Source organism: Vicugna pacos, chromosome 26, assembly GCF_048564905.1.
Source record: "Vicugna pacos chromosome 26, VicPac4, whole genome shotgun sequence".
NCBI lineage: Eukaryota > Metazoa > Chordata > Mammalia > Artiodactyla > Camelidae > Vicugna > Vicugna pacos.
The window spans coordinates 16560762-16627556 of NC_133012.1; the positions used below are offsets into that span (position 1 = coordinate 16560762).

Here is a 66795-nt window from a genome sequence, read left to right on the forward strand (position 1 = left end):
GAGTTGATCCCAGGGAACCCACTGTATTGATGGGCAGCAGGTTCAGTGTCCAGGTGCTCTGTTCCGGGGAGGGCGGCTAGAGATGTGCAGAGTGCCCTCCCAGCGGTCCCCGTGCCTGTGTTGGGAACTGACCATCAAGGGGGGCCTGGTGAATGAACCGGACGCTAGAAAGGGACACCCCTAACTCCCCCAATTTGGAAGGCGGGGCTCCTTCTCCCTGCTGAGTGATGTGGCAACTGAGAATTTCACACCCCCCACGCCCTAGCAGAAACTTCTCCTCTCACAGAGCCCACCCTCCCATGGGTCCCACTTTCCCCTGAACCCAGAGGCAGAGCCCCTCTGCCAGACAAGGGATGGGTAGGAGGGGTGGCTGCAACCTTACGGGAGTGGGCGTGCACCGTGCTTGACCCCTGAGCTCCCAGCTGTGCAGCAGAGGCCCAGGGAGGACTTGCCAGGGAGGGCCGCAGGGCAGGGGCAGGGCTGAGTTCTGCATGAATCCTGACTATGCGGGGGCCGAGGGACCTGGTTTTGAGCCACGTCCTGGGTCTGGGCACGATGCCTTGTGATCCCACAAGGGAGACCTCTCTGCTCTCATTGTTCAGATGGGAAGACTTGAGCCTGCCCACCTGAAGCGACGCCCTGCTTCCCCAATTGGGGAGGAGGCTGAGTTGGACTGGGCCCCACAATCTTCAAGGAAGATTGCTCTCCCCAAGGTTGGCTCTCTGGGTATAAACCTGGGCAAGGGAGTCCTGACTACCCCCTGCGCCTGCTCTGTGCTGGTAACCTCAGTACACAGAAGCCTTGAGTCTCAGTCCACCCAGGAACCAAACGTTCACCCGCCTACAGCAGAGACAACTGAGGCTCAAAGAGGAAGGTCTGCCCTGGAGATGGTGTGGAGGCCCAAGTCTCAGAAGACAGGTGAAGCCAGGGTCTCAAGGATACTGCACAAACAGGACTTCACTCTGAACTGGGAATGTTGTGGAAAGACCCTGGGGGCCAGGGTGGAGGAGATGGGAAGCAGACCAGAGCCCGGGGGAAGGCAGGGAGCCCCAGGAATGCCTCCATGCCCTCGGCACAGGGCAGGGGAGCAGCTCTGAAGATATGACAGCCGAGGCTGCCCAGGGGGCCTTCATCACTACCACTTTGCTCGGATGACCTCAACAGCCCCATGACCACACCCATTTGACAGATGCAGACAGACACCAAGTTAGCCACCAGGCTGACAAGGAGAGGAGCTGGGATCAAATCCAGGATCAGATTCCAAGTGCTCCGCTCGCTGGCCCCAGACTAAGCCTGCCTGCCAAAACCGACCCCAGGGCCTCCCGCCTGGCACTCTATATATACCTCAGTGGGCTCCCCTGCTGAGCCATCCCATCCCATCCCATCACACTGAGACAAAAGCACAGAGGCCTGGGGTCCAGGAGACAGGACTGGTAGCAGGGCCAGGGTGGGCACGTTCTGCCCACCCCCCTTTGCTGCCCCAGCCCAGGTGTCAAGTGGAAGCCTGACTGACGTGGAAACTGGCAGTGGGTGGGAGAGACAGGATGCCCCTTAGTTTCCCTGGCAACTGCTGCAGAACTGAGTCTTTCAGGATAAATTCAAGTTAGGCCTCAGCTGCTGAAACACCCATTATTTCAAGGCTGGTTACCTTGGTGACCCAGGTGGTGAGGACGTGGTGGGAGGAGGGGGTGGAGAGGCCAGGCAGGGGGCCACCGGCTCAGAGGACAGGCTGACCCTCAGACCTAGACATGACCCTGGTCACACACTGAGCCTTGAATTTCATCACAGACTGACCTCGGGTCCTGACACAGGGTGCCTGGCCCTTATCACAGACGAGCCCTGTTCCTGGTCCCAGACCGCCACCTGAGCTTGGCCGCGCAACCACCACGGAGGGACACTCAGCGAGTGGTGACTGCTACTTCTGTTATCATTGCTGTGCCGTTAACGTGCGTCCCACTCACAGCTGACACCTAACGAATGTCATTCAGACTAGCGTAACCGCAATGGGGGACTGTTCGCAAGGACTCCTGGGGCCCACAGTGCTCGGCAGAGGCTCGCAGGACCCCCTCTGCTGGGTGGCCACAGGGCTCCTGGGCTGGGTGGGCTGTGAGGGGGCAGCAGAGGAGTGGGCAAGGCTGGGGGGTGGGCTGCCCCTCCAGGCCCAGAAGGAAGCAGCCATTCTCCCCCGGCTCAACGCCCCCTCTGTCTGGAAGCCTCACTTTCATCTCATTACCTGATAAACTGAGCAAATGAACGGCAGCCAGGCAGCCTTGGCCACCCAGGAGACAGGGCACACGGTCAGGGGGCTCCCAGCCTCCTTCCCACCCTGGCGCCCCAGCCTGCAGGCTATGGCCTCTCTGGCCCACGGGGCCTCAGTCGGCCGGGATGAGGGCCCTGGGAGAGGCCCGCATCCTGCTAGGCCTTCCTGCTTCCTGGGCAGAGCTCTCCCCAGCCCAGCAGGTGAGGCAGCAGAGGCAGTGGGTCTGCCCCTGTCCATTCCTGCCCTGTCCTCGCCCACCAGGCCGGTTCCCCAGGCATCCAGGCCGTACTCCACGACCTGTGAAGTTAGGGCGTGTCCTGGGGCATGGAGTTCCTCCTCAGCCCAGTACATGGATGTGCAAATGAGGACCACAGGGGACAGGACAGCTCTCTGAATTCCCCCACCCAGTCCCCAGTCCCCTCCACCCTAGCCCCCATGGGTCCTGACTTGGGCCATCTGTCCAGAGGCAGGCAAACGCAGAGAAGACTACCATGAGAGGGAGAGGGATACAGAGCTAAGAGGCCAGGAGAGCAGGAGAGCAGCTGCAGAGGTGCAGCCAGGCAGGGACAGAGGTGGAGGACAGGGGACAGTTGCTCAGGCCCAACAAACACTTCCCACTTGAGCCTGCACATTCCTGGGCCTGCACACTGCTGGGCCTGCACAAACCTGGGCCTGCACGAACCTGGGACTCTTGACAGCCGTGCCTGCCCTCTCCTAGGCATTCACACTCCTGGAACTGCACACTCATTGGCCTGCACCCACCTGGAGCTGCACAATCATGAGCCTGCACATACTTGGGCCTGCACCCTGCTGGGCCTGCACATTTCTGGGCCTGCCTTCTCCTGGGCCCGCACAATCCCTCATCTGCACACTCCTGGGCCTGGACATTCCTGGGCCTGTATACTCCTGGGCTTGTACACACCTGGGCCTGCACACTCCTCTGTCTGCACACTCCTGGGCCAGCACACCCATGGAACTGCACACTCTGGTGTCTTCACACTCCTGGGCCTGCACGCTCCTGGGCCTTTCCTCACCTGGGCCTGCCCCCAGTTCGGCCCGCCCTCTCCTGGACCTGCACACTCTTGGGCCTGCACACTCCTGGGCCTGCACACTCCTGTCTCTGCACACTCCGGGGTCTGCACACTCCTCGGTCTGTATACTCCTGGGCCTGTACACTCATGGGCCTGCCGTGGCCTTGGCCTGCACGCTCCTGGTCCTGCACACACCTCTGTCTGCACACTCCTTGGCCTGCATACCCCTGCATCTTCACACTCCTGGGCCTGCACAACCCAGAGCCTGCACAGATCTGGGCCTCTACACACCTGGGCCAGTACACAAGTGTGCTTGCTCCGCCCCGTGTCTGCAAACTCCTGGGACTGCACATTCCTGGGTCTGCACACACCTTGGCCTGCACACTCATGGGCCTGTTCCGTCTTGTGTCTGCATACCTCTGGGCCTGCACACTCCAGGGCCTGCACACACCTGGGCCTGCACGAACCTGGGCCTCTTGAATCCTGGGCCTGCCCTTTCCTAGGCCTGCCCACTCCTGTGCCTACACATTCCTGGGCCTGCACACTCCTGGACCTGTACACTCCTGGGCGTGCCCTGGCATGGGCCTGCACACAAATGGGCCTGCACTCTCCAGGGACTGCACCCTCCTGGGCCTGCACACTCCTCTGTCTGCACACTCCTGGGCCTGCCCCAAATTGCCCTGCCCTCTCCTGTGACGGCCCTCACAAGTCCTGCACACTCCTAGGCCTGCACACTCGTGTACCTCCTCCCTCCTGTGCCTGCACACTCCTGGCCATGTACACTCATGGGCCTGCCCTCTGCATGGCGTGCACGGTCCTAGGACTCCCCATTCCTGCGCCTGGACACCCTTGGGCCTGCCCTCTCCTGGGCCTGCACACTCTGGGGCCTGCCCTCACCTGGTTCTGCACACTACTGGGACTGTACACCCCTGGACCTGTACACTGCTGTGCCTTCCCTGGTCTGGGCCTTCCCTGGCCTGGGCCTGAAAACTACTGGGCCTGAAAACTGCTGGAACTGCACACTCATTGGCCTGCAAACTCCAGGACCTGCACAATCTTGGGCTTGAACACACCTGGGCCTGTATACTCCTGGGCCTGCACACTCCTGTCTCTGCACACTGTGGTGTTTGCACACGCCTGGGCCTGCACGAACGTGGGCCTGTACACTCCTGGGCCTGCACACACCTGAGTCTGCACACTCCGGGGTCTGCACACTCCTCGGTCTGTATACTCCTGGGTTGTACACTCCTGGGCCTGACCTGGCCTGGGCCTGCACGCTCCTGGGCCTGCACACTCCTCTGTCTGCACACTTCTGGGCATGCACAACCCTAGACCCTACACTCCTGGCCCTGCGCATCCCAGAGCCTGAACACACCTGGGCCTCTATACTCCTGGGCCACTACTCTCATGTGCCTGCTCCGCCCCGTGTCTACACACTCCTGGCACTGCACAGTCCTGGACCTGCACACTCCTGGGCCTGCCCTGGCCTGGGCCTGCACACTAATGGGCCTACACACACCTAGGAATGCACCCTCCTGGGCCTGCACACTCCTCTGTCTGCACACTCGTGGGCCTTCCCTGGTCTGGGCCTTCCCTGGCCTGGGCCTGCAAACTACTGGGCCTGCAAACTCCTGGAACTGCACACTCATTGGCCTGCACACTCCAGGACCTGCACAATCTTGGGCTTGAACACACCTAGGCCTGTATACTCCTGGACCTGCACACTCCTGTCTTGCACACTCTGGTGTTTGCACACGCCTGGGCCTGCACGAACTTTGGCCTGTACACACCTGGGCCTGCACACTCCTGTATCTGCTCACTTCTGAGACTGCATACACCTGGGCCTGCAAACTCCTGGGCCTGTACACTCCTGGGCCTGAACACTCCTGGACCTGTACACTCCTGGGCATGCCCTGGCCTGGGCCTGCACACTAATGGTGCTACACCCACCTAGGAATGCACACTCATGGGCCTGCACACTCCTGGGCCTGCCGACTCCTGAGCCTGCATTCTCCTGGTCCTTTCCTCGCCTGGGCCACCACCTATTAGGCCCGCCCTCTCTTTGACGTGCACACGCTTGGGCCTGCTCACTCCTCTGTCTGCACACCCCTGCGCCTTGACACCCCTGGACCTGCACACTCCGGGGCCTGCGCATCCCATGGCCTGCACACACCTGGGCCTCTACACTCCTGGGCCAGTACAGTCATGTGCCTGTTCCGCCCCGTGTCTGCACACTCTTGGGACCGCACAGTCCTGGCTATGCACACTCCTTGGCCTGCAGACTCCTAGGCCTGTTCAAATTCTGTCTGCACACCTCTGGGCCTGCACACTACAGGGCCTGCACATACCTGGGCCTGCACGAACCTGGGCCTCTTCACTGCTGGTCCTGCCCTCTCCTAGGCCTGCACACTCCTGGAACTGTACACTCATGGGCCTGCACACTCCTGGACCTGAACAATCTTGAGCCTGCACAATCCTGGGCCTGTACGCTCCTGGGCCTGCACACTCCTGTGCCTGCCCTCTCTTGGCCCTGCACTCTCCTTGGCCTGCACACTCCTGGCCTGTTCCCTCCTGTGCCGGCACACTCCTGGGACTGCACACTCCTGGGCCTGCCCTGGCCTGGGCCTGCACCCTCCTCTGTCTGCACACTCCTGGGACTGCACAGCCCTGAGCCTGTACACTCCTGGACCTGCACACTTCTGTCTCTGCACACTCTGGTGTCTGCACACTCCTGGACATGCACACTCCTGGGCCTGTACACTCCTAGGCCTGCCTTATCCTGGCCCTGGACACTCTTCTGTCTGCACACTCCTGGGGCTGCACACTCTTGGGCCTGCACACTCCTGGACCTGTACAATCCTGGGCCTTCCCTGGTCTGGGTCTTCCCTGGCCTGGTCCTGCACACTAATGGGCCTGAACACTCCTGGTCCTGTACACACCTCGGCCTGCACCCTACTGGTCCTGCACACTCCTCTGTTTGCACACACATGGAACTGCACACCCCTTGGCCTGCACACTCCCAGACCTGCACAATCTTGAGCCTGCACAATCCTGGGCCTGTACACTCCTGGGCCTACACACCCCCAGGCCTGCACACTGCTGGGCCTGCACACTCCTGAGCCTCCCTTCTCCTGGGCCTGCACAATCCCTCATCTGCACACTCCTAGGCCTGCACACCCTTGGGCCTGCACACTCCTGGGCCTGCACACTCCTGTCTCTGCACACTCCGGGGACTGCACAGTCCTCGGTCTGTATACTCCTGGGCCTGTACACTCCTGGGCCTGCCGTGGCCTGGGCCTGCACACTCCTCAGCCTGCACACTCCTCTGTCTGCACACTCCTGGGCCTGCACACACCTGGGCAGGCACACTCCAGGGCCCTCTGACACCTGTGCCTGCACACTCTTGGGCCTGTCTTCTCCTGGGCCCGCATGAACCTGGGCCTCTTCACTGCTGGTCCTGCCCTCTCCTAAGCCTGCACACTCCTGGAACTGCACACTCATGGGCCTGCAGACTCCTGGACCTGCACAATCTTGAGCCTGCACCATCCTGGGCCTGTACGCTCCTGGGCCTGCACACTCCTGTGCCTGCCCTCTCTTGGCCCTGCACTCTCCTGTGCCTGCACACTCCTGGGCCTGCTCCCACCTATGCCTGCACCCTCCTAGGCCTGTTCCCACGTGTGCCGGCACACTCCTGGGACTGCACACTCCTGGGCCTGCACACTCCTGTGCCTGCCCTCTCTTGGCCCTGCACTCTCCTTGGCCTGCACACTCCTGGCCTGTTCCCTCCTGTGCCTGCACACTCCTGGGCCTGCTCCCACCTATGCCTGCACACTCCTAGGCCTGTTCCCACGTGTGCCGGCACACTCCTGGGACTGCACACTCCTGGGCCTGCCCTGGCCTGGGCCTGCACCCTCCTCTGTCTGCACACTCCTGGGACTGCACAGCCCTGAGCCTGTACACTCCTGGACCTGCACACTTCTGTCTCTGCACACTCTGGTGTCTGCACACTCCTGGGCCTGTACACTCCTAGGCCTGCCCTATCCTGGCCCTGGACACTCTTCTGTCTGCACACTCCTGGGGCTGCACACTCCTGGGCCTGCACACCCCTGGGCATGCCCTCTCCTGGGCCTGCAAACTCCTGGGCCTGCACACTCCTCTGTCTGCACACTCCGGGGCCTTCCCTCTCCTGGGCCTGCCCCCAGTTCGGCCGGCACTCTCCTGGAGCTGCACACTCCTGGGCCTGACCTATCGTACGCCTGCACAGTCCTGGATCTGCACACTTCTGGACCTGCTCCCTCCTGTGCCATCACCCTTCTGGAACTGCACATTGGGCGCCTGCACACTCCTGTGCCTGACACACCTGGGCCTGCACGCTCCTCGGCCTGCACACTCCTCTTGTCTGCACACTCCTCTTGTCTGCACACTCCTGGGCCTGTTCCGTCTTGTGTCTTCACACCTCTCGGCCTGCGCACTCCAGGGCCTGAACACACCTGGGCCTGCACGAACCTGGGCCTGTTCACTCCTGGGCCTGCCCTCTCCTTGGCCGGCACGAACCTGGGCCTAAACACCCCTGGGCCTGCCCTGGCCTGGGCCTGCACACTAATGGGGCTGCACACACCTAGGAATGCACCCACCTGGGCCTACACACTCTTCTGTCTGTACACTCCTGGGCCTGCACACTCCTGGGCATGCACACTCCTCTGTCTGCACACTCCTCGGCCTACACACTCCTAGGCCTGCACACTCCTGGGCCTGCTGACCCCTGTGTCTGCACACTCTTGGGCCTGCACACACCTGGACCTGTACCATCCTGGGCCTTCCCTGGACTGGGTCTTCCCTGGCCTGGGCCTGCACACTACTGGGCCCGCACACTTCTGCAACTGCACACTCATCGGCCTGCAAAGGCACGACCTGCACAATATTGGGCCTGAACACACATAGGCCTTTATCCTCCTGGATCTGCACACTCCTGGGCCTGCACACTGCTGGACCTGCACAGCACTGGGCCTAAACACACCTGGGCCTGCACACTCCTTCTCTGCACACTCCTATCTCTGCACACTCTGGTGTCTACACACTCCAGGGCCTGCACGAACCTAGGCCTGCTCCCTCCTGTGCCTGCATACTCCTGGGCCTGCTCCCACCTGTGCCTGCACACTCCTAGCCCTGTTCCCACCTGTGCTGGCACATTCCTGGGACTGCACACTTCTGTGCCTGCACACTTTTGGGCCTGCACACCCCTGGGCCTGCACACTCCTGGACCTGTACACTCCTGGGCCTTCCCTGGTCTGGGCATTCCCTGGCCTGGGCCTGCAAACTCCTGGGCCTATACACTCCTGGGCCTGCACACTCCTGTACCTGTACACACCTGGGCCTGCCCTGGCCTGGGACTGCACACTAATGGGGCTGCACACACCTAGGAATGCACCCCCCTGGGCCTGCACACTCCTCTGTCTGCACACTCCTGGGCCTGCATAACCCTGGATCTGCACACTCCTGGGCCTGTGCATCCCAGAGCATGCACAGATCTGGGCCTCTACACACCTGGGCCAGTACACACGTGTGCTTGCTCCCCCCCGTGTCTGCAAACTCCTGGGACTGCACATTCCTGGGTCTGCAACACCTTGGCTTGCACACTCATGGGCCTGTTCCGTCTTGTGTCTGCATACCTGTGGGCCTGCACACCCCAGGGCCTGCACACACCTGGGCCTGCACGAACGTGGGCCTCTTGAATCCTGGGCCTGCCCTTTCCTAGGCCTGCCCACACCTGTGCCTACACATTCCTGGGCCTGCACACTCCTGGACCTGTACACTCCTGGGCGTACCCTGGCATGCGCCTGCACACTAATGGGCCTGCACTCTCCAGGGACTGCACCCTCCTGGGCCTGCACACTCCTCTGTCTGCACACTCCTGGGCCTGCCCCAAATTGCCCTGCCCTCTCCTGTGACGGCCCTCACAAGTCCTGCACACTCCTAGGCCTGCACACTCGTGTACCTCCTCCCTCCTGTGCCTGCACACTCCTGGCCATGTACACTCATGGGCCTGCCCTCTGCATGGCGTGCACGGTCCTAGGACTCCCCATTCCTGCGCCTAGACACCCTAGGGCCTGCCCTCTCCTGGGCCTGCACACTCTGGGGCCTGCCCTCACCTGGTTCTGCACACTACTGGGACTGTACACCCCTGGACCTGTACACTGCTGTGCCTTCCCTGGTCTGGGTCTTCCCTGGCTTGGGCCTGAAAACTACTGGGCCTGAAAACTGCTGGAACTGCACACTCATTGGCCTGTAAACTCCAGGACCTGCACAACCTTGGGCTTGAACACACCTGGGCCTGTATACTCCTGGGCCTGCACACTCCTGTCTCTGCCCACTGTGGTGTTAGCACACGCCTGGGCCTGCAAGAACGTGGGCCTGTACACTCCTGGGCCTGCACACACCTGACTTTGCACACTCCGGGGTCTGCACACTCCTCGGTCTGTATACTCCTGGGTTGTACACTCCTGGGCCTGACCTGGCCTGGGCCTGCACGCTCCTGGGCCTGCACACTCCTCTGTCTGCACACTTCTGGGCATGCACAACCCTAGACCCTACACTCCTGGGCCTGCGCATCCCAGAGCCTGAACACACCTGGGCCTCTATACTCCTGGGCCACTACTCTCATGTGCCTGCTCCGCCCCGTGTCTACACACTCCTGGCACTGCACAGTCCTGGACCTGCACACTCCTGGGCCTGCCCTGGCCTGGGCCTGCACACTAATGGGCCTACACACACCTAGGAATGCACCCTCCTGGGCCTGCACACTCCTCTGTCTGCACACTCGTGGGCCTTCCCTGGTCTGGGCCTTCCCTGGCCTGGGCCTGCAAACTATTGGGCCTGCAAACTCCTGGAACTGCACACTCATTGGCCTGCACACTCCAGGACCTGCACAATCTTGCGCTTGAACACACCTAGGCCTGTATACTCCTGGACCTGCCCACTCCTGTCTCTGCACACTCTGGAGTTTGCACACGCCTGGGCCTGCACGAACCTGGGCCTGTACACACCTGGGCCTGCACACTCCTTTATCTGCTCACTCCTGAGACTGCATACACCTGGGCCTGCACATTCCTGTATCTGCTCACTCCTGAGACTGCATACACCTGGGCCTGCACATTCCTGTATCTGCACACTCCTCTGTCTGCACACTCCTGGGCCTTCACACACCTGGACCCGCACACTCCTGGGCCTGCGCATCCCAGAGCCTGCACACACCTGGGCCTCTACACTCCTGGGCCAGTACAGTCGTGTGCCTGTTCCGCCCCGTGTCTGCACACTCTTGGAACCGCACAGTCCTGGCTATGCCCACTCCTTGGCCTGCAGACTCCTAGGCCTGTTCGACTTCTGTCTGCACACCTCTGGGCCTGCACACTACAGTGCCTGCACATACCTGGGCCTGCACGAACCTGGGCCTCTTCACTGCAGGTCCTGCCCTCTCCTAGGCCTGCACACTCCTGGAACTGCACACTCATGGGCCTGCCGTCTCCTGGGCCTGCACACCCCTGTCTCTGCACACTCCGGGGACTGCACACTCCTCGCTCTGTATACTCCTGGGCCTTTACACTCCTGGGCCTGCCGTGGCCTGGGCCTGCACGCTCCTGGGCCTGCACTCTCCTCTGTCTGCACACTCCTGGGCCTTCACACCCCTGGACCTGCACACTCCTGGGCCTGCGCATCCCAGAGCCTGCACACACTTTAGCCTCTACACTCCTGGGCCAGTACATTCGTGTGACTGCTCCGCCCCGTGTCTGCACACTCCTGGGACTGCACAGTCCTGGCTATGCACACTTCTTGGCCTGCAGACTCCTGGGGTTGTTCGACTTGTGTCTGCACACCTCTGGGCCTGCACACTCCAGGACCTGCAAATCCTGGGCCTGCACACAACTGGGCCTGCACACTACTGGGACTCCACACTCTCTGTCTGCACTCTCCTGGGCCTGCACACACCTGGGCCAGCACACTCCAGGGCCTGCTGACTCCTGTGTCTGCACACTCTTGGGCCTGCCTTCTCCTGGGCCCGCACAATCCCTCGTCTGCACACTCCTGGGCCGCACGCTCCTGGGCTTTTCCTCGCCTGGGCCTGCCCCCAGTTCGGCCCGCCCTCTCCTGGACCTGCACACTCTTGGGCCTGCACACTCCTCGGCCTGCCCTCTCCTGGGCCTGCACTCTCCTTGGCCTGCACACTCCTGGGCTTGCACACTCCTGGACCTGCACACTACTGGGCCTGCTGAATCCTGTGTCTGCCCACTCCTGCGTCTGCACACTCGTGTGCCTCCTCCCTCCTGTGCCTGAACACTCCTAGGCATGCACACACCTGGGCCTGCCCTCTCTTGGCCCTGCACTCTCCTTGGCCTGCACACTCCTGGCCTGTTCCCTCCTGCGCCTGAACACCCTTAGGCCTCCCCTACCTGGTTCTGCACACTCCTGGGTTGCACACTCCTGGGCCTGCTCCCACCTATGCCTGCACACTCCTAGGCCTGTTGCCACGTGTGCCGGCACACTCCTGGGACTGCACACTCCTGGGCCTGCCATGGCCTGGGCCTGCACCCTCCACTCTCTGCACACTCCTGGGACTGCTCAGGCCTGAGCCTGTACACTCCTGGGCCTGCACACTTCTGTCTCTGCACACTCTGGTGTCTGCACACTCCTGGACATGCACACTCCTGGGCCTGTACACTCCTAGGCCTGCCCTGGCCTGGGCCTGCACCCTACTGAGCCTGCACACTCCTCTGTATGCACACTCCTGGGCCTGCACACTACTGGGCCTGCACACTCCTGGGCCTCCTCCCACCTATGCCTGCACACTCCTAGGCCTGTTCCCACCTGTGCCAGCAATCTCCTGGGCCTACACACTCCTGCACCTGCACAGTCCTGTGTCTGCACAACCCTGGGCAAGCACACTCTGGGCCTGCACACCCCTGGCCATGCCCTATCCCGGGCCAGCCCCCACTTCGCCCGACCCTCTCATGGACCTGCACACTCCAGGGTCTGCTCACATCTGTCCCTGCACACTCCTGGGCCGGCCCTCTCCAGTGTCTCCACACTCCTGGGCCCGCACACTCCTGGGCCTGCATACTCCTGGACCTGCCCTGTCCCTGGCACCAGCCTCCTTCACCCCAACGGTGCCACTCACACGGCTGTGGCGTCTAGCCAGGAGCCCCCAACCGAAACCCCTCCCGAGGGACCCCCTTGCCGGTCCCCAGGGAAGCAGCGGGGCTCCTCTTACCTGCGAGGCGGAGACGTAGTCCAGCTGCAGCCTGACGTCCAGCTGCCGGGCGTGCAGGGCCAGCGTGCATGAGGACAGCAGGATGGCCGTGATCGGCTGGAAGCTGCCCCCGGAGCCACTACCGCCCCTTGGGGAAGAGGAGGAGGAAAATCCACGTCAGTGCCAAGAACACAGGACCCGTCCACAGAGGGCCCCTCAGGTGTGACAACCCCAGAGGCGCCCGCAGCCGACCTGGGCTGAGAGCCACTTCTCTCGCGGAAGCTCAAGGACCTATGCTGAGCCTCCCTCTCCCTCCCTAAAGAGGGAAAACCCAGAGGTTTTCTAACTTTGCACTCACTGTCCATGTATCAGCCATGTCTAGTTTACCTCCCCAGCACGGCAGACCCCCTCCCTGCCTTCCCCACCCCCTGCAGGCGGCTCTCGGGGGCTGGGGGGGGCGCCCTTCCTCCCTGAGGCCAGCCCTGCTGGGGCAGCAGGTGTAATAGAAAAGACCAGATCTGACTGCCTATTAGATCTGTTCTTTTTCCTTTAACCCTCTGCTGTTTTCCAGGCTGTCTTACCAGCTCTGCACCTTTTGGAAATCAATGTTGCCTTCAGCCTGAAATTGACAGAAGAGCCTGTTCTCAAGGCTCTCAGCCTTCAGGATAAAACCTCTTTTGCTCTCCCATACACACAAGCAGCTGCAGAACAGAAAGTAACATTTGTTTTGTTAGAGGTTTTACAGGGGCCCCATGAGCTGACCCACAACTGCAAAAACAAAGAATTCCTGCACCAAGGACTTTGCACCAACCACCCACAAGCCCTCTCCTTTTTAGCGTAAAAGGAGCCTGAATTCTCACTCGGAGAAGGTGGCTCTCCAGGACATTAGCCTGCCATCTTCTCGGTCAGCTGGCTTTCCAAATCAACTCACTATTCTTTACCCCGACACCGCGTCTCCCGATTTCTTGGCCTGTCGTGCGACTTGCGGAATGAGTGTGGACTTGGAAACACAGGGAAGGAAAGCCAAGTCAGGACTCTCACCCTCTGCCTCTGCTCAGAATACCACCAACGGGTTGCTGGGACAGTGGACGGAAAACTGAGGCTGCAACACGACCATGAGCACTGGGCCTGGGTGGGAGAGATGGCGGGTGCTGTCCGAAGCGCACCCGGCCTCCTTCCGAGTCACATCACACCCACGTCCCCAGACCCAGGGAGGCCTGGAGCCCCACACAGCAGAGCGCCTCCAAACCTGCAGATGCCCAGTGACCGGTCCACTGTGCACCCTCTGGCGCCCTCCTCCCCGCTCCTCCTCCTTCTGCCCCGCTGGCTCAGCCCTGGTCCCACCACATCCTCACCCAGGGCCAGCACTGCTGCAGGAACACCCTCGGCAGGCCGCCCAGCCTCACGCCCTCAGGTCCGCACACCTGGTTGGTGCAGCTCTGCCCCTTTCCAGCCCTCACCACCGACTCTCCAACCGCCTGCTCTCCCGCCCTCCGCCCCCAGTCCTACAGAGCGCCTCCTCTGGTCACGGCATCCTGCCCTCCAGGGTCGACAGGGCCTGCACAATCCTGGGCCTGCACACAACTGGGCCTGCACACTCCTGGACCTGCGCACTCCTGGACCTACGCACACCTGGGCCTGCAGGAACCTGGGCCTGTACACTCCCGGGCCCGTTCCGTATTGTATCTGCACACTTCTGGGCCTGCACGCTCCTGGACCTGCGCACACCTGGGCCTGCACGAACTTTGGCCTGTACACTCCTGTATCTGCTCACTCTTGTGACTGCATACTCCTGGGCCTGTACAACCCTGGGCCTTCTCTCTCCTGGGCCTGCCCCAGTTCGGCCGGCACTCTCCTGGAGCTGCACACTCCTGGGCCTGACCTATCGTACGCCTGCACAGTCCTGGATCTGCACACTTCTGGACCTGCTCCCTCCTGTGCCATCACCCTTCTGGGACTGCACACTTGTGCGCCTGCACACCCCTGTGCCTGACACACCTGGGCCTGCACGCTCCTCGGCCTGCACACTCCTCTTGTCTGCACACTCCTGGGCCTCACCTATCCTACGCCTGCACAGTCCTGGATCTGCACACTTCTGGGCCTGCTCCCTCCTGTGCCATCACACTTCTGGGACTGCACACTTGTGCGCCTGCACACTCCTGTGCCTGACACACCTGGGCCTGTACGCTCCTGGGCCTGTACACTCCTGGGCCAGCCCTGGCCTGGGCCTGAATACTAATGGGCCTGCACACTCCTGGGACTGTACCCTCCTGGGCCAGCACACTCCTCTGTCTGCACACTCCTGGGCCTGCACAACCCAGAGCCTGCACACACCTGGGCTGAACACTCCTGTGCCAGTACACTCGTGTGCCTGCTCCCTCCCGTGTCTGCACATTCCTGGGCCTGTACAGTCCTGGGTCTGCACACTCTTTGGCCTGCACACTCCTTGGCCTGTTCCGTATTGTGTCTGCACACTACTGGGTCGGCACACCCTAGAGCCTGCACACTCCTGGGCATGCCCTCTCCTGGGCCTGCACTCTCTTCGGCCTGAACACTCCTAAGCTTGCACACTCCTGGACTTGTACACTCCTGGGCCTGCCCTGGCCTGGGCCTGCACACTAATAGGCCTGACACTCCTGGGAATGCACACTCCTGGGCCTGCACACTCCTCTGTCTGCACACTCCTGGGCCTGCCCCATTTGGCCCTGCCCTCTCCTGTGACGGCCCTCACCTGTCCTGCACACACCTGGGCCTGAACACTACAGGCCCTGCACACATCTGGCCCTCTACCCTCCAGGGCCTGCCTTCTACTGGGACCGAACAATCCCTCGTCTGCACACTCCTGGGCCTGCACGCTCCTGGGCCTTTCCGTGCCTGGGCCTGCCCCCAATTCGGCTGGCCCTCTCCTGGACCTGCACACTCTTCGGCCTGCACACTCCTGGGACTGCACTCTCCTTGGCCTGCACACTCTTGGGCCTTCTCCCTCCTGTGCCTGCACACTCATAGGCCTGTTCCAACCTGTGCCGGCACACCTCTGGGTCTGCACACTACTGTGATGCATACTCCTGGGCCTGCACACTCCTGGACTTGTACACTCCTGGGCCTGCACACTAATGGGCCTGCACACTCCTGGAAATGTACCATCCTGGGCCTGCACACTCCTCTGTCTGCACACTCCTAGGCCTGCACACTCCTGGGCCTGCACATCCCAGAGCCTGCACACACCTGGGCCTCTACACTCCTGGGCCAGTACACTCGAGTACCTGCTCTACCCCGTGTTTGCACACCCCTGAGACTGCACAGTCCCAGGTCTGCACACTCTTTGGCCTGCACACTCCTAGGCCTGTTCCGTCTTGTGTCTGCAGACCTCTGGGGCTGCACACTCCAGGGCCTACACACACCTGGGCCTGCACGAATCTGGGCCTGTTCACTCCTGGGCCTGCACACTCCTGTCTCTGCACACTCCTGGCCTTGGATACTCCTGGGACAGTACACTCCTGGGACTGACCTGCCCTGGGCCTGCACTCTCCTGGCCCTGGACAAGCTTCTGTCTGCACACACCTGGGGCTGCACACTCCTGGGCCTGCACACTCCTGGGCCTGCCCTCTCCTGGGCCTACACTCTCCTTGGCCTGCACACTCCTGGGCCTGCTCCCTCCTGTGCCGGCACACTCCTGGGCCTACTCCCACTTGTGCCTGCACACTCCTAGGCCTGTTCCCACCTGTGCCGGCACACTCCTGGGACTACACACTCCTATGTCTGCACACCCCTGGGCCTGCACACTCCTGGACCTGTACACTCTTGGGCCTGCACAATAATGGGCCTGCACACTCCTGGAAATGCACCCTCCTGGGCCTGCACACTCCTCTGTCTGCACACTACTAGGCCTGCACACTCCAGGGCCTGCTGACTTCTGTGTCTGCACACTCTTGGGCCTGCCTTCTCCTGGGCCCGCACAATCCCTCGTCTGCACACTCCTGGGCCTGCCCCATTTGGCCCTGCCCTCTCCTGTGACGGCCCTCACCTGTCCTGCACACACCTGGGCCTGAACACTACAGGCCCTGCACACATCTGGCCCTCTACCCTCCAGGGCCTGCCTTCTACTGGGACCGAACAATCCCTCGTCTGCACACTCCTGGGGCCTGCACGCTCCTGGGCCTTTCCGTGCCTGGGCCTGCCCCCAATTCGGCTGGCCCTCTCCTGGACCTGCACACTCTTGGGCCTGCACACTCCTGGGACTGCACACTCCTGGGACTGCACTCTCCTGGGACTGCACACTCTTGGGCCTGCACACTCCTGGGCCTGCACACTCCTGGGCATGCCCTCTCTTCGGCCTGTACACTCCTGGACCTGCACACTCCTACACTTGTACACACCTGGGCCTGCCCTGGCCTGGGCCTGCACACTAATGGGCCTGAACACTCCTGTGCCTGCACACTCCTGGGCCTTTCCTTGCCTGCACCTGCCCCCAATTTGGCAGAACCCGGTCCCAGTATCCATCCAACCTGCAGGGGACTGTGTGGGAATCACACAAGGGTGTGTGACCAGAAGGCAAAAAAAAAGCAGGGAGCCACTGTGGGGCAGCGCACCCTAGAGGCCTAGATGGGGCACTGGGCCTGAATCTGACATGACAGAACGACCTAGGAGGTCGCATGCCAGAATGGACGATATCAGAGTTGTGTTTAATTTCAACCCGCCGACAGGGAGCTGGGAAGCAGGCGGCAAGGAGGGTGACTTTCCCCAGATCCCAGGGCAGACCCCGGCCTGTGTGGGGTGTGCCCTGCTCCCCACAAGCCCTCTGTGGGGCCCTTCCTTTGCTGAGTCTGTGCATGAGCTCCCTGTGATGCCAGCCCGCAGAGGTGACAGGTGCAGTAGGTGTTTGTGGTTCTAGAGACATGATGGCTTTCCTAGGAAGCAGGGTCCTGAATGATCCCCACTGGGCCAATGGGGGATTGGGGAGACCCTGAGAAGCAGGTGGCTTGTCCAGGGTGACAGCACTGCTGGCGGGGGAGCCGGGTCTGAACCCAGCTGTGTCGTCAGAGCTGTGACCCTGGCTGCATCCAGGCCTCCCCAGGGCAATAGGAGGGGCCGAGTTGGTGTCACTGGGTGGACATGGCATGGGGTGGGAAGTGAGCCATCAGCAGCCCAGAGAGGCCCTTGGGGAGCTTTGTGTAAGGAGGAAGCTTGGGGAAGGGGACCCCAGGAAGTGACCTCACTTCCCTGGCAACAGAGCCCAACAGAACTTGGGACCCAGGTCACCAGGCACCCGCTGTGTAGAGAAGGACACTTCTCAACTGACTTGGCTGGTGAACTCAGCTCAGCTCAGACATGTTTTGTTGCATCCCAAGATCCCGAGGTCGCGGCCCCCGGAAAGCCCGCAGCAACGGCCTTTGCCAACAGTGCCGACAGTGGGTCGGGTCTCACCCCAGGCGCCTCTGGCCTTTTGGCCAGAGGGACCGAAAGGTAACACAGGGAGGCCCAGGGCAGGCCCGCCCAGGCCGGGTCACCACTCAGACCCCACCCGGGTGGCCCCACGGCCCCTTCCTGACTGGTGGCGGTGGGGCAGTCATGTTGGGGGGGGGTCCTGCCTCAAGCAAGAGCAGGCTGAGGAAGGGTCAGAGGCCTGGGGGGCCGATCACGTCCCCAGCCTGGGTCCAAGTGGGCTGGCTGGGATGTGGAGAACCGGGGCAGGGCCCTGCTGCCCGAGGTGGCGCCCATGCCCTAGGGTGTGTCTCTTGCCTCCCGGGTGACTGAGATGACCAAGGTCCCAGTCTGATCTGGCAGCAGAGGGTCGAGTGGGGCAGAAGCAGGAGTGGTCCTGGCCGGGCAGGGCTCTGAGACCTCCGGACCGGGGCGGCTGCCGGTCACTGTCATTGCAGAGCCAGACACCGCAGGATCCGGGGAACCAGGACACTCATGCCACCTCTCCAAGTGAGGGGCTGGTGTGCCACACTGTGGAAGGCCAGCACAGGCTCCAGAAGAGTCTGGGTATGAAGGGCTCCCCACCACCATGGCCTCCTGCCCAGACATCGCCCAGGTCTCTCCCCAGGATCTTGCCCAGGGCTGAGGGGCAGCTCAGCACCCCCGGCTCTGACCTGGAGCACCGTGCCCACCTCCTGGGGATTCAGGTAGAGGACCAGGAGCCCCCCGAAGCAGAGCCCAAAGGTGAGAAGGGCGGGGCCGGTGTGGGTGTGTAGGTGAGGGAGGGCGGAGGGCTGGGCCACACAGGGAGGCATCCCCAAAGTCTGTAGTTGGGACCAGAGCAAAGACTGGCCTCAGACCACCTGTCTGGAAGAATTCAGTCACAGAACAAGTGCCTGTGGGCACTTGCTCAGTGGGAGCTGCCTGCAAAGCTCTGGGAAGATTTCTGTCCTTGAAAAGGCACGTGGAAAGGGAGGCATGTGGGTACCTTTTTCCAGGTTGTGCCTGAGCAGAACCACTAGACTTAAAGCTCTCTCCACGTCCAACAGTTACAGGTCCAGAGCAGGCAGAGGCAGGGGAAGACGCCAGAAAACAAAAACAGGACCACCAGGGTCCAGCACGAGACCGCGAACACCCTCCAGCTGCTCCTGCTGAACATGAAGATCCTGCTGCTCCAGCTGCATATGAAGAGCCTGCCGCTCCTGCTGATCTTGCCACTCCCGAAGAGCCTGCAGCTCCTACTGATCTTGCCGCTCCTGAACAGCCTGCAGCTCCTGAAGAGCCCGCCGCTCCTGAAGCGCCTGCCATTCCTGCTGATCTAGCTGCTCCTGAAGAGCCTGCTGCTCCTGCTCATCTAGCCGCTCCTGAACAGCCTGCAGCTCCTGAAAAGCCTGCAGCTCCTGAAGAGCCTGCCGCTCCTGCTGATCTTGCCACTCCTGAAGAGCCTGCTGCTCCTGCTGCTCTAGCCGCTCCTGAAGAGCCCGCCACTCCTGAAGAACCTGCCGCTCCTGCTGATCTAGCCGCTCCTGAAGAGCCCGCCATTCCTGCTGATCAAGCCGCTCCTGAAGAGCCTGCCGCTTCTGCTGATCTAGCCGCTCCTGAAGAGCCTGCCGCTCCTGAAGAGCCCGCCGATCCTGAAGAGCCTGCTGTTCCTGCTGATCTAGCCGCTCCTGAAGCGCCTGCCATTCCTGCTGATCTAGCCACTCCTGAAGAGCCCGCTGCTCCTGCTAATCTAGCCGCTCCTGAACAGCCTGCAGCTCCTGAAGAGCCTGCCGCTCCTGCTGATCTTGCCACTCCTGAAGAGCCTGCCGCTCCTGCTGCTCTAGCCACTCCTGAAGAGCCCGCCACTCCTGAAGAACCTGCCGCTCCTGCTGATCTAGCCGCTCCTGAAGAGCCTGCCGCTCCTGCTGATCTTGCCACTCCTGAAGACCCTGCAGCTCCTGCTGATCTTGCCACTCCTGAAGAGCCTGCAGCTCCTGCTGATCTTGCCGCTCCTGAAGAGCCCGCTACTCCTGAAGAGCCCGCCGCTCCTGCTGATCTTGCCACTCCTGAAGAGCCTGCAGCTCCTACTGATCTTGCCGCTCCTGAACAGCCTGCAGCTACTGAAGAGCCCGACGCTCCTGAAGAACCTGCCGCTCCTGCAGATCTAGCCGCTCCTGAAGAGCCCGCCATTCCTGCTGATCTAGCCGCTCCTGAAGCGCCTGCCGCTCCTGCTGATCTAGCCACTCCAGAAGAGCCCGCTGCTCCTGATCATCTAGCCGCTCCAGAACAGCCTGCAGCTCTTGAAAAGCCTGCAGCTCCTGAAGAGCCTGCCGCTCCTGCTGCTCTAGCCGCTCCTGAAGAGCCCGCTGCTCCTGCTGATCTAGCCGCTCCTGAAGAGCCCGCCGCTCCTGAAGAGCCCGCCGGTCCTGCTGATCTAGCCGCTCCTGAAGAGCCTGAAGCTCCTGAAGAGCCTGCCGCTCCTGCTGATCTTGCCACCCCTGAAGAGCCTGCAGCTCCTGCTGATCTTGCCGCTCCTGAAGAGCCCGCCGCTCCTGAAGAACCTGCCGTTCCTGCTGATCTAGCCGCTCCTGAAGAGCCTGCCGCTCCTGCTGATCTTGCTGCTCCTGAAAAGCCTGCAGATCCTGCACCTGCACCTGCGCCGCTGGGCAGTGGAGAACCATTTCGGGCATCATCACCCCTTAGGGCTGAGCCCCCTCTGCCCCCTCCTACACCTTCTCCAAAATCCCAACATGTATCCCCTCTCCTACCCGAAGTTGACTTCCCTACCCCTGAATTTGCTTTTGTTTTCTTCTTCTTTAGTTTAGTTTATTTGTTTTACATCATTTATGGCATTCTATAGTTTTCCATTTCCCACTTCCTTTAATAAAATACAGATTTTTTCCCTTTTAAACTGCATTTCAGGAACATTAAGTGCATTCCCATGCTGTCCGACCATCACTACCATGTAGTTTTATGCTATTTATGCCCGTGAAGTACATCCCACCACGGCCTCAAACCCCTCATCTGAGGACGGACTGATGCCTGAAATGGTGGGAGATGACAGGTGTGGGCACGTTGCTGGGATCAGAGTTGATCCCAGGGAACCCACTGTATTGATGGGCAGCAGGTTCAGTGTCCAGGTGCTCTGTTCCGGGGAGGGCGGCTAGAGATGTGCAGAGTCCCCTCCCAGCGGTCCCCGTGCCTGTGTTGGGAACTGACCATCAAGGGGAGCCTGGTGAATGAACCGGACGCTAGAAAGGGACACCCCTAACTCCCCCAATTTGGAAGGCGGGGCTCCTTCTCCCTGCTGAGTGATGTGGCAACTGAGAATATCACACCCCCCACGCCCTAGCAGAAACTTCTCCTCTCACAGAGCCCACCCTCCCATGGGTCCCACTTTCCCCTGAACCCAGAGGCAGAGCCCCTCTGCCAGACAAGGGATGGGTAGGAGGGGTGGCTGCAACCTTCCGGGAGTGGGCGTGCACCGTGCTTGACCCCTGAGCTCCCAGCTGTGCAGCAGAGGCCCAGGGAGGACTTGCCAGGGAGGGCCGCAGGGCAGGGGCAGGGCTGAGTTCTGCATGAATCCTGACTATGCGGGGGCCGAGGGACCTGGTTTTGAGCCACGTCCTGGGTCTGGGCACGATGCCTTGTGATCCCACAAGGGAGACCTCTCTGCTCTCATTGTTCAGATGGGAAGACTTGAGCCTGCCCACCTGAAGCGACGCCCTGCTTCCCCAATTGGGGAGGAGGCTGAGTTGGACTGGGCCCCACAATCTTCAAGGAAGATTGCTCTCCCCAAGGTTGGCTCTCTGGGTATAAACCTGGGCAAGGGAGTCCTGACTACCCCCTGCGCCTGCTCTGTGCTGGTAACCTCAGTACACAGAAGCCTTGAGTCTCAGTCCACCCAGGAACCAAACGTTCACCCGCCTACAGCAGAGACAACTGAGGCTCAAAGAGGAAGGTCTGCCCTGGAGATGGTGTGGAGGCCCAAGTCTCAGAAGACAGGTGAAGCCAGGGTCTCAAGGATACTGCACAAACAGGACTTCACTCTGAACTGGGAATGTTGTGGAAAGACCCTGGGGGCCAGGGTGGAGGAGATGGGAAGCAGACCAGAGCCCGGGGGAAGGCAGGGAGCCCCAGGAATGCCTCCATGCCCTCGGCACAGGGCAGGGGAGCAGCTCTGAAGATATGACAGCCGAGGCTGCCCAGGGGGCCTTCATCACTACCACTTTGCTCGGATGACCTCAACAGCCCCATGACCACACCCATTTGACAGATGCAGACAGACACCAAGTTAGCCACCAGGCTGACAAGGAGAGGAGCTGGGATCAAATCCAGGATCAGATTCCAAGTGCTCCGCTCGCTGGCCCCAGACTAAGCCTGCCTGCCAAAACCGACCCCAGGGCCTCCCGCCTGGCACTCTATATATACCTCAGTGGGCTCCCCTGCTGAGCCATCCCATCCCATCCCATCACACTGAGACAAAAGCACAAGAGGCCTGGGGTCCAGGAGACAGGACTGGTAGCAGGGCCAGGGTGGGCACGTTCTGCCCACCCCCCTTTGCTGCCCCAGCCCAGGTGTCAAGTGGAAGCCTGACTGACGTGGAAACTGGCAGTGGGTGGGAGAGACAGGATGCCCCTTAGTTTCCCTGGCAACTGCTGCAGAACTGAGTCTTTCAGGATAAATTCAAGTTAGGCCTCAGCTGCTGAAACACCCATTATTTCAAGGCTGGTTACCTTGGTGACCCAGGTGGTGAGGACGTGGTGGGAGGAGGGGGTGGAGAGGCCAGGCAGGGGGCCACCGGCTCAGAGGACAGGCTGACCCTCAGACCTAGACATGACCCTGGTCACACACTGAGCCTTGAATTTCATCACAGACTGACCTCGGGTCCTGACACAGGGTGCCTGGCCCTTATCACAGACGAGCCCTGTTCCTGGTCCCAGACCGCCACCTGAGCTTGGCCGCGCAACCACCACGGAGGGACACTCAGCGAGTGGTGACTGCTACTTCTGTTATCATTGCTGTGCCGTTAACGTGCGTCCCACTCACAGCTGACACCTAACGAATGTCATTCAGACTAGCGTAACCGCAATGGGGGACTGTTCGCAAGGACTCCTGGGGCCCACAGTGCTCGGCAGAGGCTCGCAGGACCCCCTCTGCTGGGTGGCCACAGGGCTCCTGGGCTGGGTGGGCTGTGAGGGGGCAGCAGAGGAGTGGGCAAGGCTGGGGGGTGGGCTGCCCCTCCAGGCCCAGAAGGAAGCAGCCATTCTCCCCCGGCTCAACGCCCCCTCTGTCTGGAAGCCTCACTTTCATCTCATTACCTGATAAACTGAGCAAATGAACGGCAGCCAGGCAGCCTTGGCCACCCAGGAGACAGGGCACACGGTCAGGGGGCTCCCAGCCTCCTTCCCACCCTGGCGCCCCAGCCTGCAGGCTATGGCCTCTCTGGCCCACGGGGCCTCAGTCGGCCGGGATGAGGGCCCTGGGAGAGGCCCGCATCCTGCTAGGCCTTCCTGCTTCCTGGGCAGAGCTCTCCCCAGCCCAGCAGGTGAGGCAGCAGAGGCAGTGGGTCCGCCCCTGTCCATTCCTGCCCTGTCCTCGCCCACCAGGCCGGTTCCCCAGGCATCCAGGCCGTACTCCACGACCTGTGAAGTTAGGGCGTGTCCTGGGGCATGGAGTTCCTCCTCAGCCCAGTACATGGATGTGCAAATGAGGACCACAGGGGACAGGACAGCTCTCTGAATTCCCCCACCCAGTCCCCAGTCCCCTCCACCCTAGCCCCCATGGGTCCTGACTTGGGCCATCTGTCCAGAGGCAGGCAAACGCAGAGAAGACTACCATGAGAGGGAGAGGGATACAGAGCTAAGAGGCCAGGAGAGCAGGAGAGCAGCTGCAGAGGTGCAGCCAGGCAGGGACAGAGGTGGAGGACAGGGGACAGTTGCTCAGGCCCAACAAACACTTCCCACTTGAGCCTGCACATTCCTGGGCCTGCACACTGCTGGGCCTGCACAAACCTGGGCCTGCACGAACCTGGGACTCTTGACAGCCGTGCCTGCCCTCTCCTAGGCATTCACACTCCTGGAACTGCACACTCATTGGCCTGCACCCACCTGGAGCTGCACAATCATGAGCCTGCACATACTTGGGCCTGCACCCTGCTGGGCCTGCACATTTCTGGGCCTGCCTTCTCCTGGGCCCGCACAATCCCTCATCTGCACACTCCTGGGCCTGGACATTCCTGGGCCTGCAGAGTACTGGGCCTGTATACCCCTGGGCCTGCACACTCCTGTCTCTGCACACTCCGGGTTCTGCACACTCCTCGGTCTGTATACTCCTGGGCCTGTACACACCTGGGCCTGCACACTCCTCTGTCTGCACACTCCTGGGCCAGCACACCCATGGAACTGCACACTCTGGTGTCTTCACACTCCTGGGCCTGCACGCTCCTGGGCCTTTCCTCACCTGGGCCTGCCCCCAGTTCGGCCCGCCCTCTCCTGGACCTGCACACTCTTGGGCCTGCACACTCCTGGGCCTGCACACTCCTGTCTCTGCACACTCCGGGGTCTGCACACTCCTCGGTCTGTATACTCCTGGGCCTGTACACTCCTGGGCCTGCCCTCTCCTTGGCCGGCATGAACCTGGGCCTAAACACCCCTGGGCCTGCCCTGGCCTGGGCCTGCACACTAATGGGGCTGCACACACCTAGGAATGCACCCACCTGGGCCTACACACTCTTCTGTCTGTACACTCCTGGGCCTGCACACTCCTGGGCATGCACACTCCTCTGTCTGCACACTCCTCGGCCTACACACTCCTAGGCCTGCACACTCCTGGGCCTGCTGACCCCTGTGTCTGCACACTCTTGGGCCTGCACACACCTGGACCTGTACCATCCTGGGCCTTCCCTGGACTGGGTCTTCCCTGGCCTGGGCCTGCACACTACTGGGCCCGCACACTTCTGCAACTGCACACTCATCGGCCTGCAAAGGCACGACCTGCACAATATTGGGCCTGAACACACATAGGCCTTTATCCTCCTGGATCTGCACACTCCTGGGCCTGCACACTGCTGGACCTGCACAGCACTGGGCCTAAACACACCTGGGCCTGCACACTCCTTCTCTGCACACTCCTATCTCTGCACACTCTGGTGTCTACACACTCCAGGGCCTGCACGAACCTAGGCCTGCTCCCTCCTGTGCCTGCATACTCCTGGGCCTGCTCCCACCTGTGCCTGCACACTCCTAGCCCTGTTCCCACCTGTGCTGGCACATTCCTGGGACTGCACACTTCTGTGCCTGCACACTTTTGGGCCTGCACACCCCTGGGCCTGCACACTCCTGGACCTGTACACTCCTGGGCCTTCCCTGGTCTGGGCATTCCCTGGCCTGGGCCTGCAAACTCCTGGGCCTATACACTCCTGGGCCTGCACACTCCTGTACCTGTACACACCTGGGCCTGCCCTGGCCTGGGACTGCACACTAATGGGGCTGCACACACCTAGGAATGCACCCCCCTGGGCCTGCACACTCCTCTGTCTGCACACTCCTGGGCCTGCATAACCCTGGATCTGCACACTCCTGGGCCTGCGCATCCCAGAGCATGCACAGATCTGGGCCTCTACACACCTGGGCCAGTACACACGTGTGCTTGCTCCCCCCCGTGTCTGCAAACTCCTGGGACTGCACATTCCTGGGTCTGCAACACCTTGGCTTGCACACTCATGGGCCTGTTCCGTCTTGTGTCTGCATACCTGTGGGCCTGCACACCCCAGGGCCTGCACACACCTGGGCCTGCACGAACGTGGGCCTCTTGAATCCTGGGCCTGCCCTTTCCTAGGCCTGCCCACACCTGTGCCTACACATTCCTGGGCCTGCACACTCCTGGACCTGTACACTCCTGGGCGTACCCTGGCATGCGCCTGCACACTAATGGGCCTGCACTCTCCAGGGACTGCACCCTCCTGGGCCTGCACACTCCTCTGTCTGCACACTCCTGGGCCTGCCCCAAATTGCCCTGCCCTCTCCTGTGACGGCCCTCACAAGTCCTGCACACTCCTAGGCCTGCACACTCGTGTACCTCCTCCCTCCTGTGCCTGCACACTCCTGGCCATGTACACTCATGGGCCTGCCCTCTGCATGGCGTGCACGGTCCTAGGACTCCCCATTCCTGCGCCTAGACACCCTAGGGCCTGCCCTCTCCTGGGCCTGCACACTCTGGGGCCTGCCCTCACCTGGTTCTGCACACTACTGGGACTGTACACCCCTGGACCTGTACACTGCTGTGACTTCCCTGGTCTGAGTCTTCCCTGGCCTGGGCCTGAAAACTACTGGGCCTGAAAACTGCTGGAACTGCACACTCATTGGCCTGTAAACTCCAGGACCTGCACAACCTTGGGCTTGAACACACCTGGGCCTGTATACTCCTGGGCCTGCACACTCCTGTCTCTGCCCACTGTGGTGTTAGCACACGCCTGGGCCTGCAAGAACGTGGGCCTGTACACTCCTGGGCCTGCACACACCTGACTTTGCACACTCCGGGGTCTGCACACTCCTCGGTCTGTATACTCCTGGGTTGTACACTCCTGGGCCTGACCTGGCCTGGGCCTGCACGCTCCTGGGCCTGCACACTCCTCTGTCTGCACACTTCTGGGCATGCACAACCCTAGACCCTACACTCCTGGGCCTGCGCATCCCAGAGCCTGAACACACCTGGGCCTCTATACTCCTGGGCCACTACTCTCATGTGCCTGCTCCGCCCCGTGTCTACACACTCCTGGCACTGCACAGTCCTGGACCTGCACACTCCTGGGCCTGCCCTGGCCTGGGCCTGAACACTAATGGGCCTACACACACCTAGGAATGCACCCTCCTGGGCCTGCACACTCCTCTGTCTGCACACTCGTGGGCCTTCCCTGGTCTGGGCCTTCCCTGGCCTGGGCCTGCAAACTATTGGGCCTGCAAACTCCTGGAACTGCACACTCATTGGCCTGCACACTCCAGGACCTGCACAATCTTGGGCTTGAACACACCTAGGCCTGTATACTCCTGGACCTGCACACTCCTGTCTCTGCACACTCTGGAGTTTGCACACGCCTGGGCCTGCACGAACCTGGGCCTGTACACACCTGGGCCTGCACACTCCTTTATCTGCTCACTCCTGAGACTGCATACACCTGGGCCTGCACATTCCTGTATCTGCTCACTCCTGAGACTGCATACTCCTGGGCCTGCAAACTCCTGGGCATGTACAATCCTGGGCCTGCACACTCCTGGACCTGTACACTCCTGGGCCTGCCCTGGCCTGGGCCTGCACACTAATGGGGCTGCACACACCTAGGAATGCACCCTCCTGGGCCTACACACTCCTCTGTGTGCACACTCCTGAGCCTGCACACCCCTGGGCCTGCACACTCCTCTGTCTGCACATTCCTCGGCCTACACACTCCTAGGCCTGCACACTCCAGGGCCTGCTGACTCCTGTGTCTGCACACTCTTGGGCCTGCACACTCCTGGACCTGTACAATCCTGGGCCTTCCCTGGTCTGGGTCTTCCCTGGCCTGGGCCTGCACACTACTGGGCCCGCACACTTCTGCAACTTCACACTCATCGGCCTGCACAGTCCACGACCTGCACAATATTGGGCCTGAACACAACTAGGCCTGTATCCTCCTGGATCTGCACACTCCTGGGCCTGCCCACTCCTCTGTCTGCACACTCCTGGTCCTTCACACACCTCGACCCGCACACTCCTGGGCCTGCGCATCCCAGAGCCTGCACACACCTGGGCCTCTACACTCCTGGGCCAGTACAGTCGTGTGCCTGTTCCGCCCCGTGTCTGCACACTCTTGGGACCGCACAGTCCTGGCTATGCACACTCCTTGGCCTGCAGACTCCTAGGCCTGTTCGACTTCTGTCTGCACACCTCTGGGCCTGCACACTACAGGGCCTGCACATACCTGGGCCTGCACGAACCTGGGCCTCTTCACTGCAGGTCCTGCCCTCTCCTAGGCCTGCACACTCCTGGAACTGCACACTCATGGGCCTGCCGTCTCCTGGGCCTGCACACCCCTGTCTCTGCACACTCCGGGGACTGCACACTCCTCGCTCTGTATACTCCTGGGCGTTTACACTCCTGGGCCTGCCGTGGCCTGGGCCTGCACGCTCCTGGGCCTGCACTCTCCTCTGTCTGCACACTCCTGGGCCTTCACACCCCTGGACCTGCACACTCCTGGGCCTGCGCATCCCAGAGCCTGCACACACTTTAGCCTCTACACTCCTGGGCCAGTACATTCGTGTGACTGCTCCGCCCCGTGTCTGCACACTCCTGGGACTGCACAGTCCTGGCTATGCACACTTCTTGGCCTGCAGACTCCTGGGGTTGTTCGACTTGTGTCTGCACACCTCTGGGCCTGCACACTCCAGGACCTGCAAATCCTGGGCCTGCACACAACTGGGCCTGCACACTACTGGGACTCCACACTCTCTGTCTGCACTCTCCTGGGCCTGCACACACCTGGGCCAGCACACTCCAGGGCCTGCTGACTCCTGTGTCTGCACACTCTTGGGCCTGCCTTCTCCTGGGCCCGCACAATCCCTCGTCTGCACACTCCTGGGCCGCACGCTCCTGGGCTTTTCCTCGCCTGGGCCTGCCCCCAGTTCGGCCCGCCCTCTCCTGGACCTGCACACTCTTGGGCCTGCACACTCCTCGGCCTGCCCTCTCCTGGGCCTGCACTCTCCTTGGCCTGCACACTCCTGGGCTTGCACACTCCTGGACCTGCACACTACTGGGCCTGCTGAATCCTGTGTCTGCCCACTCCTGCGTCTGCACACTCGTGTGCCTCCTCCCTCCTGTGCCTGAACACTCCTAGGCATGCACACACCTGGGCCTGCCCTCTCTTGGCCCTGCACTCTCCTTGGCCTGCACACTCCTGGCCTGTTCCCTCCTGCGCCTGAACACCCTTAGGCCTCCCCTACCTGGTTCTGCACACTCCTGGGTTGCACACTCCTGGGCCTGCTCCCACCTATGCCTGCACACTCCTAGGCCTGTTGCCACGTGTGCCGGCACACTCCTGGGACTGCACACTCCTGGGCCTGCCATGGCCTGGGCCTGCACCCTCCACTCTCTGCACACTCCTGGGACTGCTCAGGCCTGAGCCTGTACACTCCTGGGCCTGCACACTTCTGTCTCTGCACACTCTGGTGTCTGCACACTCCTGGACATGCACACTCCTGGGCCTGTACACTCCTAGGCCTGCCCTGGCCTGGGCCTGCACCCTACTGAGCCTGCACACTCCTCTGTATGCACACTCCTGGGCCTGCACACTACTGGGCCTGCACACTCCTGGGCCTCCTCCCACCTATGCCTGCACACTCCTAGGCCTGTTCCCACCTGTGCCAGCAATCTCCTGGGCCTACACACTCCTGCACCTGCACAGTCCTGTGTCTGCACAACCCTGGGCAAGCACACTCTGGGCCTGCACACCCCTGGCCATGCCCTATCCCGGGCCAGCCCCCACTTCGCCCGACCCTCTCATGGACCTGCACACTCCAGGGTCTGCTCACATCTGTCCCTGCACACTCCTGGGCCGGCCCTCTCCAGTGTCTCCACACTCCTGGGCCCGCACACTCCTGGGCCTGCATACTCCTGGACCTGCCCTGTCCCTGGCACCAGCCTCCTTCACCCCAACGGTGCCACTCACACGGCTGTGGCGTCTAGCCAGGAGCCCCCAACCGAAACCCCTCCCGAGGGACCCCCTTGCCGGTCCCCAGGGAAGCAGCGGGGCTCCTCTTACCTGCGAGGCGGAGACGTAGTCCAGCTGCAGCCTGACGTCCAGCTGCCGGGCGTGCAGGGCCAGCGTGCATGAGGACAGCAGGATGGCCGTGATCGGCTGGAAGCTGCCCCCGGAGCCACTACCGCCCCTTGGGGAAGAGGAGGAGGAAAATCCACGTCAGTGCCAAGAACACAGGACCCGTCCACAGAGGGCCCCTCAGGTGTGACAACCCCAGAGGCGCCCGCAGCCGACCTGGGCTGAGAGCCACTTCTCTCGCGGAAGCTCAAGGACCTATGCTGAGCCTCCCTCTCCCTCCCTAAAGAGGGAAAACCCAGAGGTTTTCTAACTTTGCACTCACTGTCCATGTATCAGCCATGTCTAGTTTACCTCCCCAGCACGGCAGACCCCCTCCCTGCCTTCCCCACCCCCTGCAGGCGGCTCTCGGGGGCTGGGGGGGGCGCCCTTCCTCCCTGAGGCCAGCCCTGCTGGGGCAGCAGGTGTAATAGAAAAGACCAGATCTGACTGCCTATTAGATCTGTTCTTTTTCCTTTAACCCTCTGCTGTTTTCCAGGCTGTCTTACCAGCTCTGCACCTTTTGGAAATCAATGTTGCCTTCAGCCTGAAATTGACAGAAGAGCCTGTTCTCAAGGCTCTCAGCCTTCAGGATAAAACCTCTTTTGCTCTCCCATACACACAAGCAGCTGCAGAACAGAAAGTAACATTTGTTTTGTTAGAGGTTTTACAGGGGCCCCATGAGCTGACCCACAACTGCAAAAACAAAGAATTCCTGCACCAAGGACTTTGCACCAACCACCCACAAGCCCTCTCCTTTTTAGCGTAAAAGGAGCCTGAATTCTCACTCGGAGAAGGTGGCTCTCCAGGACATTAGCCTGCCATCTTCTCGGTCAGCTGGCTTTCCAAATCAACTCACTATTCTTTACCCCGACACCGCGTCTCCCGATTTCTTGGCCTGTCGTGCGACTTGCGGAATGAGTGTGGACTTGGAAACACAGGGAAGGAAAGCCAAGTCAGGACTCTCACCCTCTGCCTCTGCTCAGAATACCACCAACGGGTTGCTGGGACAGTGGACGGAAAACTGAGGCTGCAACACGACCATGAGCACTGGGCCTGGGTGGGAGAGATGGCGGGTGCTGTCCGAAGCGCACCCGGCCTCCTTCCGAGTCACATCACACCCACGTCCCCAGACCCAGGGAGGCCTGGAGCCCCACACAGCAGAGCGCCTCCAAACCTGCAGATGCCCAGTGACCGGTCCACTGTGCACCCTCTGGCGCCCTCCTCCCCGCTCCTCCTCCTTCTGCCCCGCTGGCTCAGCCCTGGTCCCACCACATCCTCACCCAGGGCCAGCACTGCTGCAGGAACACCCTCGGCAGGCCGCCCAGCCTCACGCCCTCAGGTCCGCACACCTGGTTGGTGCAGCTCTGCCCCTTTCCAGCCCTCACCACCGACTCTCCAACCGCCTGCTCTCCCGCCCTCCGCCCCCAGTCCTACAGAGCGCCTCCTCTGGTCACGGCATCCTGCCCTCCAGGGTCGACAGGGCCTGCACAATCCTGGGCCTGCACACAACTGGGCCTGCACACTCCTGGACCTGCGCACTCCTGGACCTACGCACACCTGGGCCTGCAGGAACCTGGGCCTGTACACTCCCGGGCCCGTTCCGTATTGTATCTGCACACTTCTGGGCCTGCACGCTCCTGGACCTGCGCACACCTGGGCCTGCACGAACTTTGGCCTGTACACTCCTGTATCTGCTCACTCTTGTGACTGCATACTCCTGGGCCTGTACAACCCTGGGCCTTCTCTCTCCTGGGCCTGCCCCAGTTCGGCCGGCACTCTCCTGGAGCTGCACACTCCTGGGCCTGACCTATCGTACGCCTGCACAGTCCTGGATCTGCACACTTCTGGACCTGCTCCCTCCTGTGCCATCACCCTTCTGGGACTGCACACTTGTGCGCCTGCACACCCCTGTGCCTGACACACCTGGGCCTGCACGCTCCTCGGCCTGCACACTCCTCTTGTCTGCACACTCCTGGGCCTCACCTATCCTACGCCTGCACAGTCCTGGATCTGCACACTTCTGGGCCTGCTCCCTCCTGTGCCATCACACTTCTGGGACTGCACACTTGTGCGCCTGCACACTCCTGTGCCTGACACACCTGGGCCTGTACGCTCCTGGGCCTGTACACTCCTGGGCCAGCCCTGGCCTGGGCCTGAATACTAATGGGCCTGCACACTCCTGGGACTGTACCCTCCTGGGCCAGCACACTCCTCTGTCTGCACACTCCTGGGCCTGCACAACCCAGAGCCTGCACACACCTGGGCTGAACACTCCTGTGCCAGTACACTCGTGTGCCTGCTCCCTCCCGTGTCTGCACATTCCTGGGCCTGTACAGTCCTGGGTCTGCACACTCTTTGGCCTGCACACTCCTTGGCCTGTTCCGTATTGTGTCTGCACACTACTGGGTCGGCACACCCTAGAGCCTGCACACTCCTGGGCATGCCCTCTCCTGGGCCTGCACTCTCTTCGGCCTGAACACTCCTAAGCTTGCACACTCCTGGACTTGTACACTCCTGGGCCTGCCCTGGCCTGGGCCTGCACACTAATAGGCCTGACACTCCTGGGAATGCACACTCCTGGGCCTGCACACTCCTCTGTCTGCACACTCCTGGGCCTGCCCCATTTGGCCCTGCCCTCTCCTGTGACGGCCCTCACCTGTCCTGCACACACCTGGGCCTGAACACTACAGGCCCTGCACACATCTGGCCCTCTACCCTCCAGGGCCTGCCTTCTACTGGGACCGAACAATCCCTCGTCTGCACACTCCTGGGGCCTGCACGCTCCTGGGCCTTTCCGTGCCTGGGCCTGCCCCCAATTCGGCTGGCCCTCTCCTGGACCTGCACACTCTTGGGCCTGCACACTCCTGGGACTGCACACTCCTGGGACTGCACTCTCCTGGGACTGCACACTCTTGGGCCTGCACACTCCTGGGCCTGCACACTCCTGGGCATGCCCTCTCTTCGGCCTGTACACTCCTGGACCTGCACACTCCTACACTTGTACACACCTGGGCCTGCCCTGGCCTGGGCCTGCACACTAATGGGCCTGAACACTCCTGTGCCTGCACACTCCTGGGCCTTTCCTTGCCTGCACCTGCCCCCAATTTGGCAGAACCCGGTCCCAGTATCCATCCAACCTGCAGGGGACTGTGTGGGAATCACACAAGGATGTGTGACCAGAAGGCAAAAAAAAAGCAGGGAGCCACTGTGGGGCAGCGCACCCTAGAGGCCTAGATGGGGCACTGGGCCTGAATCTGACATGACAGAACGACCTAGGAGGTCGCATGCCAGAATGGACGATATCAGAGTTGTGTTTAATTTCAACCCGCCGACAGGGAGCTGGGAAGCAGGCGGCAAGGAGGGTGACTTTCCCCAGATCCCAGGGCAGACCCCGGCCTGTGTGGGGTGTGCCCTGCTCCCCACAAGCCCTCTGTGGGGCCCTTCCTTTGCTGAGTCTGTGCATGAGCTCCCTGTGATGCCAGCCCGCAGAGGTGACAGGTGCAGTAGGTGTTTGTGGTTCTAGAGACATGATGGCTTTCCTAGGAAGCAGGGTCCTGAATGATCCCCACTGGGCCAATGGGGGATTGGGGAGACCCTGAGAAGCAGGTGGCTTGTCCAGGGTGACAGCACTGCTGGCGGGGGAGCCGGGTCTGAACCCAGCTGTGTCGTCAGAGCTGTGACCCTGGCTGCATCCAGGCCTCCCCAGGGCAATAGGAGGGGCCGAGTTGGTGTCACTGGGTGGACATGGCATGGGGTGGGAAGTGAGCCATCAGCAGCCCAGAGAGGCCCTTGGGGAGCTTTGTGTAAGGAGGAAGCTTGGGGAAGGGGACCCCAGGAAGTGACCTCACTTCCCTGGCAACAGAGCCCAACAGAACTTGGGACCCAGGTCACCAGGCACCCGCTGTGTAGAGAAGGACACTTCTCAACTGACTTGGCTGGTGAACTCAGCTCAGCTCAGACATGTTTTGTTGCATCCCAAGATCCCGAGGTCGCGGCCCCCGGAAAGCCCGCAGCAACGGCCTTTGCCAACAGTGCCGACAGTGGGTCGGGTCTCACCCCAGGCGCCTCTGGCCTTTTGGCCAGAGGGACCGAAAGGTAACACAGGGAGGCCCAGGGCAGGCCCGCCCAGGCCGGGTCACCACTCAGACCCCACCCGGGTGGCCCCACGGCCCCTTCCTGACTGGTGGCGGTGGGGCAGTCATGTTGGGGGGGGGTCCTGCCTCAAGCAAGAGCAGGCTGAGGAAGGGTCAGAGGCCTGGGGGGCCGATCACGTCCCCAGCCTGGGTCCAAGTGGGCTGGCTGGGATGTGGAGAACCGGGGCAGGGCCCTGCTGCCCGAGGTGGCGCCCATGCCCTAGGGTGTGTCTCTTGCCTCCCGGGTGACTGAGATGACCAAGGTCCCAGTCGGATCTGGCAGCAGAGGGTCGAGTGGGGCAGAAGCAGGAGTGGTCCTGGCCGGGCAGGGCTCTGAGACCTCCGGACCGGGCCGGCTGCCGGTCACTGTCATTGCAGAGCCAGACACCGCAGGATCCGGGGAACCAGGACACTCATGCCACCTCTCCAAGTGAGGGGCTGGTGTGCCACACTGTGGAAGGCCAGCACAGGCTCCAGAAGAGTCTGGGTATGAAGGGCTCCCCACCACCACGGCCTCCTGCCCAGACATCGCCCAGGTCTCTCCCCAGGATCTTGCCCAGGGCTGAGGGGCAGCTCAGCACCCCCGGCTCTGACCTGGAGCACCGTGCCCACCTCCTGGGGATTCAGGTAGAGGACCAGGAGCCCCCCGAAGCAGAGCCCAAAGGTGAGAAGGGCGGGGCCGGTGTGGGTGTGTAGGTGAGGGAGGGCGGAGGGCTGGGCCACACAGGGAGGCATCCCCAAAGTCTGTAGTTGGGACCAGAGCAAAGACTGGCCTCAGACCACCTGTCTGGAAGAATTCAGTCACAGAACAAGTGCCTGTGGGCACTTGCTCAGTGGGAGCTGCCTGCAAAGCTCTGGGAAGATTTCTGTCCTTGAAAAGGCACGTGGAAAGGGAGGCATGTGGGTACCTTTTTCCAGGTTGTGCCTGAGCAGAACCACTAGACTTAAAGCTCTCTCCACGTCCAACAGTTACAGGTCCAGAGCAGGCAGAGGCAGGGGAAGACGCCAGAAAACAAAAACAGGACCACCAGGGTCCAGCACGAGACCGCGAACACCCTCCAGCTGCTCCTGCTGAACATGAAGATCCTGCTGCTCCAGCTGCATATGAAGAGCCTGCCGCTCCTGCTGATCTTGCCACTCCCGAAGAGCCTGCAGCTCCTACTGATCTTGCCGCTCCTGAACAGCCTGCAGCTCCTGAAGAGCCCGCCGCTCCTGAAGCGCCTGCCATTCCTGCTGATCTAGCTGCTCCTGAAGAGCCTGCTGCTCCTGCTCATCTAGCCGCTCCTGAACAGCCTGCAGCTCCTGAAAAGCCTGCAGCTCCTGAAGAGCCTGCCGCTCCTGCTGATCTTGCCACTCCTGAAGAGCCTGCTGCTCCTGCTGCTCTAGCCGCTCCTGAAGAGCCCGCCACTCCTGAAGAACCTGCCGCTCCTGCTGATCTAGCCGCTCCTGAAGAGCCCGCCATTCCTGCTGATCAAGCCGCTCCTGAAGAGCCTGCCGCTTCTGCTGATCTAGCCGCTCCTGAAGAGCCTGCCGCTCCTGAAGAGCCCGCCGATCCTGAAGAGCCTGCTGTTCCTGCTGATCTAGCCGCTCCTGAAGCGCCTGCCATTCCTGCTGATCTAGCCACTCCTGAAGAGCCCGCTGCTCCTGCTAATCTAGCCGCTCCTGAACAGCCTGCAGCTCCTGAAGAGCCTGCCGCTCCTGCTGATCTTGCCACTCCTGAAGAGCCTGCCGCTCCTGCTGCTCTAGCCGCTCCTGAAGAGCCCGCCACTCCTGAAGAACCTGCCGCTCCTGCTGATCTAGCCGCTCCTGAAGAGCCTGCCGCTCCTGCTGATCTTGCCACTCCTGAAGACCCTGCAGCTCCTGCTGATCTTGCCACTCCTGAAGAGCCTGCAGCTCCTGCTGATCTTGCCGCTCCTGAAGAGCCCGCTACTCCTGAAGAGCCCGCCGCTCCTGCTGATCTTGCCACTCCTGAAGAGCCTGCAGCTCCTACTGATCTTGCCGCTCCTGAACAGCCTGCAGCTACTGAAGAGCCCGACGCTCCTGAAGAACCTGCCGCTCCTGCAGATCTAGCCGCTCCTGAAGAGCCCGCCATTCCTGCTGATCTAGCCGCTCCTGAAGCGCCTGCCGCTCCTGCTGATCTAGCCACTCCAGAAGAGCCCGCTGCTCCTGATCATCTAGCCGCTCCAGAACAGCCTGCAGCTCTTGAAAAGCCTGCAGCTCCTGAAGAGCCTGCCGCTCCTGCTGCTCTAGCCGCTCCTGAAGAGCCCGCTGCTCCTGCTGATCTAGCCGCTCCTGAAGAGCCCGCCGCTCCTGAAGAGCCCGCCGGTCCTGCTGATCTAGCCGCTCCTGAAGAGCCTGAAGCTCCTGAAGAGCCTGCCGCTCCTGCTGATCTTGCCACCCCTGAAGAGCCTGCAGCTCCTGCTGATCTTGCCGCTCCTGAAGAGCCCGCCGCTCCTGAAGAACCTGCCGTTCCTGCTGATCTAGCCGCTCCTGAAGAGCCTGCCGCTCCTGCTGATCTTGCTGCTCCTGAAAAGCCTGCAGATCCTGCACCTGCACCTGCGCCGCTGGGCAGTGGAGAACCATTTCGGGCATCATCACCCCTTAGGGCTGAGCCCCCTCTGCCCCCTCCTACACCTTCTCCAAAATCCCAACATGTATCCCCTCCCCTACCCGAAGTTGACTTCCCTACCCCTGAATTTGCTTTTGTTTTCTTCTTCTTTAGTTTAGTTTATTTGTTTTACATCATTTATGGCATTCTATAATTTTCCATTTCCCACTTCCTTTAATAAAATACAGATTTTTTCCCTTTTAAACTGCATTTCAGGAACATTAAGTGCATTCCCATGCTGTCCGACCATCACTACCATGTAGTTTTATGCTATTTATGCCCGTGAAGTACATCCCACCACGGCCTCAAACCCCTCATCTGAGGACGGACTGATGCCTGAAATGGTGGGAGATGACAGGTGTGGGCACGTTGCTGGGATCAGAGTTGATCCCAGGGAACCCACTGTATTGATGGGCAGCAGGTTCAGTGTCCAGGTGCTCTGTTCCGGGGAGGGCGGCTAGAGATGTGCAGAGTCCCCTCCCAGCGGTCCCCGTGCCTGTGTTGGGAACTGACCATCAAGGGGGGCCTGGTGAATGAACCGGACGCTAGAAAGGGACACCCCTAACTCCCCCAATTTGGAAGGCGGGGCTCCTTCTCCCTGCTGAGTGATGTGGCAACTGAGAATATCACACCCCCCACGCCCTAGCAGAAACTTCTCCTCTCACAGAGCCCACCCTCCCATGGGTCCCACTTTCCCCTGAACCCAGAGGCAGAGCCCCTCTGCCAGACAAGGGATGGGTAGGAGGGGTGGCTGCAACCTTACGGGAGTGGGCGTGCACCGTGCTTGACCCCTGAGCTCCCAGCTGTGCAGCAGAGGCCCAGGGAGGTCTTGCCAGGGAGGGCCGCAGGGCAGGGGCAGGGCTGAGTTCTGCATGAATCCTGACTATGCGGGGGCCGAGGGACCTGGTTTTGAGCCACGTCCTGGGTCTGGGCACGATGCCTTGTGATCCCACAAGGGAGACCTCTCTGCTCTCATTGTTCAGATGGGAAGACTTGAGCCTGCCCACCTGAAGCGACGCCCTGCTTCCCCAATTGGGGAGGAGGCTGAGTTGGACTGGGCCCCACAATCTTCAAGGAAGATTGCTCTCCCCAAGGTTGGCTCTCTGGGTATAAACCTGGGCAAGGGAGTCCTGACTACCCCCTGCGCCTGCTCTGTGCTGGTAACCTCAGTACACAGAAGCCTTGAGTCTCAGTCCACCCAGGAACCAAACGTTCACCCGCCTACAGCAGAGACAACTGAGGCTCAAAGAGGAAGGTCTGCCCTGGAGATGGTGTGGAGGCCCAAGTCTCAGAAGACAGGTGAAGCCAGGGTCTCAAGGATACTGCACAAACAGGACTTCACTCTGAACTGGGAATGTTGTGGAAAGACCCTGGGGGCCAGGGTGGAGGAGATGGGAAGCAGACCAGAGCCCGGGGGAAGGCAGGGAGCCCCAGGAATGCCTCCATGCCCTCGGCACAGGGCAGGGGAGCAGCTCTGAAGATATGACAGCCGAGGCTGCCCAGGGGGCCTTCATCACTACCACTTTGCTCGGATGACCTCAACAGCCCCATGACCACACCCATTTGACAGATGCAGACAGACACCAAGTTAGCCACCAGGCTGACAAGGAGAGGAGCTGGGATCAAATCCAGGATCAGATTCCAAGTGCTCCGCTCGCTGGCCCCAGACTAAGCCTGCCTGCCAAAACCGACCCCAGGGCCTCCCGCCTGGCACTCTATATATACCTCAGTGGGCTCCCCTGCTGAGCCATCCCATCCCATCCCATCACACTGAGACAAAAGCACAGAGGCCTGGGGTCCAGGAGACAGGACTGGTAGCAGGGCCAGGGTGGGCACGTTCTGCCCACCCCCCTTTGCTGCCCCAGCCCAGGTGTCAAGTGGAAGCCTGACTGACGTGGAAACTGGCAGTGGGTGGGAGAGACAGGATGCCCCTTAGTTTCCCTGGCAACTGCTGCAGAACTGAGTCTTTCAGGATAAATTCAAGTTAGGCCTCAGCTGCTGAAACACCCATTATTTCAAGGCTGGTTACCTTGGTGACCCAGGTGGTGAGGACGTGGTGGGAGGAGGGGGTGGAGAGGCCAGGCAGGGGGCCACCGGCTCAGAGGACAGGCTGACCCTCAGACCTAGACATGACCCTGGTCACACACTGAGCCTTGAATTTCATCACAGACTGACCTCGGGTCCTGACACAGGGTGCCTGGCCCTTATCACAGACGAGCCCTGTTCCTGGTCCCAGACCGCCACCTGAGCTTGGCCGCGCAACCACCACGGAGGGACACTCAGCGAGTGGTGACTGCTACTTCTGTTATCATTGCTGTGCCGTTAACGTGCGTCCCACTCACAGCTGACACCTAACGAATGTCATTCAGACTAGCGTAACCGCAATGGGGGACTGTTCGCAAGGACTCCTGGGGCCCACAGTGCTCGGCAGAGGCTCGCAGGACCCCCTCTGCTGGGTGGCCACAGGGCTCCTGGGCTGGGTGGGCTGTGAGGGGGCAGCAGAGGAGTGGGCAAGGCTGGGGGGTGGGCTGCCCCTCCAGGCCCAGAAGGAAGCAGCCATTCTCCCCCGGCTCAACGCCCCCTCTGTCTGGAAGCCTCACTTTCATCTCATTACCTGATAAACTGAGCAAATGAACGGCAGCCAGGCAGCCTTGGCCACCCAGGAGACAGGGCACACGGTCAGGGGGCTCCCAGCCTCCTTCCCACCCTGGCGCCCCAGCCTGCAGGCTATGGCCTCTCTGGCCCACGGGGCCTCAGTCGGCCGGGATGAGGGCCCTGGGAGAGGCCCGCATCCTGCTAGGCCTTCCTGCTTCCTGGGCAGAGCTCTCCCCAGCCCAGCAGGTGAGGCAGCAGAGGCAGTGGGTCCGCCCCTGTCCATTCCTGCCCTGTCCTCGCCCACCAGGCCGGTTCCCCAGGCATCCAGGCCGTACTCCACGACCTGTGAAGTTAGGGCGTGTCCTGGGGCATGGAGTTCCTCCTCAGCCCAGTACATGGATGTGCAAATGAGGACCACAGGGGACAGGACAGCTCTCTGAATTCCCCCACCCAGTCCCCAGTCCCCTCCACCCTAGCCCCCATGGGTCCTGACTTGGGCCATCTGTCCAGAGGCAGGCAAACGCAGAGAAGACTACCATGAGAGGGAGAGGGATACAGAGCTAAGAGGCCAGGAGAGCAGGAGAGCAGCTGCAGAGGTGCAGCCAGGCAGGGACAGAGGTGGAGGACAGGGGACAGTTGCTCAGGCCCAACAAACACTTCCCACTTGAGCCTGCACATTCCTGGGCCTGCACACTGCTGGGCCTGCACAAACCTGGGCCTGCACGAACCTGGGACTCTTGACAGCCGTGCCTGCCCTCTCCTAGGCATTCACACTCCTGGAACTGCACACTCATTGGCCTGCACCCACCTGGAGCTGCACAATCATGAGCCTGCACATACTTGGGCCTGCACCCTGCTGGGCCTGCACATTTCTGGGCCTGCCTTCTCCTGGGCCCGCACAATCCCTCATCTGCACACTCCTGGGCCTGGACATTCCTGGGCCTGCAGAGTACTGGGCCTGTATACCCCTGGGCCTGCACACTCCTGTCTCTGCACACTCCGGGTTCTGCACACTCCTCGGTCTGTATACTCCTGGGCCTGTACACACCTGGGCCTGCACACTCCTCTGTCTGCACACTCCTGGGCCAGCACACCCATGGAACTGCACACTCTGGTGTCTTCACACTCCTGGGCCTGCACGCTCCTGGGCCTTTCCTCACCTGGGCCTGCCCCCAGTTCGGCCCGCCCTCTCCTGGACCTGCACACTCTTGGGCCTGCACACTCCTGGGCCTGCACACTCCTGTCTCTGCACACTCCGGGGTCTGCACACTCCTCGGTCTGTATACTCCTGGGCCTGTACACTCATGGGCCTGCCGTGGCCTTGGCCTGCACGCTCCTGGTCCTGCACACACCTCTGTCTGCACACTCCTGGGCCTGCATACCCCTGCATCTTCACACTCCTGGGCCTGCACAACCCAGAGCCTGCACAGATCTGGGCCTCTACACACCTGGGCCAGTACACACGTGTGCTTGCTCCCCCCCGTGTCTGCAAACTCCTGGGACTGCACATTCCTGGGTCTGCACACACCTTGGCCTGCACACTCATGGGCCTGTTCCGTCTTGTGTCTGCATACCTCTGGGCCTGCACACTCCAGGGCCTGCACACACCTGGGCCTGCACGAACCTGGGCCTCTTGACTCCTGGGCCTGCCCTTTCCTAGGCCTGCCCACTCCTGTGCCTACACATTCCTGGGCCTGCACACTCCTGGACCTGTACACTCCTGGGCGTGCCCTGGCATGGGCCTGCACACAAATGGGCCTGCACTCTCCAGGGACTGCACCCTCCTGGGCCTGCACACTCCTCTGTCTGCACACTCCTGGGCCTGCCCCAAATTGCCCTGCCCTCTCCTGTGACGGCCCTCACAAGTCCTGCACACTCCTAGGCCTGCACACTCGTGTACCTCCTCCCTCCTGTGCCTGCACACTCCTGGCCATGTACACTCATGGGCCTGCCCTCTGCATGGCGTGCACGGTCCTAGGACTCCCCATTCCTGCGCCTGGACACCCTTGGGCCTGCCCTCTCCTGGGCCTGCACACTCTGGGGCCTGCCCTCACCTGGTTCTGCACACTACTGGGACTGTACACCCCTGGACCTGTACACTGCTGTGCCTTCCCTGGTCTGGGCCTTCCCTGGCCTGGGCCTGAAAACTACTGGGCCTGAAAACTGCTGGAACTGCACACTCATTGGCCTGTAAACTCCAGGACCTGCACAACCTTGGGCTTGAACACACCTGGGCCTGTATACTCCTGGGCCTGCACACTCCTGTCTCTGCCCACTGTGGTGTTAGCACACACCTGGGCCTGCAAGAACGTGGGCCTGTACACTCCTGGGCCTGCACACACCTGACTTTGCACACTCCAGGGTCTGCACACTCCTCGGTCTGTATACTCCTGGGTTGTACACTCCTGGGCCTGACCTGGCCTGGGCCTGCACGCTCCTGGGCCTGCACACTCCTCTGTCTGCACACTTCTGGGCATGCACAACCCTAGACCCTACACTCCTGGGCCTGCGCATCCCAGAGCCTGAACACACCTGGGCCTCTATACTCCTGGGCCACTACTCTCATGTGCCTGCTCCGCCCCGTGTCTACACACTCCTGGCACTGCACAGTCCTGGACCTGCACACTCCTGGGCCTGCCCTGGCCTGGGCCTGCACACTAATGGGCCTACACACACCTAGGAATGCACCCTCCTGGGCCTGCACACTCCTCTGTCTGCACACTCGTGGGCCTTCCCTGGTCTGGGCCTTCCCTGGCCTGGGCCTGCAAACTACTGGGCCTGCAAACTCCTGGAACTGCACACTCATTGGCCTGCACACTCCAGGACCTGCACAATCTTGGGCTTGAACACACCTAGGCCTGTATACTCCTGGACCTGCACACTCCTGTCTTGCACACTCTGGTGTTTGCACACGCCTGGGCCTGCACGAACTTTGGCCTGTACACACCTGGGCCTGCACACTCCTGTATCTGCTCACTTCTGAGACTGCATACACCTGGGCCTGCAAACTCCTGGGCCTGTACACTCCTGGGCCTGAACACTCCTGGACCTGTACACTCCTGGGCATGCCCTGGCCTGGGCCTGCACACTAATGGTGCTACACCCACCTAGGAATGCACACTCATGGGCCTGCACACTCCTGGGCCTGCCGACTCCTGAGCCTGCATTCTCCTGGTCCTTTCCTCGCCTGGGCCACCACCTATTAGGCCCGCCCTCTCTTTGACGTGCACACGCTTGGGCCTGCTCACTCCTCTGTCTGCACACCCCTGCGCCTTGACACCCCTGGACCTGCACACTCCGGGGCCTGCGCATCCCATGGCCTGCACACACCTGGGCCTCTACACTCCTGGGCCAGTACAGTCATGTGCCTGTTCCGCCCCGTGTCTGCACACTCTTGGGACCGCACAGTCCTGGCTATGCACACTCCTTGGCCTGCAGACTCCTAGGCCTGTTCGACTTCTGTCTGCACACCTCTGGGCCTGCACACTACAGGGCCTGCACATACCTGGGCCTGCACGAACCTGGGCCTCTTCACTGCTGGTCCTGCCCTCTCCTAGGCCTGCACACTCCTGGAACTGTACACTCATGGGCCTGCACACTCCTGGACCTGAACAATCTTGAGCCTGCACAATCCTGGGCCTGTACGCTCCTGGGCCTGCACACTCCTGTGCCTGCCCTCTCTTGGCCCTGCACTCTCCTTGGCCTGCACACTCCTGGCCTGTTCCCTCCTGTGCCGGCACACTCCTGGGACTGCACACTCCTGGGCCTGCCCTGGCCTGGGCCTGCACCCTCCTCTGTCTGCACACTCCTGGGACTGCACAGCCCTGAGCCTGTACACTCCTGGACCTGCACACTTCTGTCTCTGCACACTCTGGTGTCTGCACACTCCTGGACATGCACACTCCTGGGCCTGTACACTCCTAGGCCTGCCTTATCCTGGCCCTGGACACTCTTCTGTCTGCACACTCCTGGGGCTGCACACTCTTAGGCCTGCACACTCCTGGACCTGTACAATCCTGGGCCTTCCCTGGTCTGGGTCTTCCCTGGCCTGGTCCTGCACACTAATGGGCCTGAACACTCCTGGTCCTGTACACACCTCGGCCTGCACCCTACTGGTCCTGCACACTCCTCTGTTTGCACACACATGGAACTGCACACCCCTTGGCCTGCACACTCCCAGACCTGCACAATCTTGAGCCTGCACAATCCTGGGCCTGTACACTCCTGGGCCTACACACCCCCAGGCCTGCACACTGCTGGGCCTGCACACTCCTGAGCCTCCCTTCTCCTGGGCCTGCACAATCCCTCATCTGCACACTCCTAGGCCTGCACACCCTTGGGCCTGCACACTCCTGGGCCTGCACACTCCTGTCTCTGCACACTCCGGGGACTGCACAGTCCTCGGTCTGTATACTCCTGGGCCTGTACACTCCTGGGCCTGCCGTGGCCTGGGCCTGCACACTCCTCAGCCTGCACACTCCTCTGTCTGCACACTCCTGGGCCTGCACACACCTGGGCAGGCACACTCCAGGGCCCTCTGACACCTGTGCCTGCACACTCTTGGGCCTGTCTTCTCCTGGGCCCGCATGAACCTGGGCCTCTTCACTGCTGGTCCTGCCCTCTCCTAAGCCTGCACACTCCTGGAACTGCACACTCATGGGCCTGCAGACTCCTGGACCTGCACAATCTTGAGCCTGCACCATCCTGGGCCTGTACGCTCCTGGGCCTGCACACTCCTGTGCCTGCCCTCTCTTGGCCCTGCACTCTCCTGTGCCTGCACACTCCTGGGCCTGCTCCCACCTATGCCTGCACCCTCCTAGGCCTGTTCCCACGTGTGCCGGCACACTCCTGGGACTGCACACTCCTGGGCCTGCACACTCCTGTGCCTGCCCTCTCTTGGCCCTGCACTCTCCTTGGCCTGCACACTCCTGGCCTGTTCCCTCCTGTGCCTGCACACTCCTGGGCCTGCTCCCACCTATGCCTGCACACTCCTAGGCCTGTTCCCACGTGTGCCGGCACACTCCTGGGACTGCACACTCCTGGGCCTGCCCTGGCCTGGGCCTGCACCCTCCTCTGTCTGCACACTCCTGGGACTGCACAGCCCTGAGCCTGTACACTCCTGGACCTGCACACTTCTGTCTCTGCACACTCTGGTGTCTGCACACTCCTGGGCCTGTACACTCCTAGGCCTGCCCTATCCTGGCCCTGGACACTCTTCTGTCTGCACACTCCTGGGGCTGCACACTCCTGGGCCTGCACACCCCTGGGCATGCCCTCTCCTGGGCCTGCAAACTCCTGGGCCTGCACACTCCTCTGTCTGCACACTCCGGGGCCTTCCCTCTCCTGGGCCTGCCCCCAGTTCGGCCGGCACTCTCCTGGAGCTGCACACTCCTGGGCCTGACCTATCGTACGCCTGCACAGTCCTGGATCTGCACACTTCTGGACCTGCTCCCTCCTGTGCCATCACCCTTCTGGAACTGCACATTGGGCGCCTGCACACTCCTGTGCCTGACACACCTGGGCCTGCACGCTCCTCGGCCTGCACACTCCTCTTGTCTGCACACTCCTCTTGTCTGCACACTCCTGGGCCTGTTCCATCTTGTGTCTTCACACCTCTCGGCCTGCGCACTCCAGGGCCTGAACACACCTGGGCCTGCACGAACCTGGGCCTGTTCACTCCTGGGCCTGCCCTCTCCTTGGCCGGCACGAACCTGGGCCTAAACACCCCTGGGCCTGCCCTGGCCTGGGCCTGCACACTAATGGGGCTGCACACACCTAGGAATGCACCCACCTGGGCCTACACACTCTTCTGTCTGTACACTCCTGGGCCTGCACACTCCTGGGCATGCACACTCCTCTGTCTGCACACTCCTCGGCCTACACACTCCTAGGCCTGCACACTCCTGGGCCTGCTGACCCCTGTGTCTGCACACTCTTGGGCCTGCACACACCTGGACCTGTACCATCCTGGGCCTTCCCTGGACTGGGTCTTCCCTGGCCTGGGCCTGCACACTACTGGGCCCGCACACTTCTGCAACTGCACACTCATCGGCCTGCAAAGGCACGACCTGCACAATATTGGGCCTGAACACACATAGGCCTTTATCCTCCTGGATCTGCACACTCCTGGGCCTGCACACTGCTGGACCTGCACAGCACTGGGCCTAAACACACCTGGGCCTGCACACTCCTTCTCTGCACACTCCTATCTCTGCACACTCTGGTGTCTACACACTCCAGGGCCTGCACGAACCTAGGCCTGCTCCCTCCTGTGCCTGCATACTCCTGGGCCTGCTCCCACCTGTGCCTGCACACTCCTAGCCCTGTTCCCACCTGTGCTGGCACATTCCTGGGACTGCACACTTCTGTGCCTGCACACTTTTGGGCCTGCACACCCCTGGGCCTGCACACTCCTGGACCTGTACACTCCTGGGCCTTCCCTGGTCTGGGCATTCCCTGGCCTGGGCCTGCAAACTCCTGGGCCTATACACTCCTGGGCCTGCACACTCCTGTACCTGTACACACCTGGGCCTGCCCTGGCCTGGGACTGCACACTAATGGGGCTGCACACACCTAGGAATGCACCCCCCTGGGCCTGCACACTCCTCTGTCTGCACACTCCTGGGCCTGCATAACCCTGGATCTGCACACTCCTGGGCCTGCGCATCCCAGAGCATGCACAGATCTGGGCCTCTACACACCTGGGCCAGTACACACGTGTGCTTGCTCCCCCCCGTGTCTGCAAACTCCTGGGACTGCACATTCCTGGGTCTGCAACACCTTGGCTTGCACACTCATGGGCCTGTTCCGTCTTGTGTCTGCATACCTGTGGGCCTGCACACCCCAGGGCCTGCACACACCTGGGCCTGCACGAACGTGGGCCTCTTGAATCCTGGGCCTGCCCTTTCCTAGGCCTGCCCACACCTGTGCCTACACATTCCTGGGCCTGCACACTCCTGGACCTGTACACTCCTGGGCGTACCCTGGCATGCGCCTGCACACTAATGGGCCTGCACTCTCCAGGGACTGCACCCTCCTGGGCCTGCACACTCCTCTGTCTGCACACTCCTGGGCCTGCCCCAAATTGCCCTGCCCTCTCCTGTGACGGCCCTCACAAGTCCTGCACACTCCTAGGCCTGCACACTCGTGTACCTCCTCCCTCCTGTGCCTGCACACTCCTGGCCATGTACACTCATGGGCCTGCCCTCTGCATGGCGTGCACGGTCCTAGGACTCCCCATTCCTGCGCCTAGACACCCTAGGGCCTGCCCTCTCCTGGGCCTGCACACTCTGGGGCCTGCCCTCACCTGGTTCTGCACACTACTGGGACTGTACACCCCTGGACCTGTACACTGCTGTGCCTTCCCTGGTCTGAGTCTTCCCTGGCCTGGGCCTGAAAACTACTGGGCCTGAAAACTGCTGGAACTGCACACTCATTGGCCTGCAAATTCCAGGACCTGCACAACCTTGGGCTTGAACACACCTGGGCCTGTATACTCCTGGGCCTGCACACTCCTGTCTCTGCACACTGTGGTGTTAGCACACGCCTGGGCCTGCAAGAACGTGGGCCTGTACACTCCTGGGCCTGCACACACCTGACTTTGCACACTCCGGGGTCTGCACACTCCTCGGTCTGTATACTCCTGGGTTGTACACTCCTGGGCCTGACCTGGCCTGGGCCTGCACGCTCCTGGGCCTGCACACTCCTCTGTCTGCACACTTCTGGGCATGCACAACCCTAGACCCTACACTCCTGGGCCTGCGCATCCCAGAGCCTGAACACACCTGGGCCTCTACACTCCTGGGCCACTACTCTCATGTGCCTGCTCCGCCCCGTGTCTACACACTCCTGGCACTGCACAGTCCTGGACCTGCACACTCCTGGGCCTGCCCTGGCCTGGGCCTGAACACTAATGGGCCTACACACACCTAGGAATGCACCCTCCTGGGCCTGCACACTCCTCTGTCTGCACACTCGTGGGCCTTCCCTGGTCTGGGCCTTCCCTGGCCTGGGCCTGCAAACTATTGGGCCTGCAAACTCCTGGAACTGCACACTCATTGGCCTGCACACTCCAGGACCTGCACAATCTTGGGCTTGAACACACCTAGGCCTGTATACTCCTGGACCTGCACACTCCTGTCTCTGCACACTCTGGAGTTTGCACACGCCTGGGCCTGCACGAACCTGGGCCTGTACACACCTGGGCCTGCACACTCCTTTATCTGCTCACTCCTGAGACTGCATACACCTGGGCCTGCACATTCCTGTATCTGCTCACTCCTGAGACTGCATACTCCTGGGCCTGCAAACTCCTGGGCATGTACAATCCTGGGCCTGCACACTCCTGGACCTGTACACTCCTGGGCCTGCCCTGGCCTGGGCCTGCACACTAATGGGGCTGCACACACCTAGGAATGCACCCTCCTGGGCCTACACACTCCTCTGTGTGCACACTCCTGAGCCTGCACACCCCTGGGCCTGCTCACTCCTCTGTCTGCACATTCCTTGGCCTACACACTACTAGGCCTGCACACTCCAGGGCCTGCTGACTCCTGTGTCTGCACACTCTTGGGCCTGCACACTCCTGGACCTGTACAATCCTGGGCCTTCCCTGGTCTGGGTCTTCCCTGGCCTGGGCCTGCACACTACTGGGCCCGCACACTTCTGCAACTTCACACTCATCGGCCTGCACAGTCCACGACCTGCACAATATTGGGCCTGAACACAACTAGGCCTGTATCCTCCTGGATCTGCACACTCCTGGGCCTGCACACTCCTCTGTCTGCACACTCCTGGGCCTTCACACACCTGGGCCCGCACACTCCTGGGCCTGCGCATCCCAGAGCCTGCACACACCTGGGCCTCTACACTCCTGGGCCAGTACAGTCGTGTGCCTGTTCCGCCCCGTGTCTGCACACTCTTGGGACCGCACAGTCCTGGCTATGCACACTCCTTGGCCTGCAGACTCCTAGGCCTGTTCGACTTCTGTCTGCACACCTCTGGGCCTGCACACTACAGGGCCTGCACATACCTGGGCCTGCACGAACCTGGGCCTCTTCACTGCAGGTCCTGCCCTCTCCTAGGCCTGCACACTCCTGGAACTGCACACTCATGGGCCTGCCGTCTCCTGGGCCTGCACACCCCTGTCTCTGCACACTCCGGGGACTGCACACTCCTCGCTCTGTATACTCCTGGGCCTTTACACTCCTGGGCCTGCCGTGGCCTGGGCCTGCACGCTCCTGGGCCTGCACTCTCCTCTGTCTGCACACTCCTGGGCCTTCACACCCCTGGACCTGCACACTCCTGGGCCTGCGCATCCCAGAGCCTGCACACACTTTAGCCTCTACACTCCTGGGCCAGTACATTCGTGTGACTGCTCCGCCCCGTGTCTGCACACTCCTGGGACTGCACAGTCCTGGCTATGCACACTTCTTGGCCTGCAGACTCCTGGGGTTGTTCGACTTGTGTCTGCACACCTCTGGGCCTGCACACTCCAGGACCTGCAAATCCTGGGCCTGCACACAACTGGGCCTGCACACTACTGGGACTCCACACTCTCTGTCTGCACTCTCCTGGGCCTGCACACACCTGGGCCAGCACACTCCAGGGCCTGCTGACTCCTGTGTCTGCACACTCTTGGGCCTGCCTTCTCCTGGGCCCGCACAATCCCTCGTCTGCACACTCCTGGGCCGCACGCTCCTGGGCTTTTCCTCGCCTGGGCCTGCCCCCAGTTCGGCCCGCCCTCTCCTGGACCTGCACACTCTTGGGCCTGCACACTCCTCGGCCTGCCCTCTCCTGGGCCTGCACTCTCCTTGGCCTGCACACTCCTGGGCTTGCACACTCCTGGACCTGCACACTACTGGGCCTGCTGAATCCTGTGTCTGCCCACTCCTGCGTCTGCACACTCGTGTGCCTCCTCCCTCCTGTGCCTGAACACTCCTAGGCATGCACACACCTGGGCCTGCCCTCTCTTGGCCCTGCACTCTCCTTGGCCTGCACACTCCTGGCCTGTTCCCTCCTGCGCCTGAACACCCTTAGGCCTCCCCTACCTGGTTCTGCACACTCCTGGGTTGCACACTCCTGGGCCTGCTCCCACCTATGCCTGCACACTCCTAGGCCTGTTGCCACGTGTGCCGGCACACTCCTGGGACTGCACACTCCTGGGCCTGCCATGGCCTGGGCCTGCACCCTCCACTCTCTGCACACTCCTGGGACTGCTCAGGCCTGAGCCTGTACACTCCTGGGCCTGCACACTTCTGTCTCTGCACACTCTGGTGTCTGCACACTCCTGGACATGCACACTCCTGGGCCTGTACTCTCCTAGGCCTGCCCTGGCCTGGGCCTGCACCCTACTGAGCCTGCACACTCCTCTGTATGCACACTCCTGGGCCTGCACACTACTGGGCCTGCACACTCCTGGGCCTCCTCCCACCTATGCCTGCACACTCCTAGGCCTGTTCCCACCTGTGCCAGCAATCTCCTGGGCCTACACACTCCTGCACCTGCACAGTCCTGTGTCTGCATAACCCTGGGCAAGCACACTCTGGGCCTGCACACCCCTGGCCATGCCCTATCCCGGGCCAGCCCCCACTTCGCCCGACCCTCTCATGGACCTGCACACTCCAGGGTCTGCTCACATCTGTCCCTGCACACTCCTGGGCCGGCCCTCTCCAGTGTCTCCACACTCCTGGGCCCGCACACTCCTGGGCCTGCATACTCCTGGACCTGCCCTGTCCCTGGCACCAGCCTCCTTCACCCCAACGGTGCCACTCACACGGCTGTGGCGTCTAGCCAGGAGCCCCCAACCGAAACCCCTCCCGAGGGACCCCCTTGCCGGTCCCCAGGGAAGCAGCGGGGCTCCTCTTACCTGCGAGGCGGAGACGTAGTCCAGCTGCAGCCTGACGTCCAGCTGCCGGGCGTGCAGGGCCAGCGTGCATGAGGACAGCAGGATGGCCGTGATCGGCTGGAAGCTGCCCCCGGAGCCACTACCGCCCCTTGGGGAAGAGGAGGAGGAAAATCCACGTCAGTGCCAAGAACACAGGACCCGTCCACAGAGGGCCCCTCAGGTGTGACAACCCCAGAGGCGCCCGCAGCCGACCTGGGCTGAGAGCCACTTCTCTCGCGGAAGCTCAAGGACCTATGCTGAGCCTCCCTCTCCCTCCCTAAAGAGGGAAAACCCAGAGGTTTTCTAACTTTGCACTCACTGTCCATGTATCAGCCATGTCTAGTTTACCTCCCCAGCACGGCAGACCCCCTCCCTGCCTTCCCCACCCCCTGCAGGCGGCTCTCGGGGGCTGGGGGGGGCGCCCTTCCTCCCTGAGGCCAGCCCTGCTGGGGCAGCAGGTGTAATAGAAAAGACCAGATCTGACTGCCTATTAGATCTGTTCTTTTTCCTTTAACCCTCTGCTGTTTTCCAGGCTGTCTTACCAGCTCTGCACCTTTTGGAAATCAATGTTGCCTTCAGCCTGAAATTGACAGAAGAGCCTGTTCTCAAGGCTCTCAGCCTTCAGGATAAAACCTCTTTTGCTCTCCCATACACACAAGCAGCTGCAGAACAGAAAGTAACATTTGTTTTGTTAGAGGTTTTACAGGGGCCCCATGGGCTGACCCACAACTGCAAAAACAAAGAATTCCTGCACCAAGGACTTTGCACCAACCACCCACAACCCCTCTCCTTTTTAGCGTAAAAGGAGCCTGAATTCTCACTCGGAGAAGGTGGCTCTCCAGGACATTAGCCTGCCATCTTCTCGGTCAGCTGGCTTTCCAAATCAACTCACTATTCTTTACCCCGACACCGCGTCTCCCGATTTCTTGGCCTGTCGTGCGACTTGCGGAATGAGTGTGGACTTGGAAACACAGGGAAGGAAAGCCAAGTCAGGACTCTCACCCTCTGCCTCTGCTCAGAATACCACCAACGGGTTGCTGGGACAGTGGACGGAAAACTGAGGCTGCAACACGACCATGAGCACTGGGCCTGGGTGGGAGAGATGGCGGGTGCTGTCCGAAGCGCACCCGGCCTCCTTCCGAGTCACATCACACCCACGTCCCCAGACCCAGGGAGGCCTGGAGCCCCACACAGCAGAGCGCCTCCAAACCTGCAGATGCCCAGTGACCGGTCCACTGTGCACCCTCTGGCGCCCTCCTCCCCGCTCCTCCTCCTTCTGCCCCGCTGGCTCAGCCCTGGTCCCACCACATCCTCACCCAGGGCCAGCACTGCTGCAGGAACACCCTCGGCAGGCCGCCCAGCCTCACGCCCTCAGGTCCGCACACCTGGTTGGTGCAGCTCTGCCCCTTTCCAGCCCTCACCACCGACTCTCCAACCGCCTGCTCTCCCGCCCTCCGCCCCCAGTCCTACAGAGCGCCTCCTCTGGTCACGGCATCCTGCCCTCCAGGGTCGACAGGGCCTGCACAATCCTGGGCCTGCACACAACTGGGCCTGCACACTCCTGGACCTGCGCACTCCTGGACCTACGCACACCTGGGCCTGCAGGAACCTGGGCCTGTACACTCCCGGGCCCGTTCCGTATTGTATCTGCACACTTCTGGGCCTGCACGCTCCTGGACCTGCGCACACCTGGGCCTGCACGAACTTTGGCCTGTACACTCCTGTATCTGCTCACTCTTGTGACTGCATACTCCTGGGCCTGTACAACCCTGGGCCTTCTCTCTCCTGGGCCTGCCCCAGTTCGGCCGGCACTCTCCTGGAGCTGCACACTCCTGGGCCTGACCTATCGTACGCCTGCACAGTCCTGGATCTGCACACTTCTGGACCTGCTCCCTCCTGTGCCATCACCCTTCTGGGACTGCACACTTGTGCGCCTGCACACCCCTGTGCCTGACACACCTGGGCCTGCACGCTCCTCGGCCTGCACACTCCTCTTGTCTGCACACTCCTGGGCCTCACCTATCCTACGCCTGCACAGTCCTGGATCTGCACACTTCTGGGCCTGCTCCCTCCTGTGCCATCACACTTCTGGGACTGCACACTTGTGCGCCTGCACACTCCTGTGCCTGACACACCTGGGCCCGTACGCTCCTGGGCCTGTACACTCCTGGGCCAGCCCTGGCCTGGGCCTGAATACTAATGGGCCTGCACACTCCTGGGACTGTACCCTCCTGGGCCAGCACACTCCTCTGTCTGCACACTCCTGGGCCTGCACAACCCAGAGCCTGCACACACCTGGGCTGAACACTCCTGTGCCAGTACACTCGTGTGCCTGCTCCCTCCCGTGTCTGCACATTCCTGGGCCTGTACAGTCCTGGGTCTGCACACTCTTTGGCCTGCACACTCCTTGGCCTGTTCCGTATTGTGTCTGCACACTACTGGGTCGGCACACCCTAGAGCCTGCACACTCCTGGGCATGCCCTCTCCTGGGCCTGCACTCTCTTCGGCCTGAACACTCCTAAGCTTGCACACTCCTGGACTTGTACACTCCTGGGCCTGCCCTGGCCTGGGCCTGCACACTAATAGGCCTGACACTCCTGGGAATGCACACTCCTGGGCCTGCACACTCCTCTGTCTGCACACTCCTGGGCCTGCCCCATTTGGCCCTGCCCTCTCCTGTGACGGCCCTCACCTGTCCTGCACACACCTGGGCCTGAACACTACAGGCCCTGCACACATCTGGCCCTCTACCCTCCAGGGCCTGCCTTCTACTGGGACCGAACAATCCCTCGTCTGCACACTCCTGGGGCCTGCACGCTCCTGGGCCTTTCCGTGCCTGGGCCTGCCCCCAATTCGGCTGGCCCTCTCCTGGACCTGCACACTCTTGGGCCTGCACACTCCTGGGACTGCACACTCCTGGGACTGCACTCTCCTTGGCCTGCACACTCTTGGGCCTTCTTCCTCCCGTGCCTGCACACTCATAGGCCTGTTCCAACCTGTGCCGGCACACCTCTGGGTCTGCACACTACTGTGATGCATACTCCTGGGCCTGCACACTCCTGGACTTGTACACTCCTGGGCCTGCCCACTAATGGGCCTGCACACTCCTGGAAATGTACCATCCTGGGCCTGCACACTCCTCTGTCTGCACACTCCTAGGCCTGCACACTCCTGGGCCTGCACATCCCAGAGCCTGCACACACCTGGGCCTCTACACTCCTGGGCCAGTACACTCGAGTACCTGCTCTACCCCGTGTTTGCACACCCCTGAGACTGCACAGTCCCAGGTCTGCACACTCTTTGGCCTGCACACTCCTAGGCCTGTTCCGTCTTGTGTCTGCAGACCTCTGGGGCTGCACACTCCAGGGCCTACACACACCTGGGCCTGCACGAATCTGGGCCTGTTCACTCCTGGGCCTGCACACTCCTGTCTCTGCACACTCCTGGCCTTGGATACTCCTGGGACAGTACACTCCTGGGACTGACCTGCCCTGGGCCTGCACTCTCCTGGCCCTGGACAAGCTTCTGTCTGCACACACCTGGGGCTGCACACTCCTGGGCCTGCACACTCCTGGGCCTGCCCTCTCCTGGGCCTACACTCTCCTTGGCCTGCACACTCCTGGGCCTGCTCCCTCCTGTGCCGGCACACTCCTGGGCCTACTCCCACTTGTGCCTGCACACTCCTAGGCCTGTTCCCACCTGTGCCGGCACACTCCTGGGACTACACACTCCTATGTCTGCACACCCCTGGGCCTGCACACTCCTGGACCTGTACACTCTTGGGCCTGCACAATAATGGGCCTGCACACTCCTGGAAATGCACCCTCCTGGGCCTGCACACTCCTCTGTCTGCACACTACTAGGCCTGCACACTCCAGGGCCTGCTGACTTCTGTGTCTGCACACTCTTGGGCCTGCCTTCTCCTGGGCCCGCACAATCCCTCGTCTGCACACTCCTGGGCCTGTACGTTCCTGGGCCTTTCCTCGCCTGGGCCGCCCCCAATTAGACCCGCCCTCTCCTTGACCTGCACACTCCTGGGCCTGCACACTCCTGGGCCTGCACACTCCTGGGCATGCCCTCTCTTCGGCCTGTACACTCCTGGACCTGCACACTCCTGGACTTGTACACACCTGGGCCTGCCCTGGCCTGGGCCTGCACACTAATGGGCCTGAACACTCCTGTGCCTGCACACTCCTGGGCCTTTCCTTGCCTGCACCTGCCCCCAATTTGGCAGAACCCGGTCCCAGTATCCATCCAACCTGCAGGGGACTGTGTGGGAATCACACAAGGATGTGTGACCAGAAGGCAAAAAAAAAGCAGGGAGCCACTGTGGGGCAGCGCACCCTAGAGGCCTAGATGGGGCACTGGGCCTGAATCTGACATGACAGAACGACCTAGGAGGTCGCATGCCAGAATGGACGATATCAGAGTTGTGTTTAATTTCAACCCGCCGACAGGGAGCTGGGAAGCAGGCGGCAAGGAGGGTGACTTTCCCCAGATCCCAGGGCAGACCCCGGCCTGTGTGGGGTGTGCCCTGCTCCCCACAAGCCCTCTGTGGGGCCCTTCCTTTGCTGAGTCTGTGCATGAGCTCCCTGTGATGCCAGCCCGCAGAGGTGACAGGTGCAGTAGGTGTTTGTGGTTCTAGAGACATGATGGCTTTCCTAGGAAGCAGGGTCCTGAATGATCCCCACTGGGCCAATGGGGGATTGGGGAGACCCTGAGAAGCAGGTGGCTTGTCCAGGGTGACAGCACTGCTGGCGGGGGAGCCGGGTCTGAACCCAGCTGTGTCGTCAGAGCTGTGACCCTGGCTGCATCCAGGCCTCCCCAGGGCAATAGGAGGGGCCGAGTTGGTGTCACTGGGTGGACATGGCATGGGGTGGGAAGTGAGCCATCAGCAGCCCAGAGAGGCCCTTGGGGAGCTTTGTGTAAGGAGGAAGCTTGGGGAAGGGGACCCCAGGAAGTGACCTCACTTCCCTGGCAACAGAGCCCAACAGAACTTGGGACCCAGGTCACCAGGCACCCGCTGTGTAGAGAAGGACACTTCTCAACTGACTTGGCTGGTGAACTCAGCTCAGCTCAGACATGTTTTGTTGCATCCCAAGATCCCGAGGTCGCGGCCCCCGGAAAGCCCGCAGCAACGGCCTTTGCCAACAGTGCCGACAGTGGGTCGGGTCTCACCCCAGGCGCCTCTGGCCTTTTGGCCAGAGGGACCGAAAGGTAACACAGGGAGGCCCAGGGCAGGCCCGCCCAGGCCGGGTCACCACTCAGACCCCACCCGGGTGGCCCCACGGCCCCTTCCTGACTGGTGGCGGTGGGGCAGTCATGTTGGGGGGGGGTCCTGCCTCAAGCAAGAGCAGGCTGAGGAAGGGTCAGAGGCCTGGGGGGCCGATCACGTCCCCAGCCTGGGTCCAAGTGGGCTGGCTGGGATGTGGAGAACCGGGGCAGGGCCCTGCTGCCCGAGGTGGCGCCCATGCCCTAGGGTGTGTCTCTTGCCTCCCGGGTGACTGAGATGACCAAGGTCCCAGTCGGATCTGGCAGCAGAGGGTCGAGTGGGGCAGAAGCAGGAGTGGTCCTGGCCGGGCAGGGCTCTGAGACCTCCGGACCGGGCCGGCTGCCGGTCACTGTCATTGCAGAGCCAGACACCGCAGGATCCGGGGAACCAGGACACTCATGCCACCTCTCCAAGTGAGGGGCTGGTGTGCCACACTGTGGAAGGCCAGCACAGGCTCCAGAAGAGTCTGGGTATGAAGGGCTCCCCACCACCACGGCCTCCTGCCCAGACATCGCCCAGGTCTCTCCCCAGGATCTTGCCCAGGGCTGAGGGGCAGCTCAGCACCCCCGGCTCTGACCTGGAGCACCGTGCCCACCTCCTGGGGATTCAGGTAGAGGACCAGGAGCCCCCCGAAGCAGAGCCCAAAGGTGAGAAGGGCGGGGCCGGTGTGGGTGTGTAGGTGAGGGAGGGCGGAGGGCTGGGCCACACAGGGAGGCATCCCCAAAGTCTGTAGTTGGGACCAGAGCAAAGACTGGCCTCAGACCACCTGTCTGGAAGAATTCAGTCACAGAACAAGTGCCTGTGGGCACTTGCTCAGTGGGAGCTGCCTGCAAAGCTCTGGGAAGATTTCTGTCCTTGAAAAGGCACGTGGAAAGGGAGGCATGTGGGTACCTTTTTCCAGGTTGTGCCTGAGCAGAACCACTAGACTTAAAGCTCTCTCCACGTCCAACAGTTACAGGTCCAGAGCAGGCAGAGGCAGGGGAAGACGCCAGAAAACAAAAACAGGACCACCAGGGTCCAGCACGAGACCGCGAACACCCTCCAGCTGCTCCTGCTGAACATGAAGATCCTGCTGCTCCAGCTGCATATGAAGAGCCTGCCGCTCCTGCTGATCTTGCCACTCCCGAAGAGCCTGCAGCTCCTACTGATCTTGCCGCTCCTGAACAGCCTGCAGCTCCTAAAGAGCCCGCCGCTCCTGAAGCGCCTGCCATTCCTGCTGATCTAGCTGCTCCTGAAGAGCCTGCTGCTCCTGCTCATCTAGCCGCTCCTGAACAGCCTGCAGCTCCTGAAAAGCCTGCAGCTCCTGAAGAGCCTGCCGCTCCTGCTGATCTTGCCACTCCTGAAGAGCCTGCTGCTCCTGCTGCTCTAGCCGCTCCTGAAGAGCCCGCCACTCCTGAAGAACCTGCCGCTCCTGCTGATCTAGCCGCTCCTGAAGAGCCCGCCATTCCTGCTGATCAAGCCGCTCCTGAAGAGCCTGCCGCTTCTGCTGATCTAGCCGCTCCTGAAGAGCCTGCCGCTCCTGAAGAGCCCGCCGATCCTGAAGAGCCTGCTGTTCCTGCTGATCTAGCCGCTCCTGAAGCGCCTGCCATTCCTGCTGATCTAGCCACTCCTGAAGAGCCCGCTGCTCCTGCTAATCTAGCCGCTCCTGAACAGCCTGCAGCTCCTGAAGAGCCTGCCGCTCCTGCTGATCTTGCCACTCCTGAAGAGCCTGCCGCTCCTGCTGCTCTAGCCGCTCCTGAAGAGCCCGCCACTCCTGAAGAACCTGCCGCTCCTGCTGATCTAGCCGCTCCTGAAGAGCCTGCCGCTCCTGCTGATCTTGCCACTCCTGAAGACCCTGCAGCTCCTGCTGATCTTGCCACTCCTGAAGAGCCTGCAGCTCCTGCTGATCTTGCCGCTCCTGAAGAGCCCGCTACTCCTGAAGAGCCCGCCGCTCCTGCTGATCTTGCCACTCCTGAAGAGCCTGCAGCTCCTACTGATCTTGCCGCTCCTGAACAGCCTGCAGCTACTGAAGAGCCCGACGCTCCTGAAGAACCTGCCGCTCCTGCAGATCTAGCCGCTCCTGAAGAGCCCGCCATTCCTGCTGATCTAGCCGCTCCTGAAGCGCCTGCCGCTCCTGCTGATCTAGCCACTCCAGAAGAGCCCGCTGCTCCTGATCATCTAGCCGCTCCAGAACAGCCTGCAGCTCTTGAAAAGCCTGCAGCTCCTGAAGAGCCTGCCGCTCCTGCTGCTCTAGCCGCTCCTGAAGAGCCCGCTGCTCCTGCTGATCTAGCCGCTCCTGAAGAGCCCGCCGCTCCTGAAGAGCCCGCCGGTCCTGCTGATCTAGCCGCTCCTGAAGAGCCTGAAGCTCCTGAAGAGCCTGCCGCTCCTGCTGATCTTGCCACCCCTGAAGAGCCTGCAGCTCCTGCTGATCTTGCCGCTCCTGAAGAGCCCGCCGCTCCTGAAGAACCTGCCGTTCCTGCTGATCTAGCCGCTCCTGAAGAGCCTGCCGCTCCTGCTGATCTTGCTGCTCCTGAAAAGCCTGCAGATCCTGCACCTGCACCTGCGCCGCTGGGCAGTGGAGAACCATTTCGGGCATCATCACCCCTTAGGGCTGAGCCCCCTCTGCCCCCTCCTACACCTTCTCCAAAATCCCACCATGAATCCCCTCCCCTACCCGAAGTTGACTTCCCTACCCCTGAATTTGCTTTTGTTTTGTTCTTCTTTAGTTTAGTTTATTTGTTTTACATCATTTATGGCATTCTATAGTTTTCCATTTCCCACTTCCTTTAATAAAATACAGATTTTTTCCCTTTTAAACTGCATTTCAGGAACATTAAGTGCATTCCCATGCTGTCCGACCATCACTACCATGTAGTTTTATGCTATTTATGCCCGTGAAGTACATCCCACCACGGCCTCAAACCCCTCATCTGAGGACGGACTGATGCCTGAAATGGTGGGAGATGACAGGTGTGGGCACGTTGCTGGGATCAGAGTTGATCCCAGGGAACCCACTGTATTGATGGGCAGCAGGTTCAGTGTCCAGGTGCTCTGTTCCGGGGAGGGCGGCTAGAGATGTGCAGAGTCCCCTCCCAGCGGTCCCCGTGCCTGTGTTGGGAACTGACCATCAAGGGGGGCCTGGTGAATGAACCGGACGCTAGAAAGGGACACCCCTAACTCCCCCAATTTGGAAGGCGGGGCTCCTTCTCCCTGCTGAGTGATGTGGCAACTGAGAATATCACACCCCCCACGCCCTAGCAGAAACTTCTCCTCTCACAGAGCCCACCCTCCCATGGGTCCCACTTTCCCCTGAACCCAGAGGCAGAGCCCCTCTGCCAGACAAGGGATGGGTAGGAGGGGTGGCTGCAACCTTACGGGAGTGGGCGTGCACCGTGCTTGACCCCTGAGCTCCCAGCTGTGCAGCAGAGGCCCAGGGAGGACTTGCCAGGGAGGGCCGCAGGGCAGGGGCAGGGCTGAGTTCTGCATGAATCCTGACTATGCGGGGGCCGAGGGACCTGGTTTTGAGCCACGTCCTGGGTCTGGGCACGATGCCTTGTGATCCCACAAGGGAGACCTCTCTGCTCTCATTGTTCAGATGGGAAGACTTGAGCCTGCCCACCTGAAGCGACGCCCTGCTTCCCCAATTGGGGAGGAGGCTGAGTTGGACTGGGCCCCACAATCTTCAAGGAAGATTGCTCTCCCCAAGGTTGGCTCTCTGGGTATAAACCTGGGCAAGGGAGTCCTGACTACCCCCTGCGCCTGCTCTGTGCTGGTAACCTCAGTACACAGAAGCCTTGAGTCTCAGTCCACCCAGGAACCAAACGTTCACCCGCCTACAGCAGAGACAACTGAGGCTCAAAGAGGAAGGTCTGCCCTGGAGATGGTGTGGAGGCCCAAGTCTCAGAAGACAGGTGAAGCCAGGGTCTCAAGGATACTGCACAAACAGGACTTCACTCTGAACTGGGAATGTTGTGGAAAGACCCTGGGGGCCAGGGTGGAGGAGATGGGAAGCAGACCAGAGCCCGGGGGAAGGCAGGGAGCCCCAGGAATGCCTCCATGCCCTCGGCACAGGGCAGGGGAGCAGCTCTGAAGATATGACAGCCGAGGCTGCCCAGGGGGCCTTCATCACTACCACTTTGCTCGGATGACCTCAACAGCCCCATGACCACACCCATTTGACAGATGCAGACAGACACCAAGTTAGCCACCAGGCTGACAAGGAGAGGAGCTGGGATCAAATCCAGGATCAGATTCCAAGTGCTCCGCTCGCTGGCCCCAGACTAAGCCTGCCTGCCAAAACCGACCCCAGGGCCTCCCGCCTGGCACTCTATATATACCTCAGTGGGCTCCCCTGCTGAGCCATCCCATCCCATCCCATCACACTGAGACAAAAGCACAGAGGCCTGGGGTCCAGGAGACAGGACTGGTAGCAGGGCCAGGGTGGGCACGTTCTGCCCACCCCCCTTTGCTGCCCCAGCCCAGGTGTCAAGTGGAAGCCTGACTGACGTGGAAACTGGCAGTGGGTGGGAGAGACAGGATGCCCCTTAGTTTCCCTGGCAACTGCTGCAGAACTGAGTCTTTCAGGATAAATTCAAGTTAGGCCTCAGCTGCTGAAACACCCATTATTTCAAGGCTGGTTACCTTGGTGACCCAGGTGGTGAGGACGTGGTGGGAGGAGGGGGTGGAGAGGCCAGGCAGGGGGCCACCGGCTCAGAGGACAGGCTGACCCTCAGACCTAGACATGACCCTGGTCACACACTGAGCCTTGAATTTCATCACAGACTGACCTCGGGTCCTGACACAGGGTGCCTGGCCCTTATCACAGACGAGCCCTGTTCCTGGTCCCAGACCGCCACCTGAGCTTGGCCGCGCAACCACCACGGAGGGACACTCAGCGAGTGGTGACTGCTACTTCTGTTATCATTGCTGTGCCGTTAACGTGCGTCCCACTCACAGCTGACACCTAACGAATGTCATTCAGACTAGCGTAACCGCAATGGGGGACTGTTCGCAAGGACTCCTGGGGCCCACAGTGCTCGGCAGAGGCTCGCAGGACCCCCTCTGCTGGGTGGCCACAGGGCTCCTGGGCTGGGTGGGCTGTGAGGGGGCAGCAGAGGAGTGGGCAAGGCTGGGGGGTGGGCTGCCCCTCCAGGCCCAGAAGGAAGCAGCCATTCTCCCCCGGCTCAACGCCCCCTCTGTCTGGAAGCCTCACTTTCATCTCATTACCTGATAAACTGAGCAAATGAACGGCAGCCAGGCAGCCTTGGCCACCCAGGAGACAGGGCACACGGTCAGGGGGCTCCCAGCCTCCTTCCCACCCTGGCGCCCCAGCCTGCAGGCTATGGCCTCTCTGGCCCACGGGGCCTCAGTCGGCCGGGATGAGGGCCCTGGGAGAGGCCCGCATCCTGCTAGGCCTTCCTGCTTCCTGGGCAGAGCTCTCCCCAGCCCAGCAGGTGAGGCAGCAGAGGCAGTGGGTCCGCCCCTGTCCATTCCTGCCCTGTCCTCGCCCACCAGGCCGGTTCCCCAGGCATCCAGGCCGTACTCCACGACCTGTGAAGTTAGGGCGTGTCCTGGGGCATGGAGTTCCTCCTCAGCCCAGTACATGGATGTGCAAATGAGGACCACAGGGGACAGGACAGCTCTCTGAATTCCCCCACCCAGTCCCCAGTCCCCTCCACCCTAGCCCCCATGGGTCCTGACTTGGGCCATCTGTCCAGAGGCAGGCAAACGCAGAGAAGACTACCATGAGAGGGAGAGGGATACAGAGCTAAGAGGCCAGGAGAGCAGGAGAGCAGCTGCAGAGGTGCAGCCAGGCAGGGACAGAGGTGGAGGACAGGGGACAGTTGCTCAGGCCCAACAAACACTTCCCACTTGAGCCTGCACATTCCTGGGCCTGCACACTGCTGGGCCTGCACAAACCTGGGCCTGCACGAACCTGGGACTCTTGACAGCCGTGCCTGCCCTCTCCTAGGCATTCACACTCCTGGAACTGCACACTCATTGGCCTGCACCCACCTGGAGCTGCACAATCATGAGCCTGCACATACTTGGGCCTGCACCCTGCTGGGCCTGCACATTTCTGGGCCTGCCTTCTCCTGGGCCCGCACAATCCCTCATCTGCACACTCCTGGGCCTGGACATTCCTGGGCCTGCAGAGTACTGGGCCTGTATACCCCTGGGCCTGCACACTCCTGTCTCTGCACACTCCGGGTTCTGCACACTCCTCGGTCTGTATACTCCTGGGCCTGTACACACCTGGGCCTGCACACTCCTCTGTCTGCACACTCCTGGGCCAGCACACCCATGGAACTGCACACTCTGGTGTCTTCACACTCCTGGGCCTGCACGCTCCTGGGCCTTTCCTCACCTGGGCCTGCCCCCAGTTCGGCCCGCCCTCTCCTGGACCTGCACACTCTTGGGCCTGCACACTCCTGGGCCTGTACACTCCTGTCTCTGCACACTCCGGGGTCTGCACACTCCTCGGTCTGTATACTCCTGGGCCTGTACACTCATGGGCCTGCCGTGGCCTTGGCCTGCACGCTCCTGGTCCTGCACACACCTCTGTCTGCACACTCCTGGGCCTGCATACCCCTGCATCTTCACACTCCTGGGCCTGCACAACCCAGAGCCTGCACAGATCGGGGCCTCTACACACCTGGGCCAGTACACACGTGTGCTTGCTCCCCCCCGTGTCTGCAAACTCCTGGGACTGCACATTCCTGGGTCTGCACACACCTTGGCCTGCACACTCATGGGCCTGTTCCGTCTTGTGTCTGCATACCTCTGGGCCTGCACACTCCAGGGCCTGCACACACCTGGGCCTGCACGAACCTGGGCCTCTTGACTCCTGGGCCTGCCCTTTCCTAGGCCTGCCCACACCTGTGCCTACACATTCCTGGGCCTGCACACTCCTGGACCTGTACACTCCTGGGCGTGCCCTGGCATGGGCCTGCACACAAATGGGCCTGCACTCTCCAGGGACTGCACCCTCCTGGGCCTGCACACTCCTCTGTCTGCACACTCCTGGGCCTGCCCCAAATTGCCCTGCCCTCTCCTGTGACGGCCCTCACAAGTCCTGCACACTCCTAGGCCTGCACACTCGTGTACCTCCTCCCTCCTGTGCCTGCACACTCCTGGCCATGTACACTCATGGGCCTGCCCTCTGCATGGCGTGCACGGTCCTAGGACTCCCCATTCCTGCGCCTGGACACCCTTGGGCCTGCCCTCTCCTGGGCCTGCACACTCTGGGGCCTGCCCTCACCTGGTTCTGCACACTACTGGGACTGTACACCCCTGGACCTGTACACTGCTGTGCCTTCCCTGGTCTGGGCCTTCCCTGGCCTGGGCCTGAAAACTACTGGGCCTGAAAACTGCTGGAACTGCACACTCATTGGCCTGCAAACTCCAGGACCTGCACAATCTTGGGCTTGAACACACCTGGGCCTGTATACTCCTGGGCCTGCACACTCCTGTCTCTGCACACTGTGGTGTTTGCACACGCCTGGGCCTGCACGAACGTGGGCCTGTACACTCCTGGGCCTGCACACACCTGAGTCTGCACACTCCGGGGTCTGCACACTCCTCGGTCTGTATACTCCTGGGTTGTACACTCCTGGGCCTGACCTGGCCTGGGCCTGCACGCTCCTGGGCCTGCACACTCCTCTGTCTGCACACTTCTGGGCATGCACAACCCTAGACCCTACACTCCTGGGCCTGCGCATCCCAGAGCCTGAACACACCTGGGCCTCTATACTCCTGGGCCACTACTCTCATGTGCCTGCTCCGCCCCGTGTCTACACACTCCTGGCACTGCACAGTCCTGGACCTGCACACTCCTGGGCCTGCCCTGGCCTGGGCCTGCACACTAATGGGCCTACACACACCTAGGAATGCACCCTCCTGGGCCTGCACACTCCTCTGTCTGCACACTCGTGGGCCTTCCCTGGTCTGGGCCTTCCCTGGCCTGGGCCTGCAAACTACTGGGCCTGCAAACTCCTGGAACTGCACACTCATTGGCCTGCACACTCCAGGACCTGCACAATCTTGGGCTTGAACACACCTAGGCCTGTATACTCCTGGACCTGCACACTCCTGTCTTGCACACTCTGGTGTTTGCACACGCCTGGGCCTGCACGAACTTTGGCCTGTACACACCTGGGCCTGCACACTCCTGTATCTGCTCACTTCTGAGACTGCATACACCTGGGCCTGCAAACTCCTGGGCCTGTACACTCCTGGGCCTGAACACTCCTGGACCTGTACACTCCTGGGCATGCCCTGGCCTGGGCCTGCACACTAATGGTGCTACACCCACCTAGGAATGCACACTCATGGGCCTGCACACTCCTGGGCCTGCCGACTCCTGAGCCTGCATTCTCCTGGTCCTTTCCTCGCCTGGGCCACCACCTATTAGGCCCGCCCTCTCTTTGACGTGCACACGCTTGGGCCTGCTCACTCCTCTGTCTGCACACCCCTGCGCCTTGACACCCCTGGACCTGCACACTCCGGGGCCTGCGCATCCCATGGCCTGCACACACCTGGGCCTCTACACTCCTGGGCCAGTACAGTCATGTGCCTGTTCCGCCCCGTGTCTGCACACTCTTGGGACCGCACAGTCCTGGCTATGCACACTCCTTGGCCTGCAGACTCCTAGGCCTGTTCGACTTCTGTCTGCACACCTCTGGGCCTGCACACTACAGGGCCTGCACATACCTGGGCCTGCACGAACCTGGGCCTCTTCACTGCTGGTCCTGCCCTCTCCTAGGCCTGCACACTCCTGGAACTGTACACTCATGGGCCTGCACACTCCTGGACCTGAACAATCTTGAGCCTGCACAATCCTGGGCCTGTACGCTCCTGGGCCTGCACACTCCTGTGCCTGCCCTCTCTTGGCCCTGCACTCTCCTTGGCCTGCACACTCCTGGCCTGTTCCCTCCTGTGCCGGCACACTCCTGGGACTGCACACTCCTGGGCCTGCCCTGGCCTGGGCCTGCACCCTCCTCTGTCTGCACACTCCTGGGACTGCACAGCCCTGAGCCTGTACACTCCTGGACCTGCACACTTCTGTCTCTGCACACTCTGGTGTCTGCACACTCCTGGACATGCACACTCCTGGGCCTGTACACTCCTAGGCCTGCCTTATCCTGGCCCTGGACACTCTTCTGTCTGCACACTCCTGGGGCTGCACACTCTTGGGCCTGCACACTCCTGGACCTGTACAATCCTGGGCCTTCCCTGGTCTGGGTCTTCCCTGGCCTGGTCCTGCACACTAATGGGCCTGAACACTCCTGGTCCTGTACACACCTCGGCCTGCACCCTACTGGTCCTGCACACTCCTCTGTTTGCACACACATGGAACTGCACACCCCTTGGCCTGCACACTCCCAGACCTGCACAATCTTGAGCCTGCACAATCCTGGGCCTGTACACTCCTGGGCCTACACACCCCCAGGCCTGCACACTGCTGGGCCTGCACACTCCTGAGCCTCCCTTCTCCTGGGCCTGCACAATCCCTCATCTGCACACTCCTAGGCCTGCACACCCTTGGGCCTGCACACTCCTGGGCCTGCACACTCCTGTCTCTGCACACTCCGGGGACTGCACAGTCCTCGGTCTGTATACTCCTGGGCCTGTACACTCCTGGGCCTGCCGTGGCCTGGGCCTGCACACTCCTCAGCCTGCACACTCCTCTGTCTGCACACTCCTGGGCCTGCACACACCTGGGCAGGCACACTCCAGGGCCCTCTGACACCTGTGCCTGCACACTCTTGGGCCTGTCTTCTCCTGGGCCCGCATGAACCTGGGCCTCTTCACTGCTGGTCCTGCCCTCTCCTAAGCCTGCACACTCCTGGAACTGCACACTCATGGGCCTGCAGACTCCTGGACCTGCACAATCTTGAGCCTGCACCATCCTGGGCCTGTACGCTCCTGGGCCTGCACACTCCTGTGCCTGCCCTCTCTTGGCCCTGCACTCTCCTGTGCCTGCACACTCCTGGGCCTGCTCCCACCTATGCCTGCACCCTCCTAGGCCTGTTCCCACGTGTGCCGGCACACTCCTGGGACTGCACACTCCTGGGCCTGCACACTCCTGTGCCTGCCCTCTCTTGGCCCTGCACTCTCCTTGGCCTGCACACTCCTGGCCTGTTCCCTCCTGTGCCTGCACACTCCTGGGCCTGCTCCCACCTATGCCTGCACACTCCTAGGCCTGTTCCCACGTGTGCCGGCACACTCCTGGGACTGCACACTCCTGGGCCTGCCCTGGCCTGGGCCTGCACCCTCCTCTGTCTGCACACTCCTGGGACTGCACAGCCCTGAGCCTGTACACTCCTGGACCTGCACACTTCTGTCTCTGCACACTCTGGTGTCTGCACACTCCTGGGCCTGTACACTCCTAGGCCTGCCCTATCCTGGCCCTGGACACTCTTCTGTCTGCACACTCCTGGGGCTGCACACTCCTGGGCCTGCACACCCCTGGGCATGCCCTCTCCTGGGCCTGCAAACTCCTGGGCCTGCACACTCCTCTGTCTGCACACTCCGGGGCCTTCCCTCTCCTGGGCCTGCCCCCAGTTCGGCCGGCACTCTCCTGGAGCTGCACACTCCTGGGCCTGACCTATCGTACGCCTGCACAGTCCTGGATCTGCACACTTCTGGACCTGCTCCCTCCTGTGCCATCACCCTTCTGGAACTGCACATTGGGCGCCTGCACACTCCTGTGCCTGACACACCTGGGCCTGCACGCTCCTCGGCCTGCACACTCCTCTTGTCTGCACACTCCTCTTGTCTGCACACTCCTGGGCCTGTTCCGTCTTGTGTCTTCACACCTCTCGGCCTGCGCACTCCAGGGCCTGAACACACCTGGGCCTGCACCAACCTGGGCCTGTTCACTCCTGGGCCTGCCCTCTCCTTGGCCGGCACGAACCTGGGCCTAAACACCCCTGGGCCTGCCCTGGCCTGGGCCTGCACACTAATGGGGCTGCACACACCTAGGAATGCACCCACCTGGGCCTACACACTCTTCTGTCTGTACACTCCTGGGCCTGCACACTCCTGGGCATGCACACTCCTCTGTCTGCACACTCCTCGGCCTACACACTCCTAGGCCTGCACACTCCTGGGCCTGCTGACCCCTGTGTCTGCACACTCTTGGGCCTGCACACACCTGGACCTGTACCATCCTGGGCCTTCCCTGGACTGGGTCTTCCCTGGCCTGGGCCTGCACACTACTGGGCCCGCACACTTCTGCAACTGCACACTCATCGGCCTGCAAAGGCACGACCTGCACAATATTGGGCCTGAACACACATAGGCCTTTATCCTCCTGGATCTGCACACTCCTGGGCCTGCACACTGCTGGACCTGCACAGCACTGGGCCTAAACACACCTGGGCCTGCACACTCCTTCTCTGCACACTCCTATCTCTGCACACTCTGGTGTCTACACACTCCAGGGCCTGCACGAACCTAGGCCTGCTCCCTCCTGTGCCTGCATACTCCTGGGCCTGCTCCCACCTGTGCCTGCACACTCCTAGCCCTGTTCCCAC

General features: G+C 61.6%; 3 protein-coding genes across 4 annotated transcripts; 1 reads left to right on the top strand and 2 right to left on the bottom strand.

Moving 5' to 3' along the window:
* Window positions 1–19864: 19864 nt before the first annotated feature.
* LOC140689570 (uncharacterized) lies at window positions 19865–30950 on the bottom strand. 2 transcript variants are annotated; one of them, XM_072950612.1, is made up of 4 exons: window positions 30750–30950; window positions 30290–30409; window positions 29730–29856; window positions 19865–20597 (listed from the first exon to the last, which is right to left on the bottom strand). In XM_072950612.1, the coding sequence occupies exons 3-4, from the start codon at window positions 29797–29799 to the stop codon at window positions 20053–20055; spliced, it is 615 nt and encodes a 204-aa protein (XP_072806713.1). In that variant the 5' UTR covers window positions 29800–29856; window positions 30290–30409; window positions 30750–30950; the 3' UTR covers window positions 19865–20052. The 2 variants fall into 2 exon arrangements, with proteins under 2 accessions (XP_072806713.1, XP_072806712.1); XM_072950611.1 differs by lacking the exon at window positions 30750–30950 and having other exon boundaries at window positions 30290–30433.
* Window positions 30951–34972: 4022 nt separating this feature from the next.
* On the bottom strand, window positions 34973–56346 carry LOC140689569 (uncharacterized). The gene is made up of 6 exons (XM_072950610.1): window positions 56168–56346; window positions 51007–51093; window positions 50547–50666; window positions 49987–50113; window positions 35966–36480; window positions 34973–35443 (listed from the first exon to the last, which is right to left on the bottom strand). The coding sequence occupies exons 4-6, from the start codon at window positions 50054–50056 to the stop codon at window positions 35075–35077; spliced, it is 954 nt and encodes a 317-aa protein (XP_072806711.1). The 5' UTR covers window positions 50057–50113; window positions 50547–50666; window positions 51007–51093; window positions 56168–56346; the 3' UTR covers window positions 34973–35074.
* On the top strand, window positions 51071–53542 carry LOC140689567 (uncharacterized). Its single transcript, XM_072950608.1, has 2 exons — window positions 51071–52400; window positions 53102–53542. Exons 1-2 carry the CDS (start codon window positions 51081–51083, stop codon window positions 53273–53275), a joined length of 1494 nt encoding a protein of 497 aa, XP_072806709.1. The 5' UTR covers window positions 51071–51080; the 3' UTR covers window positions 53276–53542.
* Window positions 56347–66795: the final 10449 nt, after the last annotated feature.

Bases quoted from the DNA above. Each gene is read 5' to 3' on its own strand.
- LOC140689570 (XM_072950612.1), bottom strand. From the start codon at position 29,799: ATGCACGCTGGCCCTGCACGCCCGGCAGCTGGACGTCAGGCTGCAGCT. The intron at 20,598-29,729 runs GTAAGAGGAGCC...TCCACTGCCCAG, and splicing joins ACTACGTCTCCGCCTCGCAG to CGGCGCAGGTGCAGGTGCAG.
- LOC140689569 (XM_072950610.1), bottom strand. From the start codon at position 50,056: ATGCACGCTGGCCCTGCACGCCCGGCAGCTGGACGTCAGGCTGCAGCT. The intron at 36,481-49,986 runs GTAAGAGGAGCC...TCCACTGCCCAG, and splicing joins ACTACGTCTCCGCCTCGCAG to CGGCGCAGGTGCAGGTGCAG. The intron at 35,444-35,965 runs GTTCTTCAGGAG...CAGGAGCGGCAG, and splicing joins TAGATCTGCAGGAGCGGCAG to GCTCTTCAGGAGCGGCTAGA.
- LOC140689567 (XM_072950608.1), top strand. From the start codon at position 51,081: ATGAGCACTGGGCCTGGGTGGGAGAGATGGCGGGTGCTGTCCGAAGCG. The intron at 52,401-53,101 runs CTGCACACTCCT...CCACTAATGGGC, and splicing joins GGGTCTGCACACTCTTTGGC to CTGCACACTCCTGGAAATGT.